Raw genomic sequence first — 72089 nt, forward strand, 5'->3', positions numbered from 1 at the left:
TGACAACTTTCAGCTGCTGAGACTTATTTGTGCACATCTGTTAAAAACAGTATAACATCATCATCCTATAGAGCAATCTTATAAACATTTTTATGAACACCTAAACCTTTAATCTTGACTGATTCTATTATTTTGCAGGCTAAAGGTTCGAGTGCTAAATTAAATAGTAAAGATGAAATAAGACACCCTTGTTTGGTGCCTCTATATAAACAAAAGGTTTGAATACACAGCTGTTAGTCACTATGGATGCCTGTGGACTGCGATATAAGATTCCTACCCATATACAAAACACTTTTAACACATTAAATAAGTACTTCCATTAAACTCTGTCAAAGGCCTTCTCAGCATCCAGTGTGCATATAGCTGATGTTGATTTACTGAGTTTAGCATGATAAATCAAATTAAACATTTTTCTTGTATTATTTAAAGAATATCTATTTTTCATAACTCCTGTTTGATCTGGATGTATGGTTTTTGGTAGCACCGATAAGCAAATACTTTGGCTAGAACCTTATTGTCCAAGTTCATTAAGCTTATTGGGCGGTAGCTACTGCACAATGATGGATCTTTACTCTTTTTATATATAAGGGTTATTAGAGACTCTCTAAATGATAGTGAAGTCATGTCTGTTAACCACATATTATTACATGTTTGCAGTAAGATTGGACTAAGTACGGACTGAAATGTCTGGTAGAACTCAGCTGTATATCCATCGGGTCCAGGTGATTTATTGTGAGAAAAGGAATTGCTATTGCTTCTTTGACTTCTGATAGAGTGAGAGATGACTCAAGTTTCTATCTTCTGTACTAAATTTTGGGAGCTCTGTATCTGCATATCTTCCAGTGTGCTAAAGGCTTCAGATGAATATACATTTTTCAAAGAAACTAACAAAGGTTGAATTTCTTTCTTTCTGATCTTTGGTAATTGTCCCATCCATTTTCTTGATGTTGCTAATAGTATTGCACATACAGCGCTTTTTTAACCAAGCTGCAAGCATTTTCCCTGCTTTTTCCCCTTCTTCACAGAAGCTATGTTGTGCTCTGCTTAATGCTAACTATATAAGTATAAGTGTAAATATAAGTGTTTGCAAACCTTATCAATTCAGCTTCTATCGTTGTAATAAATATTGGGTCATCTAAATTAGGACCATATACATTAACAACAGTCACTAACTTGGAGTTTCATTTACCAGTCAAACAAATAAATCTACCATCATGACACTCTATTTTACTTTTGAGTGAAAAGGGAGCAAGTTTATGAATAAGAATGTCAACAGCACCCTTTTTGGATGAAACTCCAGATCCATAAGCTTGTCCATCACAATTTCTACAGATGTGATGCACATCCTCAGTTTTCAAATGAGTTTCTTGCAGGAATACTACTTGTTGTTACGAACCCTGGCTCCCGGCAACGGAGGAGGCAGAAGTAGGCGTAGCCCCTATCTATCAGTTCACCTATCAGTTTTCCCATTCACCACCACACCCCCGTCTCATCCTACTTAAACACCTGTCCTTCCCTAACTTGTTGCTCAGTGTTGGTTTTCCCTATCGAGCTTCCTGGTTGCGCTTCTTCTACTCTGTGTTTGTCTTGGATTTCGGCTTTCGGTTTTTCCCTTTGGACTTCGGCTTTTCGGATCTCGGCTTGGATTGGTGCTTTCGCTCTGTCTTGGATTTCTGGCTACCTCTGGATTCTCGGATTACTCTACGGACTACGGCTTTGGATTACTCTTCGGCTTCGGTACACGTACCCTTTCGGATATCTGGCTTCCCCTGGACTCTCGGCTCGTTCCTACGATTACTGTTTGCTTTCGGATTACGACTTGGCTTTGTTCGCTCCTGCAAGTGGGTTCACTCACTGGTTCGGTCCCTATTACCGAACTCATAACAGAATACTGAGCCATTTAACATGGACCCAGCGGAGCAACAGGAGATCAGCACGGACAAGCCTTACTCCAGCTCCAGGCTTCCGTCCAACAGATCTCTGCGCACCTGTCTGCAATGCCGCCCATCGGCAATCGAGGAAGCAACGCTGGAGCTGCCGCTTCGGCTCCGCCCCCGCCAGCTGCTACACCTGCCCCTCAACCTCTTCCACTAACTCCACCTGACAGGTTTGACGGCAACCCTACCAAATGTCGGGGCTTTTTAGCACAGTGTGCGCTGGTTCTCAGGCTCCATCCGGAAACCTTTTTTTCTCCTCAGGACAAGATCGCCTTCATAGTTTCACTGCTAACCGGCCGCGCTCTGGAATGGGCTACTGCTCTGCTTGATCGCGGGGCTCCTGAAGTTCAGGATTATGATTTTTTTTTAGAAAAATTTAAGGGGGTTTTTTGTCGCCCCGTAGTTGGCCAAGACTCAGCATTCCGCCTCTCCTCCATCCACCAAGGCCGCCGGTCTGTACATGATTATGCTATTGATTTTCGAGTAGCGGCAGCAGAGACTCACTGGGACGATGAGGTCCTTATTTTTCTTTTCCGTCAAGGACTCAGTGAAGAAATTAAGGACCATCTGGTAAATATGCCACAATTGGGCAATACCTTGGAGGAAGTTATTTCACAGTGTAGCGGCGAGGCTTAATAATAAGACAGAATTAAGTGTTTCTGAGCTTTCCCAAATTAGGCCTCATTTCTCTGTTCATCTCTGTGGTGCAGCCACAGAGAAACCATTCATGCAAGGTGATTTAAGGTCCAAGGACAGCTCCCAAAGGGGGATGCACTTAGCTAAGCCTGGCTATCATGATCAATGGTCACCCATTGGCGCCTATCTGTCTAGGGAGTGCCAGTTGGACATCTGGACTGCATTACTAAGTGTCAGGACTAAGTGACTCATATCTCACCTTGATCAACCAATCAGGGACTGGTAGGGCCGAGTAACCCACGTGGGACTCTGATGCCCATGGAACTTTCAGCCAATCAATGAGCTGAAGTTCCTCCAGGTAAAAACAGGCAACACAGAGAGCCTGGGAGATTCAGATTCAGATTCAGATTCAACAAGATTCAGAAGGAATTCAAAGGAGAATCCCAAGGGCAGGACATTCTCGCAGCGCGCCTCCTGACCATCCTGAGACTCAGCCCGGACAACCACGGAACGGCCAGTGTGTCCGAGTGCCAGAACTTTATTTGTTCTAAGAGTCTAGAGTTGAGGTTGCCAGAGAGTAACCAGCAGCAGGCCTCGTGAACAGGTCGGAACTGTGGACAGCTGAATTACTATTCAGAACTAGCTCTTCATCAGGAACGAACCGGTCCTCTTCCTGACTTGCTGGGACCCACAGTCATCTTTTCTCCTGTGCACAAACTTTGCTAGTTAAAGCCAACAGTGAGCATCAGCAGCGCACCGTCGCAAGCCGCACAGCACAGCCTGGCACGGAGCCAGAGAGCGCTGATTGGACAGCAACAGCCTGCAACTGTTTCTTTGTGCCCGCAGGAGATCTGAATCCCCAAAGATTGGATGAGTATTCAACTTCAATGCATTACAGCTCGAGAATTCAATTGTTATCCAAACCAGTTGATATCAATTTAATTCCTAAGAGTTATGTACTTGTTTGAGTATCTAATGTAGAAGTTGTAACCAAGTTCACTTTACGAAACGGTCTTAATGAATGATATACTGAACGTATGTCCTCTTGATTTGTGTAACACTTTGTAACTGATTGAATATAGCTTTTGTATTCTGATAACCCTCTCGATAAGATCTGTTAGGTTTATATGCATATTCTATGTATTAATAAATGTATCCTCGTGTATTAGTACCTGTGTGTGTGCGTTGTTTGAGTTATATCGCATGGTTGGATTCTAAAGCCACCAAAAGAATCAACTTTGTGATTTACTGCTACAATTAATAATTGTCTCAGTAAATGCCCAAACCCTACAGAACTGGTGCCTTCAGAGAGCCACTATGATTACATATTTGGCGTCCCTGAACCGGCATAATCTACATTATTTGGCGTCCCTGAACCGGTTTTCTCTACATTATTTGGCGTCCCTGGCACGGGCGTGGCAAGACTGAAATGAGTCAACCAAGCGGAATAATTCAATATAAAACGCCGCGGGTTTCATACACGACAATACAGTGTGCTGAAAGCCGAAAGAAAAAGTTCCCCTTGCTCTTTAAGCAGTGCTTGATTGTTTTGTGATCTTTTGCGATCTACCGGGTTGATTGCATACTTGATCTTGTGGTTTTCTGTGGTAAAACTGTGATTTCGTACTTAAAAGTAATACTCTTTAAGTTTAACGATGGTTGCTAAAAGGTCTGAATTCGAGTCGCTATTAAGCACTCTCTCTAGCAGCGACAGGTCTGACCACGATCTCTTCCATATCTCCGTCAGCGGAGAAGCTAGGAGAATAAATCTCCATTCTCTGAGAGAGCTAGCGAAGGACATAGAGAGATTTGACCCCGCAGTGTCAGAGAATAATATCGAGAGTTATATTCAAGACCTCAGGTATTACCTGCAGTACCTGCCAAACGCCACAGAACAGGAGAAAGTGTTTCTGGTCAGGAAAACTACCAGCAGAGCCGTACATGAGTGGATGGCTAGGCAGATGAAAGAAGTCTGTAATGATTTTGAGGAGCTGTGTCAAGCACTTATCGAAGAATACAGTGCGTTTATTGACCCGACTGCCGCGATAGCCGCCGCTCTTAACATTAAGCACGAGAGAGCAGAGTCCCCTCGCGAATATTACGAGAGACTTAGACGAACTTATTTTGCAGGGCGAAATGATGAGGGTTGCGAAGAGAACACACATTTCAAGGGTTTATTCATTGCGAATCTCCACCCGTCAGTCAGAAAGATGATCTTAATGCATACAGATGCACAGACCATGAAAATGACTGATATTAAGAGATTCGTGCAGAAAGCCTGGGAGTATGATGTCCAAAGTCGCTCTGAGCAAAAAGCTGCTAAAGCGACTGTGTTCGCCGTCAGAGCCAGCAGGGTTAATTCCCCCCTGCTCGAAGGAGCACAGGCTCCTGAGCTGGCTAAGCCCCATTCCAAAGCACTCACACAGGACCGCACCCAGCGTCCTAAGTGCCATGAGAACACCGGGGGAGGGAAAGGGCTAGAAAAAGCTGAACAAAAGGATTCAGTAGCCGCCCGCCTGGCCAGGCTTGAACAAGCTTTATTAGGACAGGGACAACCGCTCCCCAAGGCTGCCGGAAGCGTGAATGACCTGATACTCTCCAATGGAGGAGGCGGAGACCCGCCCCCTCTCCCTCCCTCAGTCTATCTGATTGAGCGGAAGAGTTCCTGCCTGGATGAGGTCAGCCACTCCCAAGCGAGTGCTGACTCCACCCCTGAAGTCACAGAGCAGGCAGTAAAACGCAGAGGAAAAGCAAGCTTTTACCTCAAGGCTGCCATGGGAGATGTCTTACCCAGTGAAACACTGATTGACACTGAGGTTGAAAGGTGTTTGATGTCACACGGCAAGCTCAAACGGGTAGAAAAAGGAAAGGGCATGCGACTCAGAGAGGAACCTTTGGTGAATCACCAGAAAGGCAAGGTGTGGAAACAGGTCAAGGCTCCTAAGCCTTCTGTACAGAAGGAAAGGGGGGCCAAGAGGCAGACTGTGCTCACACAGTGCCCACCGAACACAGAAGCCCATGCGGAGATTCCTTCTGTTCCCTCTGGACAAGAAATAAAAATATTTTCTTGTTCCCCGGATATGCAGGGAAGTCGTGTCCCGGCCGAGGTCCCAACAGCCTCCCTGCCACAGGAGCAGTGCTCCGAGCAGCTGCTTGATCCACCAGGTAAAGCACACCCCTTTAACATCCCTGAAGAGGAGCAGATCTTCCCACCTGGCGATGAAAAGGAGCTTTCCCTGTGCACCCTGGCACCCAAGAGGGGTCAGGAACACCACCCTGTAGTGGTGGAAGGGATCCAGATGGCAGGAGAGCAGGTTGGTGATGTAGCCCTCACCCTTAGCCCTGAGAGGTCCTCTATTAGTGAGGATCTGCTTGAGCAGCTGTTGCAGGGCCACCGCCAGGTGCCCCTGGTGCAACATTCACAGATTAGACAGGAGGTCCAGCTGGACGCTGAGACTACTGCGCTGTGGACACACCTGTTCCCAGATGCCGATTCCCTCTGCTTTGACCCAGGGAACCTGCAGTCAGGTAACATTATTTCTCACAACTACCAGGTAGTGAGTGAGACTGACCTGATTGTTCCTGCCTCAACGGCAGGGTTGCCAACACACCCAGTCCCCCAGAAGGGACAGGGAATGAAAGCCGAGCCAGTTTTCTTATAGCCACCAGCTCAGTCTGTCAGTCTGAGTCTGACCAACAGTGGTTCAGCCAAACTGGAGCTGGATGGTCAAGTCACCCGCCTGCCAGTGCAGGACATCGCAAAGAGGGGTGTCAGAATCCCCGCCTGCACTGAGATGGGCCTGGTGAGTGATAGTAAGTTCAAAGACAGCGAACTAGCTATCCCAGTGCTGGGGCAGCTCCCTGAACCCCTAGCGAGGGAAGGGGGGAGCGAGCAGGTGTCCTACACCCACGCCCAGCGAACGATTGTAAACATGCCGATAGAGGGATTCCTCAATCAGGAGGTGTGCAGGGTGGACCTGAACAGTGAGAATGGGATAACAATCCCAGATCACTCAGGTGCTCCAGATGACCACTCAGCCAAGGGTCAGGCATGCTCCACCGCTGCATCACCCCCTGCAGGGTTCCTAGAGCACAGGCATGAACAAATTGAAAAAGCAGATGCCCTGGAAAAGGAGGAGCAGCATCAGCAGCTGCGTCAGATTTCCACAGATCTCCAGGATGTTGGTGCCCAAGATGCCACAGGGCATACTGAGAAAGATACCATGTACGTGCTGCGCCAGCTTAGAAAGGCAACAGTCACTCAGAAGGAGATGACTGGGATCAGCCACCCGAAAATACTTTTGGGTGGACTGATTGCTGCCGCCACTGTTGCACGTTTGCTTTTTCTGGTAGGTTTGTGTGCTACTGGCACTCTCCCCCTGACTGCCCCAAGAAGGCAGGTGTCTGAGATGCCAGAGGGTAGTGACAGACTGTATCAACAGCAGCAAAAGTTGGAAAGCTTAGGGAAAACCCTACAGGCAACTTCCTATGCAACAGGGTTAAACTTTATTCCCCAACCAGTGGACATGATTGTTGGTGTTATACAGTGGGTTTATGCTTGTGTGCAACAGGCCAGAATGTTGACACAAAACCTGTTAAGGGAGCTTAGTGCCACTGTAGCCAGTCTAGCCATGGCACAATTCCCAACCCACTTGATTCCACTCTTCTCAGTAGAGGAGTATGTGACATTAACCCCATCGCTCATAGCTCACCCAGAAGGCATTCCAGGATTGAATTCAGTTCCAAATCTTGAGATGGGTATGGCTACCAAAGCTATCCATTGGCTGTGTCTAAACGATTCACCAATGAAGGGTGTAAAGCTACTAACGAGCAGAGGGAGGTTAATGAACCCCATGAAGAGCAGGTGGGACGTAAATGGCTGGTCAACACACCACATTTAACTGTCACCATGACTTGTGACAGGCATGATACAGCTACCGCAATGCAGCTACCTAATCAAACAGTTTTCCTGCAAGTTCCCGAGGAGGCCATAGTACAGCTTGAACTTAACACTGTACTGTCTAGAACCAGACAACATAAGACCAAACTTGAGGTCATTGATGCCTTCAAGTGCCACACTATTGAATTGGATAGAAATCCAAGAAACAGCAAGCCCTGAAGAAGTACAGGTAGTTAGTTTGCTTTAATGGAACAAACCTCCAAACCACCCTAGCAGATACCCAACACAGGTGTTGTGGTTTATCGGGGGGCTGGGAACAGGAACTGGTGTTATTGTAACACTGCTGCTGGGTAGCTGGATCATGACTGACAGTGTACTCTGAATGCTGTACTCTCACATCAAGATGTACTCCGGGTAGCATGAATGAGTCAAAGGTAGCATGTCAAAAGAAAGGAAGTGACTTCTCCCAAAATATCTACTACAGAGGTATCAGATATTGACAGTGAACTTCCTGATGTGTAATTCCTAGACTTAGATAATGTCTCCTACCGTCTTTATACATACTCCAGATGTTATTCATCCTGTTTGTATCCAATGCTGGTTCCGGTATGAATTCTCGAGGAGTAATGTAGACATTTAAGATTAATGTTCTAATGGCAAGGGACATCACTTAACTCTGTTTTGTTTTGAAGGCAACAATGCCTCGGGACCTCGTGACCTTCAAAAAGGGGGGATATGTAGTGGATTAATAATAAGGCAGAATTAAGTGTTTCTGAGCTTTCCCAAATTAGGCCTCATCTCTCTGTTCATCTCTGTGGTGCAGCCACAGAGAAACTATCCATGCAGGCTGATTTAAGATTTCCTTTGATAAGGTTTCCTAGGACAGCTCCCAAAGGGGGATGCACTTAGCTAAGCCTGGCTATCATGATCAATGGTCATCCATTGGCGCCTATCTGTCTAAGGAGTGCCAGATGGACATCTGGACTGCATTCCTAAGTGTCAGGAGTAAGTGACTCATATCTCACCTTGATCAACCAATCAGGGACTGGTAGGGCCGAGTAACCCACGTGGGACTCTGATGCCCATGGAACTTTCAGCCAATCAACGAGCTGAAGTTCCTCCAGGTAAAAACAGGCAACACAGAGAGCCTGGGAGATTCAGAGGGGGATTCTGTGAGAATTCTGTGGACTTTTCTAAAGGGAATTCAAAGGAGAATTCCAGGGCAGGACGGCCAAGGAGCAGAAGGCTCCCAAGGGTAGGACATTCTCGCAGCACGCCTCCTGACCATCCTGAGACTCAGCCCGGACAACCACGGAACGGCCAGTGTGTCCGAGTGCCAGAACTTTCCTTTGTTCTAAGAGTCTAGAGCGGAGATTGCCAGAGAGTAACCAGAGGATCCACCCGAGGTTTGCATCAGCAGCAGGCCTCGTGAACAGGTCGGAACTGTGGACAGCTGAATCACTATTCAGAACTAGCTCTTCATCAGGAACGAACCGGTCCTCTTCCTGACTTGCTGGGACCCACAGTCATCTTTTCTCCTGTGCACAAACTTTGCTAGTTAAAGCCAACACTAACTAGCTGGTCAGTGAACATCAGCAGCGCACCGTCGCAAGCCGCACAGCACAGCCTGGCACCGAGCCAGAGAGCGCGGATTGGACAGCAACAGCCTGCAACTGTTTCTTTGTGCCCGCAGGAGATCTGAATCCCCAGAGATTGGATGAGTATTCAACTTCAATGCATTACAGCTCGAGAATTCAATTGTTATCCCAACCAGTTGATATCAATTTAATTCCTAAGAGTTATGTACTTGTTTTGAGTATTTAATGTAGAAGTTATAACCAAGTTCATTTACGAAACGGTCTTAATGAATGATATACTGAACGTATGTCCTCTTGATATATGTAACTCTTTGTAATTGACTGAATATATATCTTTTGTATTCTGATAACCCTCGTGATAAGATCTGTTAGGTTTATATGCATATTCTATGTATTAATAAATGTATCCTCGTGCATTAGTACCTGTGTGTGTGCGTTGTTTGAGTTATATCGCATGGTTGGATTCTAAAGCCATCAAAAGAATCAATTTTGTGATTTACTGCTACAATTAATAATTGTCCCAGTAAATGCCCAAACCCTATAGAACTGGTGCCTTCAGAGAGCACACTACATTACATTTTGGCTATGGCAACATTACAACAGCAAAACGACTGACTTTGAAAAGGGAATGAATGTCCGGAAGGAGTAGTGTATCCAGCTTGAAATGCTTCTCCGGACCTCTAACTAAAAGAAACCGGGAACAAGCAGTGGCATCGACTCCTTTCGAACTGGGATCCTATCGCAGCTCGTGGTGTCGTAACTCTTCCGTATCTGATATTGGACCAAGCACATCAGGGGAGAGCGCGAACGCAGTCCCCCACTACCAGAAATGATGCAGTCGAGATTCCCACATTAGGGGAATTCGCAGGGGTCAGCACAGTCGGAGTGCAATAGCCGAGCCTCGATCTGGGTGAACCTCCTTCTTGATCCCCAGCTCCTCGCCCCGCACACCACCGCGTCCTGCTGGGCCCACTCTTTCGTACACTCACACGCCACACTAACACTCAAAAGGGTGGGCAAAACGAGAAAACGAGCGCGCCGTTTCCTACACATCTGCAGTCGCGATTGCGCATTCGCAGCATGTCCCGGGACACAATTCGGCCTCATTTGCATAACACCAGACCGGCAGATCGCTACGCAAGCTCGCGTCGTGCGCCTGCCACACACCGAACAAACACCGGAGCCTTTTCAGCAATTTCCAAAAAACGGGCCTGCTTGCCTGCCCACAAGGCTCCGTCTCTTACCCGCTCTCCAGAGCCTGCTGCCTTTTGTGCCGTTCTCTCGGCACCGCTGCAGCGCACACAACTCCTGCAGCGCGGGGAGAAAGTTTCCACGCTCCGCTGCAGGGAAGGCTCGCTGTGGAGCTTAGTACCGATAACACTGCTGATATTGATGGAGTAGAAACAAGTGATGTATTGGCAGCTTTATCTGGGGCGAGCAGTCCTGGAACAACTACAAAAATGTTAGGATTCAGAGGAAGAAATATTTTTCCACCTCACCCAATCCTGTTGCATTAACGAAGCTGAAGTTGGCTGCTTATTCGCCAGCTTCTTATTCGCATTTTTCGTTCCACCTTATAAGATGCTACTGTGATGTTATGCCGCCTTTCGCCTGTAGATGGCTCTCTATAGTTATTTTTAAAAATACTTATCCGAGTGGATTACTGGACATAGCCTCAGTAAAGAGGAATATGTAAATAATTATTATCCAAATTGCATTTTTGTATGAAACACATTTAAGAAAATCGAAAACCAATTTTCAAAACTCACAATAACACAAACTGGCATGTTAGACGACAAGTAAATAAGACGAAAGCAAACCATTAATTCACTGGCATTTTCTGCATATTTACCACGACCTTGCCTTCTGATTATTAAAAGTCTCAAAATCTTGCATTTTGCAAGAAATGTTAATATGGCGTCTACAATGGGACATTTAGAACATGGCATGTGAGAATATGGTTAACCGAAGATGAGCAAAGGGTGATGGCACTTTCTGCTTATTGCTATGACCCTCCCTCCTGATTATAAAATAGTCTCACAATTCTGCCACTGAGGTAATGTGACAAATTATGAAAATCATTAAGTATAAGAAAATTTACTGTACCATTTTTTAAATATGACCTTCTGAACATGTAAGGATTAACAGTCAACAAAATAGCACCCCTTCTGCTGATTTACTTTTTCCCTCCTTCCTTGTCACCAGAACATCCTAATATTCCGACACTAAGGTAGGAGAGACAAAATCACTTATCATGTACATTTGTAATTACGACACGTCACTGTTGCATTTCTGCGTTGTGACATGTAATACCCACAGTGGAAATTCATAGTTGTGATTATAGGAATGTTATACAGTGCCTTGCGAAAGTATTCGGCCCCCTTGAACTTTTCAACCTTTTGCCACATTTCAGGCTTCAAACATAAAGATATAAATTTTTTATTTTATGTGAAGAATCACCAACAAGTAGGACACAATTGTGAAGTGGAACGAAATCTATTGGATTTTTGAAACTTTTTTAACTAATAAAAAAATGAAAAGTGGGGCGTGCAAAAGTATTCGGCCCCCTTGCGTTAATACTTTGTAGAGCCACCTTTTGCTGCGATTACAGCTGCAAGTCGCTTGGGGTATGTCTCTATCAGTTTTGCACATCGAGAGACTGAAATTCTTGCCCATTCTTCCTTGCAAAACAGCTCGAGCTCAGTGAGGTTGGATGGAGAGCGTTTGTGAACAGCAGTTTTCAGCTCTTTCCACAGATTCTCGATTGGATTCAGGTCTGGACTTTGACTTGGCCATTCAAACACCTGGATACGTTTATTTGTGAACCATTCCTTTGTAGATTTTGCTGTATGTTTGGGATCATTGTCTTGTTGGAAGATAAATCTCCGTCCCAGTTTCAGGTCTTTTGCAGACTCCAACAGGTTTTCATCCAGAATGGTCCTGTATTTGGCTGCATCCATCTTCCCCTCAATTTTAACCATCTTCCCTGTCCCTGCTGAAGAAAAGCAGGCCCAAACCATGATGCTGCCACCACCATGTTTGACAGTGGGGATGGTGTGTTGAGGGTGATGAGCTGTGTTGCTTTTACGCCAAACATATCGTTTTGCATTGTGGCCAAAAAGTTCGATTTTGGTTTCATCTGACCAGAGCACCTTCTTCCACATGTTTGGGGTGTCTCCCAGGTGGCTTGTGGCAAACTTTAGACGAGACGTTTTATGGATATCTTTAAGAAATGGCTTTCTTCTTGCCACTCTTCCATAAAGGCCAGATTTGTGCAGTGTAAGACTGATTGTTGTCCTATGGACAGACTCTCCCACCTCAGCTGTAGTTCTCTGCAGTTCATCCAGAGTGATCATGGGCCTCTTGGCTGCATCTCTGATCAGTCTTCTCCTTGTCTGAGCTGAAAGTTTAGAGGGACGGCCAGGTCTTGGTAGATTTGCAGTGGTCTGATACTCCTTCCATTTCAAGATGATCGCTTGCACAGTGCTCCTTGGGATGTTTGAAGCTTGGGAAATCTTTTTGTATCCAAATCCGGCTTTAAACTTCTCCACAACAGTATTACGGACCTGCCTGGTGTGTTCCTTGGTCTTCATGATGCTCTCTGCGCTTTCAACAGAACCTTGAGACTATCACAGAGCAGGTGCATTTATACAGAGACTTGATTACACACAGTTAAAGTTAAAAATTATTAGTTTAAAATTAAAATTATTAAAAATATTAGTTAAAAAAGTTTCAAAAATCCAATAGATTTCATTCCACTTCACAATTGTGTCCCACTTGTTGGTGATTCTTCACATAAAATAAAAAAATTATATCTTTATGTTTGAAGCCTGAAATGTGGCAAAAGGTTGAAAAGTTCAAGGGGGCCGAATACTTTCGCAAGGCACTGTATATCAGGTGGGTAGCTGCGTCAGCATGCGTAGGCTGCAAAGGAACAAGTAAAGGATTATTCCATGTTGAAAAGAGAAGAAAGGAAACACACCGTTTCGGCTGTGGAGCCTTCTTCAGGTGTGAGAAAGACAGGGCAGTATGCAAAGATTATTATCCTTTTATCTTTGCTGATTGCAGTTTATCTTTGATGACAGCATCAAAGACGTTAAGGAATTTTTACACCTAATAAACAGACACTTTTTTTGAACACCCTTATTTACTGTTAACAAAAGAGCTGACATGTATTATGTGTGAAAGAAAGCTGCTAAACAGCTCGACCTGCTGCCCCCTCTGAAAGACACAGTCACTCATAGAATTATTGAAATGGCGGATGGTTTCAAAAGTACACTGGTAGAGCGCGTTAAGATGAGCAGATGCTTTTCATTGCAATTAGGTGAGTCTGTAATCGATTTGGCCAATTCACTCGTTTATGTTAGATATGAGTTTGAGGGTATACTCACCACTATACTAACAAGGAAGACATCGCTCTCTCTGACCCCAGGCATCGTGTCTTGACCCACCATGCTGGAAGCCGACGTGTACTGTGATTCCTTTACAGAGCAGAAATGACAACCGAGGAGCCGAGAGATCATTTCAGCATTTCGCGTCGGAACGGAAAACACAACCGACCAACTCGGAATGACTTGCTTTTGACACTTTTCAAAGCGTTCTTTGTGCACAACGACTGTGCCGCCTAGCAGATACAAATGGGTTGTACAACTTCGAACTAGCAAATGCAAGAGGGCTAAGCCCCCTCTCTTTTAGCCCAGGTTCGATCTGTCTCCCAGAATCACCAGGGCGCACACACACACACACCCGTGTGCCCTGGTGATTCTGGGAGACAGATCGAATGTTGAAGTGCTCTGCTTCATTTCTAAGGGCAACTCAACATTCACTCCTACCCCGTGAAAAGAAAAGACAGCGTCCACAGCAACAACAGCTCAAGTCTCTGCACAGGAGCTAAGCTGCCCCCATCTCCTCTGCTCTGCTCTGCGGCTCCTGCGGAGTGGAGTCCTGCCTGGAGCCGTGTTTGCAGGCGGCGGCTCCCCGCGCCCTGTCTGTGCGTCGTGTCCAAGAGCTCCTGGGAGGAAGAGAGAGCCCTCCCACTCGGGGGCTTTTCCACGGTCTGTGTGAGGAGGGGCGGGTATGTCCAGTAGCTTATCGAGCATGTTGTGTATCTTAATAAAGAGCCTTTCTTATATGATTTAGACTATTTTATTGACTACACAAATCACGCTCTCACAACATATGTTCCCCGCCTTCTACTCTCTCGTTCTGTTGTCTCGCGATGTCTATTCACTATACTACATCCCTTCCTTTGTTATTTTTAAAGTCTATAACTTTACCATACAATTGTAACAATTTTATATCAACACATAGTAAACGGTTATTAACTATTACAACAAAATGTATATAAACCCTTTCATTTCTATTCAATACATTCATCTTTTTTTACAACAATTTCTATGCGTACCAACCCAAATTTTAGTTCAATTTCTACTTAAGTCACTTCTAAATATCACCTCATTTCTAGCAGTCTAAGCAACATCTACATAGATAACACAAACAAAATAGGGCAATTTAACATTTGGAGAGCTATGCAAGTCCTGTATTTTTAAATGTCTCTGTAATGAGCCGGTTTCCTGATAACCCTGCCACTAATGGTTGTTACGTTACTTCTGGGTAAAGTTACTGGCTCTCCTACGGATGTACTCTCCACTGTCTGAGGACTCGGCACTTCCTGCACGTCAGAAAGTCCTGTATTCTCAGCATTTTCTGTTTCTGCAGATTCAAAATCAAGATCCAATGGAGGAGCGTGTCAAAGTTGTTTTACATTTCTCATTATTTTTGAGCCATCTTCCACATTCACTAACTCAAAAGAGTTACAAGAGGTGTTTCTCAATAACACATAGCGAGTGTCTTTGAACTTGGCATCCAATTTACCGGTGTCTAGGCCAGCCACAAACACTACGTCACTGACCTTGAAGTTATGATCCGTGTCTGGTCTGCATATAATTTCATTTTGTGTGCATACTCCTCATGATGTCTATGGATATCTTTTGTCTTTTGAATGTCCCTTGGCTCTTCTTCTTTCTTTTCCATGTTTGGTAATTTAGTCCGGATATCACGCCCAAAGATAAGATTAGCTGGGGTTTCTCCAGATGCCCTGTGTGGTGTTGATCTATAAGTCAGCAGAATCTTAGGGAGTTCCTCTCTCTCTTTTTTCCTTCTGTCACAGCTGCTCTTAAGGCCTTTTTCACGTATCTGTGAAATCTTTCAATTTTGCCATTACATCTCGGATAGTAAGGTGATGCACGGATGTGTTTAATTCCACAATTAGTCAGAAATGATTCAAACAACTGTCCTATGAATTGCCTGCCATTATCTGTTACTACCTCTAGTGGATAACCAAATCGTGCAAAGATGTTCATCAGCTCTCTAATAACTGTGGCTGAAGATGTGTCTGATACAACAACCGCCTCAGGTTAAGAAGTATAATAGTCTATGACAGTCAATATGTATTCATTCTGAATGGGAATGCCCAATTTTGTCCAAGGCCTTGGTGGTAATTCAAGTGGTTGGAGAGGTTGATCCTCCTGCAATGGCTGATTCAACACACAAGTGGAACAATTCCTGATTAGTCTTTCAACATCACTGTCCATGTTGGGCCAGTAAAATTTGCTTCTCAGGTACTGTTTTGTACGAACCACACCCTGATGTGTCTCATGTGCTATTTTCAATGCTTGTCTGATTTTTGTTTTCGGTAACACAATCCTCTGTCCTCTTAAAAGCAGTCCATCATATGTAGATAACTCCAACCTACACCTGTGGTATGGCTGCAGTTCATCTGGAATTGGATTAAACCATTGTCCTTTTTCCACCATGGACATCAACAATTTCAATGTGTCATCTTCGTTTGTTACTTGTTTAAGTTCCTCAAGTGTCAGTGGATGCCGTTCATAAGTGCTGATTGAAAGCACTCTATCAACATAGGTATCTACGTAACCAGTGTCTTCTGTGTCTGGTAAAGGAAGACGTGACAATGAGTCTGCAACATTGGTTTTCCCTACTATGTGTTCAATTTTGCAATCATACGGCTGTAATCTCAATCCAAGTCTTTGTATCCTGGGTGGTAACAATGTTGCCTTTTTGGGATTGAACATGTAAATGAGGGGTTTATGATCCATTTGAAGTGTGAACTTGCCTCTCCATAAATATGTCCTAAAATGTTCCACTGCCCAAACACAACCCAAGGCTTCACGCTCTATTTGCGAGTAATGCCTTCCATGGCGCAAGCTAAACGAAAAGTCCGAAAATTCAGAAGTTCGTTTCTACCAGCAAGAGAACTAAAATCTGCAGTGTTCTGCTCGCTTTGAATCCGTCAAGCACTCATCTCTCGTCGCCATAAATGTTGTGTATCTTAATAAAGAGACGTTTTTATATTATTTTAACTATTTTATTAACTACACAGATCACACCCTTACACCATATATTCCTGCCTTCTACTCTCTCGTTCTGTTGTCTCGCGATGTCTACTCACTATACTACATTTAGCAGGACTTCTTGTTGCAGTTGAGCTCAAAGCTGGAGATGATCTCCATATTCTACCGCAGTAACTAGTCCGAAACGTAGGACACAGTACACACTTTTTAAGTGAACTCAGGTTGTTAAAAAATTAAACCAGCGATCTGTCACAGAAACGTACCCCGGTCTCCCGCGCAACAAGCGAGGGTACTCAGCACTATACTAAAGAGGAGCGCTTGTCTGCAGCTGAGTGCCAGCTCTGTTTACTGTCAGCAGTCATTTCCTCATTTCCAAAGACTTTTTCACCTGCCCTCAGCTTTTAAAGACGGTCATAAACGCTCAAGAAGTAATTCATGTCAGTTGGAAGTCTGTTTCTGTTGTCTCAGCTCTTGATAAAGAAAAGCCGTGCGTGGGAGACTCTCTCTCAGAAGAAGTTTGACGTCACCCTGCGAGGGAGACGAGCCATCAATCACCGAGGCAACCACTGAGACAGTTAACATTAAACACGTGAAATGCGAGATGTTGTGATTTTTTTCCCGCTTAAGGCTTCTATCGTTTCTACTCTAACGAGAAAGACCTCTTTATTAGAAGTGAGATTTTAACAAACGTCTCCAGGGTTAACTGCGACCTGAACGCAACGCCTAAGACCATAGCAGCGCTCAATAAAAATGATCAGAAACCGAAAGCGCTTCTTATCCGGATCAGTATATTCCGATACCACTGGTTCTACCGAAGAAATAAGAAAAGCCGAACTCAAAGCACTGTGTTGCCATTACGGGTACTCTGTCTGCAGCTGCTTTAAGATCTACTCACACCGTGTTGCCATTAAGGCTACCTAGTTAAAAAAAACTTATCGTCACCTTTTTGAACGTGATTATTAGACACCCGTTAAATCTCCACCGAGGTTTCTTGAGAGATCGTTCAGCGAGCGAGTAATAAAAAACTACGTCGCTTCCAACCTCTGCTGTCACTGTAAACTCGGACGTGATGTTCTGCAGATGTGCAGTGTGCCTTTCCTCTTGTCGTATTCAAGACTACTCACTGTGTGAGCTCCTCACTGCGTGTTCTGTACTCTACTGTGATTTAATTTAGATGATTACGTGGAGTAGAGTGACAAGATCTACTTGAACATTTTCGGTTTGTGAAATGAAACACTAAATACACTACTGTAAATACAAGTAATGGACATTTAAAATAACCACAGTACAGCTAGAAGAGTGAAAGATAAAAGACTATTTAGAATGACATTCACAACATACTTCAGAACAGCACAACCGCCCGAACAGGGACTTGAACCCTGGGCCCTCAGATTAAAAGTCTGATACTCTACCGACTGAGCTATCCGGGCTCTGAAAGAAAGGCTACACTGTCTGGATCCTCGCGAGTCACGTGTCTCTTGTGCCGAAGAGTAGTCATACCTGACCCGTCTGCAATGACCACTGACAGACTTTATGCAGAAGCGACGGCACCACTCCCAGTAGAATGAGTGAGAAATACAGCATGACATGGGTAGTTAAGGGGCTGCCACAATCCATCTTTCCTCACATTACTGATTTTTTTCAATAGCATTTTGACCTTTTTTCACATTCAGATTTTTTTCTCATTTAATAAAATCTTTTAATCAACAACATTAAAAAGAAAACAAATGGAACGTTTTTTGGAACAATAAAAAATATTTCAATGCCTTGGTTGTATACGTGTGCACACCCTTTATAAAGGGAGTTGCAACACTGCTGAAATTTAAAGAGCATATCTGTAGAGAAAACAGCCTTGATGTTAAGCTTAGGGAGCCTGTCTTTTCGAAATTCTATTTCTTAACACCTTGCACAGCCTCCCGACAGACTAATAAATATTTGCTGGAGAAATTGGCTCACACACCGGAAGACACACGTTTATTTACGTTAGAGTATGTGAATAACAGTTTAACCGAAAAAGTTTGTAATTGTGATTTTGTTAAAATTCAATAAATCGTCTATCAACAGTTAGAATTTATTAAGAAATTGTTTTATTTCATAAACTATAAGACAATTCAGAGAGTTTATAGGTCATATCCGTCGCTTATGTTCTTTTAACTCTAGAGTTCAGGATCCAAATCCAGCTGCGGACGATTGTGTTTCTTGAATCTCTTGTAATCATCAAAAGTCGATGTGTAGTCCTTCAGTACTTTCTCGAGTTGTGCCATGGATATTTTATACGTTCAATACTTGTCATGCTCTTTTGCATTTTCCTTAACAAATGGAAAAAGTTCAAAGTGTGTTTATGGCAGTGTTTCACATCTACACGAAAGCACTTTCGTGTCCTGTAACAGTACAGGACACGCAGTGAGGAGTTCGTGAAGCTTTCAGTTTAGTGCGGAGTTCAGAAGGAGGATTCGCTCGCTGAATGATCTCTCAGGAAATCCCGGGCGAGATTCAACAGGTGTTTTCTGCAACAGCCATGACAAGTGTGAAGCAATCTCAGGATTTCCTGAATTTGAACTAAATTATTAGTTCAAATAATTTAGGATTTAACAGAACTAAAAGAGGTACATTTAAAACAGCAGCGCAACTCTGCAGCACGTCGAGTGTGCCTGCATTTAATTGTGTAAACCTGGCTCTCTCTGAACACAAGCAAAGAGTTCTCACTCAACAGAAGATTGCGATGTGAGTACTGTAATATAAAGCACCTGGAGATGCCAGGAATTGAACCCGGGACCTCATACATGCGAAGCATGCACTCTACCACTGAGCTACATCCCCAATGAAAAACGTTATGGAACAGACTTAGAGATGTGCAAATGCTCACTGATCACACCACTCACGAAGAATGCCTGCACTTTCCCACTTTCGCATTTCTTCTACTACAGAGTAAATTCATAGGAATGAAAAAATAAGGAAGGAAAAATAATCGCATCGAAGCTTCAAGAGACTGGGCACAAATTAATCTGTTATTTTTGCATCCAGTTACATGGGCGACGGTGGTTGATTCCCAGATGGGGGAGTGCTTTTTTTCTACCTCCTTACTCGACTGTCTTTCAATTCTATTTTATTTGAAAGCTTTTTGCATCTTTTAAGTGCTCTTGATTAAACTATGCATAGAAAAACAGCAGTGCTGATGATTTCACGTAAAAGGGTGAAACGACGCCCCAACCACAGGAATGGTAACAGGAAGGATCGTGTTCTTATTTAATATGTCCTTTTGAGATGTCTTGTCAATGCACACAGGCGGTAGAGCTGAATAATTTACTTTTAGTGGTGTTTTTAAACAAAGATGGAACACGTTCTTTCTATACCAGGGAGAAAGGAGCAGACTTTACCTTTAAGAGGCAAAAATGACACCTTATCAAAGCTAATATTAATTAAAAGGACATCACAACAAAAGAGTGGAGGCTTGAGTGAATAAAGCCTTGAGTGGAGCCTTGAGCTTTCATTGGACGTCTGTGTCTCCATAACTTTGTAGGTGAGAGAGAGGATTGTGATAATTTGCAGGTGCTTCTCGGAAGTGCGTTGTTGGTACAGGCGCCTTCCAAATAATTGAGTCAGGTTTGAATCCCAACCAGTGCAAACCCAAATCTTTTCAAGATAATCTGTGGTCCGCTAACACATCTTTTGAAACACTACAACAGGTAACACCCCGTGTGAAACATCATGAGCATCTGTTAAACCTCTCTACCTACCCGTTCCTCACAGAGACATGACGAGGGTCTAAAGGGACATTTTGAGCCGTAGAAACATTTTATCATTCTGTACTTTCCTGTGCAGTCAGGCCAGTTCCACTTTAACTGCGCCCGACAACGGAGGTCGTTTTGAAAACAACGAGAGTAAAGGGACACTGCACGTCTGCAGAACATCACGTCCGAGTTTAAGGACAGCAACATCAGAGATTGGAAGCTAGGGAGTTTCAGGTCTGTGTTTTTATTATAGGTTCAAGAAAATCTGAATACCTTTTCAAGAAGTATTTCAGAATCCCAGTCAAATCCAGTACGAATGCCGCATGGATCTGCATTGTACAATTAGTATACTGTTTGTCCGTTGAATCAAACACGCCTTATGAAGCATTTCTAAAACAGGAGAGATCGTTAGGGAATGCGTCTTCCTGTAAAAATAAAATGACTTCAAGGGCACTATAAGCAGAGGTGCTCTACAGAAGAACTATAGCCAGAGATGCCAAAGAGGTAGAGATTTCACCACGTGAGAGAAAGCATCTCAGAAAACGAAGTTGCGGTCGTTTCCACGCCTTATAAAACCACTAGGTCAAACAACAAGAGCTGAAGAGCCGCTGTTGATAGTAACGCGGCCGAGTGCTCTAAGGAGCTGGCTTAAACCTCCAGCCTCTTCAGGAGCATCTGTTGGAGTCGCACTGCTACAGCGTATCTCCTTGTTAAGTATCCCTTTTATTGTTGTTGCTACCTCCAGGCGATGTAAACCAGATTCAGAAAAAAAATAATTTGGACAACATTATTCCCATGTTTCCTTAAAGGTGTAGTGGAATAGTGGTAAGGCGTCAGTCTCGTAAATCAAAGATTGTGGTTTCAAACTCCACCTGTTCCTGTTTCAAAGTCTTCAAACAAACTTGCAATGTAGGAGTCTCAATAGTAAGAGAACATAACTGTTGCCAGTGATTAGTATTCGTGCATATCCTGCCTTGCTTTTTAGTCGACAAAGCTTGTCTCTCTTCACACCCATCTTCCGAATGATCGCCTCAGCTTTGGAAGGAACATGCGCTTGGTACAGCCCCCCACTCCATGGTCTGATCACAAACAGATCTGGTGAGCTGTCAGTCCAGGTTGGAAGAAACATTCGAAAGCACTAAAAATCTGACTTAGGAACGAGAAGACCGTGTTTTTTTAACCGAGTAAACGATAAAATAATATACTGCCTGCAAGTTCAAGTTTAAAGGTCAAGTTCAAGTTTATTGTCATTATACTCATACGCAGGTATATGGTATAACGGAATGCTATTTAGCTAGCTCTCGGACATAAGTAGTACAAAGAAAAAAACACAACAACAATACAATTGTATAATAAAAGAAAGACAGAGACAACAGCCGATGTGCAAAAAACAACAGATAGTGTGCAAAACAACAAAAAGGTAACAGGTTATGTGGAAAAACATGCATAAAAAGAATGAAATAAAGGGATAGAAATGATGGGGAGTGAGCTTTTGACATGTATGGTAGAGGTAGATTTTCAATGTGTGTTTGGGTTTTTGGTAAGAAAGAAGGCACCGTGAGGTTCAGATCATAGGTGAGAGGTGAGGAGAGAGTGAGAGAGGCTGGGAGTTTAATAGTTTGATAGTGCGGGTGTAAAAACTGTCTCTGAGTCTGGTGGTCCGGGCCCGAATGCTCCGGTACCGTTTTCCATGTCATGCTAAACGCCACAAATTGTGTTTGTCCAGATGTATCAATCGTCCTAAAGTTACAGAAAATCGGATGCGACTGGTGCAATCAGCACACATTTTTTCAGGATAGTCGAGCGGTTTAAAACAGCAAATTCACAGCTTCGTGTCTTTTAAGCTTTGTGTTTCACTCTCCAAATAGAGGCACGGGTTCAAATCCCACTCCCGACAGTCAGGCGTTTTACCCTGTCTTTTTTACCTGCCTTTACACTGTTTCAGTCTTGTTGTGCTCGCTGACAATCACAGTACGAGGAAAACGGAGAAACTGCTTAGCAAAAACATAACGGACAGAAAAAAGCTTCATAAACACGTGAATGTGATTAGCACCGGTAAGGTATGCATTCAAATGTTTAAGGCAGATTTATAACAGCAGCAGAAGAAAGGTGCAGCACAATGCAATTTGTGAGAATTCACGGGTTTTTATGCTGCTTGGACTTCTTTCAAGCCTATGAGGTGACCCCCGTTTTATTTTCATTTTCAAACTTCAGAACCGAATAACAAAGAAGTTTCATGTGTGACAGCATTCCGTTGCAAATACCGTTTCCACGATGTATTCAGCGACGGGAATGAAATATTTTAGTGCTGGCTCAAATACGAGGAATTTCAGGAAAACCTGGAAAAGCAACGCTTGCAGTAAATGACATATCTAAAGCGTGCAGTCAGCATGAACAGAACAACGCAATGCTCTGTAAAAATGATCAGAAGCCGCAATTACTCTTTTATCTCGAGCAGTTCATTCCGATACGATGTTTCCGCAGAATAAATGAAATGCCGAACTCCAAACATGTTGTTGCCATTATTGTACTCCTGCTGAAAGAAGAAAGAAAGGTGTCGTAAATGAACTTTGTCGCCCGTAGGAGATGTCAAGTGCATTGGACATGAAAAGTGCCGGATAAAACCCATTTCTATACGTTTCTCTTAGTGTCGGGGCTCCTATTGAATGTAAAGGAGGCAACGTGCTCAGCCAGCCGACTCAGCGCTTACTGAACGCAGGTGTCTCAGAGCGGTGTGTCCAAGTCGCAGTAAAAGAGGTGGATTCTGCCGGCACCGTGGCTTAGTTGGTTAAAGCGCCTGTCTAGTAAACAGGAGATCCTGGGTTCAAATCCTAGCGGTGCCTTTCTTCCTGTCTTCTCGCACCGTTTATTGTTATAGAGAACATGCTTCTGCATTACCTCAGTCAATATCACCGGGAATGTGAATAGAAATGTAAACATCAATATTTCTGCTGTCTCCTGAGAAACACAAGTATAGAGTCAAAACACAATAAATAATGCTAAAAAATTATTCAGTTAACACCCAGATGTGACAAAACACATTTAAGACTTACATCCCCTTTAAATATGTATTTCCTTAATATCAGTTCTCTTCCCTCCCCAGGACACCTGCAAATTCACTAGAGCATATTAAAAGCTGTGTGTAAGTCTTACATGTGTTCTGTCACATCTGGGTGTTAAATTAATAGATGTGTTGTGTCATTTAATATGATTTGACTCCACGCTTGTGTTTCCCGGGAGACAGCAGAAATATTGGGGATTTGCGGCTACAGAAAATAATGTGAACTTTACAGGCAAAAGTAAGGTTAAGTTAAAGAAACAAAAACGTATTGTCACCTTTTTCAACGTGATTTTTTAAGACATTTGTTCGGAATAGTATATCTTCTCGTGTCTGTGGCTGTTATCCTACAATAACGGTGGTGAAATAGCAGGAATGTGCGGAAAGATTCGGAGATTGAACAGAAGACTCATCCAGTCGATAGTAAGGTTGTGTAGGACCGCACACCCTACGATGTCAGTGTTGAGTAGTGAGGTTTAAAAGCTTCTTCACGAACCAGGAAGGAGTACAAACCTAAAGTCTTCTGATCCGTAATCAGACACGTTATCCATTGCGCCATTGGCGTTTGTATTGCATTCAGAGCCGCTACTATTCATGTGTCTTGTATGTGTGTCTAGTTACTACGTCTTTCATTATGTCTGGTTTAAAATAATGTATCTTTAAAACAGACAAAGGGTTTATCAGTCTCCCTGAAATTCACACACGAAGAATAAAAAATATCGCGTTTAAAAAGAATACAGAGATGCCGGCGATAGAAAACGGAGCGTCTTAAGTGCGCGCTATCACTGAACTAAACTCCCGATCGATAAGTTTGTCGGCGGCTTTTTAATTGTGTTAGGAAGAGCAAACAGTCCACAGTGTACATTTTAAAGGTCTAAGCAAAACAATCTGACGTGAGGATTAGGATTAGGATCCAGAACAGGAGCCTTTACTTCTTTATATACTGAGCTTTCGGGTGAACGTCAAAGTGAAAGACAAATTCACAATTTTCACTTTTTGATTAAGGAACAAGAAAACACCATCCTTCGAGCTCGATTCAAACCAGGGACATAAGAAATGCCCCCTGTTTTTGTCTATAGTCTTAAGATCCAGCAATTGAGCTATCGAGAGGTCGGAAAGCAAACGCTTTGTCACACGTGTAGCCCAATGTAGTGGTGTTCCTCTATTTAAATCCCAGTTCGACGTCAAAATACTCACTCCCATAGTCTCGTTCAGAAGAAGAAATGGACCAGGCTTCCACTGTATAAACGTCCAGAGTTCTTATAAAACGTTTGAAGGGACATCAGTGCAGGCTGAAATTGACCCTTTTTCTAGTGGGATCAGGATCATATAAAACCTTTCTTTTGGATTGAGAAGAGGATCATGGAGACACTCAAAATATCCCTGTCTTTGCTTCTTTCAAGGATGAATGGAGTATTGAGCTGCAAGCATCGGTTTAAATCAAAACTCTCTGCTACTGCAGTTGCTTGTTTGAGAGTTTCTTCAAATCTTTCAACTGAACGTTGATATCAAGAGATATTCCCAGTGGGCAAAATACGTATAATATACGTCTATTAAACGTATACCTTAGACGTCTAAATGTGGTCTACAATTCATCTAGAATGAAATTCTAATATACGTCTAAAGTTATACGTCAATTATACGTCTATGTTTAGACGTTCATTATACATAAATGGTTGGAGTTCTATTATACGGATAAATTTAGAGGACTATTATACATATATGGTTGGAGTTCCGGATAACTTTAGAGGACTATTATACGGATAACTTTAGAGGACTATTATACATATATGGTTAGAGGTCTATTATACGGATAACTTTAGAGGTTTATTATACGTATATGGTTAGAGGTCTATTATACGGATAACTTTAGAGGTCTATTATACGTATATGGTTAGAGGTCTATTATACGGATAACTTTAGAGGTTTATTATACGTATATGGTTAGAGGTCTATTATACGGATAACTTTAGAGGTCTATTATACGTATATGGGTAGAGGTCTATTATACGTATATGGGTAGAGGTCTATTATACATCAAAGATAGATTTTATAGGTGTAGAAACAAGTAAACCAAGCCAATGATTAGGTTTAGAAATTTATTCTGAAAATACACATTCACACCTGAAACATATGTATTTCAAATTATACATTGTATACAATCAATCAGCAATCAACATATGGGCAATAATCATAAAAAACACAACTAGTTTTAAACTTCAGCTACAAATTCTGGTAACATGGCAATATACAGTATAGTAATGACAAACACAAAACTAATTACATTAACACACTAACTCAAAACCACATTTTGATTCAAATATACATTTTAAAACGTACAACTTCTATATTTCCAAGAAAAAAAAATATTACAATGGAAGTTAAGACGATTTTTTTGTCCACTATTTGCAAACCCTGTCTAATTGTCCTATCAGTTAGAACCAAAAACCTATTATTTTCAGTGTCCAGATCTCCTGGCCTCCTGCCTTGCATATGCATTCTTCAAGTAACACATTGCGTGCTCCTTTATTTCTTTTTCTGTTGATGTAGGGTGGGACTTCAGCACTGCAGCTATGAGAAAATTATATAATATTACTTCCCAAATAAATGATGATTAATATCTTCTTTAGTATAATCTAAAAAATGAACGGTTTACTAAGCTCAAAGCTCAAATAAATATATAAAATTTGGCTTGCATCATAGCAGTTGAGCAATAAAGTCTGTCCTAATTAAAGAGTACCCAAAGTTTGAAAGGACAACATAGAATAAGAATAAGAGAAACAGCAAAACGATTTTGTGTCATCTTCCCCATTCACACTATTTTATGTGCCATTTTTTGCTTTTTCACGTACTATTTTAATCAAAATAATATTAAGAAAGATCTGTATGTATTCAGATAGTATATTATTGTTCATACTTACTCGTGAAAAGAGGATTGCTGAGATATTTGCGGATATACTTCTACGTTTGAAAAACGTGTCCAAAATGGTGACCAACGAATACTAGCAATGCATTGTGGTATATAACCGGAAAATGTGCTGGGTTCGATATTTTCTCAACGTATGCGTTTATTAATGTTGTCGATATTATGGTTGAAATTTAACATTGATAATACATCGCGGCTATGTGCCCCCTGCTATGAGCTGATGTTCAATTTTAACGCATGCAGTTAGTAAGGATCGGTCACTGTTGTATGGTATTATATATAATGACATTATGGAATAGGATGGGGACAGGCCTGGCATCACGGGGGGAGGGGGGAATGTCGCCCCTTCAGTTTTGGGCAAAAAGATTTACCTAACTTAATTTGCGCCCTAAAAAAATAGTTGTACTTTGTCAATGGTCAGAAAACACTAAATGACACGAACAGTCACTCAGTCTGTTTGATGGGCAGGAGGGCTATCTGTCCAGGAACTGCACATATCAGTGTCGTTATTGAGTGTCAACATTACGATCCTGTTTGCTCAGGTGGACCGATTCCTTGCAGTAGTTTATCATTATACTTAAAATCGTTATATAACTAGGACTAGTTATAGCAGTCTGTGCTTTCTGTTGGTTTTACAACATTTTTTTCTTAACGATTCAGAACATCCATGTAGCTGCAAAAATGAACGCTTATGGTACTTTTCGCTCCAGGCAATACAAACCGTGAGAGTGACGAAAAATGTGAAACTGAACTTCATCGCAAATACCAGATTGCTAGTCGTTATCTTCTATCATGAAGCACTAATCAATGGCATAGCTGCGAGATTTCATTTGGGTAGCTTCACCGTACAGCTCCGTTTCAACCGAAATATCACTCCCCCTCAGAATTTCAGACGCCCCCCTACAGATTTTTCCCCGGGCACCGCGCACTGATGGGGGACGGGGTGTCCAGGAAATGGTATCAACTTTTGTCAAGAAAATAAAAATAGAAACTCTATAGGCACTCAAACATTTTACAGTTTTTTTTCAGGCAGGTGGCAAGACCCCCTCAGCAAAACCCTTGTATGCCAAGCTGTGGGCATTGATTCGTCGAATATACGTATATTTACGGCGAAATTACGTCTATACGTATATATACATCGCCTCGACGTATAATCAACGCCGAATTGCAACCGTAAAATCGACGACATGAATAAACGCATATATAACGTCGAAAACACATCTAACACAGTGCCTGAGGCTTTTTACTGTATGTATCGTGTGTGCCGCAACTAGGAGTATACGGCACTCTGCACAGTGCACGAAGTAAATTATTTTCGCAGTAACTGTCTAGGTTACTTTTAGAAGATAGTGTATCAAAACAGTATGTACTGTCTGGGTCATTAGATTAGCCGAAGGTAACTGATAAGCTTTGCAAAAAATATATTGGTGCTTCTTTTTTTCGTTTTTATGATGTAATCTGTTTTTGTCCTAAGGAAAGGGGAAGTATTAGAAATGTATTAGAAATGTATTAGAAATGACAAAATGCTGAACTTTCCCTTACACTGCAACATCTTAAAAAAATCCCGTAATCCCGTATTGCTTGTAATGAGTTGTCTCTGATGTGCAGAGTGGCAGAGTGGCAACAGGGCTCCCAATATTGCAAAATTGAAATAAAGACCTCTCTCTTGTGGCTTCCTTGATAGTTATATTTCCATGACAATTTGGGGGCTCATCCGGGATCACAAACCTGAGCGCGGACGGCTGCTGAAACTTCATCCGGACCCGGACAATTTTAGTAAATTGGACGAACCTTGGGGGATAAACTTTTTATCCTTCCAGAGACGCGTCTGGAGAATTCACAGCAGTCTGACATCAGTAAGTGATCTTTTTGTTGCAGAGAAATGGGAGGCTGGTGAGGGTGTTCTCCCGCGGGTTTGATGAGTCTGGGACTCATATAAAGAACTTATCTTAACACAGATGTGTGGTTTTTGAACCAAAAATTACCATGAACTGGTAAAAGGTGTAAGGGAACTTGCACATTATTTATATATGATATATATTTATATATGATAATTAGGGGCCCATAACTATGAAGGATCTTTGTATCTTTGTAAGTGGTCAGAATGGACAGGGGAAAGTGGAATTAGGAAAAGAAGTTTCCTGAAGTTTCCTGAAGATGAGATGACAGGGATAAAATAGAAATGTTAAGGGAAAACTTAGACGAGAATGACGAGAAAGGAAAAGAAAGGAAAGAAAGTGAAGTGGAAAACTTATGTAATGGAAAGAGGAATCACAGAAATAATGGGAAGCTTCAAAAAAGACTAGTCTTGAAACTAAAGAACAGCAAGCTGCAGCTAAAGTCATGGCCATGCCTTCTAAAAAGAAAAAGTCTCCACCGAAACTAGAAAGCGGTCCGGAGCCAAAGCCTTTTCACTTGTTCGTGAAATGCCAATGTGCATTTTTACAGGTCCAGAAGGAACTCCAGCATATGTACATTGACCTTGGTCTCCTAGTGAATTATTTGCATTAGTCAAGTGTTTTCCTAAATTGCCTGATGATCGTAAAGAATTTAAAAGAAAGGTAAGCCTTGTTCTTGATTGTTTTAAGCCTAATTACCGTGACATAACCTTGTTGCTAGATCATATTGTTCCTAAAGGCTTACAACGTCCTCTAAAAAGGAGGAGGCAGATTGGCGGATACATGACCCAAATGATGAAGAAGTATCCATCTAAATTAAACCACACGGACATGGAATGGAAAAGTTAGGCGGCCGCATCTAAAAAGAGGTAAGGACTCCTCTTTTCTAAAAAGTCGCTTGTCCTCTCCATGTTGCTGTGGTGGGTTCAGGGTTTTTCTGAAGCTGAAGTAACTAGAACTGTACTCGCAGAAGAGCCGATTCAACTGTGTGTTTAAAGCCAGGATTTGGAACCTGGTCCATGTTCCCGTATTGTGATAGTTCGTCAGTTTGTCTTGACTGGGGGATTCCGTGGGGCGCGTGGGAGACGTGAAAATGGTTTGGTGTGAAGAAAAAAATTAGATTAATGCAAAGAAATATGGACTGTCAGACGGAATTTAGGCTGAACAGGAATGTAGAAAAGTGTATGAACATTGGGATAAAAATAAACAGATAAGGGTTTTATTTTAGAGGAATATTTGAGAATTCAACAGAATATCATAGATGAGACGCAAAAATCCCTGACGGAAAATCTAAAAGCAATGGCTGAATGAAACAAAGTTATATATGTAGAAAAAGAAAAAGCAAAAGAAGAAATAGAACGCCTTAAGAGAGAATCTGGGAGAAGGGTGGGAATTAGTGTGGAGATTTTTGAAAGAGCATTACCCACCGAAAACTGATTGGAAAAAAGTAACAGCATGTTAGCAAAGGAAAGTGAGGATGTTTCAGATTTTACAGAAAGGTTTATAACTTTATGGATAGTATACTTGGGGTTAGCTGATGAAAAGGAAGTGAATGAAGATACTTCCACAGTAATAAAACAAATTTACTTGAGTGGGTTAAAACCTGATGTTGCCAAGAATGTACAACTGTGCTTTCCTGATATTACGGAGAGCGGAGACAGATTTGATTTTATAACTCGCGAAGCATGCATGCAGAAGTGCGAGCGCTGCAAATGGGAGGTAAAAAGACTCCCAAGGAGGAGAGAAAGGAGCTGCCAGTTTGTCACAATTATTGTGCGACTTTAATATTATACCAAGATATAAGACCCCTTCAAAAAAATAATGAGGACTGGGATAAATCTCCTGATTGGGCATATCCAGATCGGGGGTGAGTTAACTAGCCCTGGGGGAAAGGGGGGCAAGACCCCACAGACAAAACTACTAATAAGCTGGTGTGCAGTTACTAAAAAAAAGGGTGTTTTTTGGAGAAATTGTAAGAAAGAGGCTTGATTTCACAATTAAAGAACATGTCAGAAGCTGAAATGAGAGCCGTGTGTGAACTAATAGATTTAATCTAGTAAGCCCCTTTGTAGCCTTCATAAGTTTATCTCAGGATTTAAATAAAAGTGAAATAATCTTACAGTGTGCAGTAACTGGGGGACACAGGAGCACAGCTGTCCTGTTTTTAGACTAAAACAGCATAAAGATGTGATATAAAGTTTTCTAACTGGTAACAGTAGGCTACAGGAGAAGGGGGGCAAGGGTTGTGTTTTTGCGCTTGGAGAGAGTCCCGGTGCTCTGGAAGACATCATGCCTGGTTCCGGTACCAAAGAAAGGGCGCCCCTCTGTCCTCAACGACTATAGACCAGTTGCACTGACTTCTCACATCATGAAGACACTGGAGAGGCTGGTCTTATCCCACCTGAGACCCCTGGTCAGCTCATCACTGGACATCCTACAGTTTGCCTACCAGCCCAGTGTTGGTGTGGAGGATGCGATCATCTACATGCTGCAAAGGGCCTACTCACACCTGGACAGGGCTGGCAACACTGTAAGGATCATGTTTTTCGACTTCTCTGATGTATCAAGGGTGAGCAGGAGGAGGAGTACAGAGGACTGGTCAGCAGCTTTGTGGAGTGGTGTGGGGTGAACCACTTGGAACTGAATGTTACAAAGACAAAGGAACTGGTGGTAGATTTCAGGAGGAAAAAGGTCAAACCTACTCCTGTCTACATCCATGGGAGTGGCGTGGAGATGGTGGACTCGTACAAGTACCTGGGAGTGCACATCGACGATAGACTGGAATGGTCTAAGAACATCGAGGCCATCTATAAGAAGGGACATAGCCGACTTTACTTCTTGAGGAGGCTCAGGTCCTTCAATGTGTGTAGTAAGATGCTACACATGTTTTATCAGTTGGTGGTAGTGAGTGCCATTTTCTACGCAGTGGTGTGCTGGGGCTCTGGGACTAGAGCAGTAGATTCCAAAAGGCTGAACAAGCTCATCAGGAGAGCAAGCTCTGTCATTGGGTCTGACCTGGACCCCTTGGAGGTAGTGGCTGAGAGGAGAATGATGTCCAAACTAGAGGCCATCATGGACAACTTCTCCCATCCTCTCTATGACAGGCTTGCAAGAATGAAGAGCACGTTCAGCAATAGACTGATTCATCCACGATGCGACAGGGAGCGCTATAGGAGGTCATTCTTGCCGTCTGCCATAAGACTGTACAACGCATCCACCTTGCGTCTTGGCAGAAGCAACATCGACAGTGACCTGCTTCTGGACTAAACGCATATACACATCTACTGCTACATCTGTTCTCTTTCTTTTTCTTTTTCCCATTTACAACCACTTTTGTGCAATATATGCCAGGGACCTGTGCAATACATTTATTTTTATATCTATGGTTACATCTATATTTATATTCATATGTGTGATACGATTTTCTGTGTACTGTTCTGTTCTAGTTTGCTCTTGTGTGTCCGGACTGTGAGTAACTCTTGTATTGTATTGTATGTATTGTACTATTGTGTGTTGTGTGTGTTAAGCTGCTGTTGCACTGCAATTTCCCTCACGGGATCAATAAAGTATCTATCTATCTAAAACAAATACAAGCTGTCACAGTATGCTTGGGAAAAGATGTACAGTTTCAACTACTGATGTGGGTGGGGGACACCCCAGACCTATTGAGCTGGGATGCCCTGCAGCATTTACAAGGAATTACTGTATGAAATAGCATTTATGTGAACTATCTCAATAGAGTTATGTGATATTGTGATTGTTTTACCTAATGAGGGAATCCATAAGGCCGGCTACTCCAAGTATTAGATCTTCAGATGGGAAAAAAGGGGTATAAAACCAACTACATGATAAAGCCAGGGTGAATTCGAGGATGGGAATTCCTTCTCAGAACGAGCTCGTCTGGTGACGTATTAGCTTAAGGAGGGTAGTGCAGTCCAAAGACAAAATTGCTTTGACCCCAGCAGCAGAAACCATTTTTAATGTTTTGAAACAAGCTTTTTTGCCGGCACTGGCCCTGGACTGGATTCCCTCAGACGGATCATCTGTATGTAATCTGTATGTAAGTGAAAGAAATGGGTTGTGAGCTGTTGTGCTGGTGCAGGAGCATGGAGATAGGCATCGTCTGGTGGGTTTATTATTATTCAGGACCCCTTGATGCGGTGGCCAAGGGGCCGTGTTTATGTATTGTGCAGGCTACCTGCCTGGCTGTATAAACTGTGAATAATCTGGTGTAGAACTAGCAGACCGAATGAAAAGATTTAATTGAAACTTGTAAATATGCTAAATGGAAAATTGTAGCAATTTATATAGACTGTATATATACATTTGGTGTATACCACAATTTTAGATGGCAGTGAAGGAATAGGGATTTCCCCAACATGGCAGGGACTCCAGTTAAGAATGCTGAGTTTGTCTCTGAACTGTTAGAAGCTTTGCAGCTGCTGACTGAAGTAGCTGTGGTAAAGTGTAAATCACATTATAAAGAAATGTTTCCAGTAACTCGAGGGAACAACTTTGCAGATGTAGCTGTCAGGTGCGCAGTCCTGGTAGAACAGGAGTCTGAGACCCCTGTGAGACCTCTGTTGGTGAAAAGGGGACAGCTACAGGATATTCAGGCTTCTAAAGCAGAGAAAAGGACATGGTTAGAAAAGAGTGTGGTGCTGCCAGCACACTGGACGCTCTGCATGCCCTCACAGCCTAATGCCCTTTGTAGCTCGACTAATGCACTCTGTCGGACACCTGGGTGTGAGTCAAATGGTGTGCCAGTTACCCAAACCTCGGTGGGGACCGTGTTTGAAGCGGTAGCCACTTATGTGGTATCTCAATGTGATGCTTATCAAAGGAACTCAACTACAGTTCAGGTGCAGGTGCTACAGCTCAAAAGGCCTGCTCCTGAGAAACCTTTCATGCAGTAGCAAATGTTTACAATTTACAATTGTAAAGGGAAACCTTGGCTCTTATAATCTGTTTTCCCAGTGGGTTGCTGTCACTGCCTCTGTGTCTACCAAACACTTGATGATGGAGATAAGCCCTCGGTGGGCACTGCCCTACCGCATGTATTATGATCAAGGGACAGGCTGTGGCTGTATTATTCGGGGGGAGATGGACTGAGATCACCCTCAGTCTGCTGGAACAGTGCAATGAAGGAACAAAACTCTAAAAGATCGACTAGACATCAGTCTGAAGGAACGCCATGGGATGCGGGCTGGATCAAACAGAACTGTGTAATAGAGCCTGTTTGATATCATCACAGGCCAATCAACGAAACTTCCTGGAGGGATGAATTTGGCTAATGGATTGTTGAATTTGCTAATTCTCTATTGTAGTATTGTAGGTTGTTAATTGAAGTGGTGCACGGGGCTGGTGAAAAGGTGCTGGACGCTTGGAGACCTCCAGTAGAGGGAAGACACGACCTGATACCTGGCGAGTGGGTGTGGGTGAGGAAGATATACCCTGCCAGATGTTGCAACCCTGCCGGGAAGGACCATATCAAGTGCAACTGACTACCGACTCTGCCATCTGAGTGACAGGATGAAATCGCTGGATCTACGCATTGCGCTGACACCGAACCACTGCACCAGTGGTGACTGAGTGAACATTAATTATTATATTGTCACTGTTTCTGTGTTTGTTGAGCTTCCTGAGGGGGGTTGACAGTGTACCTGTTAAGTGTAAGGAGTTTTACTTTTATAAATGGGGATATGGAATCAATACTTTATAAGTCAGCCACAAATAATAATCAGAGCTCATGTTGGGATTGTATTGCTATAAAAGATGCTCATGGGAGTAATCCCCTTTGATAGAGGTGATTATTTAGGTTTATTGGCATGGGTAAATAGCCCTGCTTTTAGTCTGAGTGTAACTCAGATGTATTAGAATGGAAATAACTGTATGCTCCTTGCTATAATCACAGTTTTAGGCCATTCTCTATCAGGGTGATAGACAGCTGTTTAGGTGAGCAAAGACTAAACAGTACTTGTATTCTAGACAATTATTAGCAAATTAATGACTTAGCAAAGCACATCTATGATGAAGAAAAATATATATCATAATTATAATCCAGATGACTGGGGCATTGGTGCATGGCTACAGTCTGTGCTAGGAACCTGGAGAGGGTCTCTGGTTCAATACATATTTGTGTGTCTGGTATTATTCGTTATAATCATACTGTTAATATCCTGCTTGAAAAACATGTGGACTAAAGCTGCTGCTTCTGTGCTAATTGTACGCCCTGAAGGGATCATGGTCAAAAAATGATTTCATGGGAAAGGTTCTCTTATCTAGTGGCAAAACCTGATGGGTAGAACAATATAGTTTTAAGGGGGGGTTACCCTTGGGAGTGATTCCCCTAGATGCACATTATTATTATGGTTTGATTGTTCATAATAAGATGTTTTGCAGGAACGGACCAATAAGAAATTTTACAACTTCAGCTAGAATTGTTCTGCAAAATGGCACAGCTGAGGCAGTGCAACAATGTGTAGATTTTTCTAAGAGTCATTACTCTTCTGGTGAAAGACTTCAGGAAAAAGAAGTGGTGTTCACTCAGGTGGAGGGGGCCGTAGCAAGGCTGCTGACCACTGCGACTGCTGTGAAAGTCACGGAAAGGGTGCCCTGAATTCATGCTTCCCACTGTAAAAAGGTCACAAACGAACTGAGCAACGCGCAGGAGTGATGTCTCCACAGGGATAGATGGGGATCACATGCTTGGGACTGATGTGCACAGCCTTTTTCCTTTTTATGTGGAAGCCTGTCACCACCCAGAAAGAGGAAGAATCTAAATGCGAAGCCTCTTTGTATACAAACTGGCTGAATGAAACTGATAATGAGGGGGATATGAGTAATTTGTGGTATAAACTTATAAATCATACTGTAAAGTTAAAGAAATTTAATGCATCTTGTTATGTATGTGCTTTAATGCCTCATTCTACAGCCTCACCCATTTCTCTCCTGGTTAGAATCACTGTTTGGGCCAGGGGGAATGTTTTTCTTTAAGTTACTAACACCGATTATAGTAGCTGTGATACTTGTCTTCCTGTTTTTGTGTTGCTGTACGACATATATTATTCCAATGCTTTGAAATATGGTAATGAATATGTTTGCGCATCAGTATGTTCTGATAAGAACGCAAGAATCCGAAGTATGGGAGCCTCCTGGGAGTCCATATTGTAACACCCTCGCCTGGTGGTGAGGAGGAAGCGCCCCCAGTCGCTCGTAGTACCGCTGGGCATGCTGGGAGTGGTAGCCGGGAGAGTCTGAGGGTCAGCACGATGACCAGCGGCTGACCCTACCTGTGTAAATAATGTCCTGTAAAAGTATAGTGTGTTGTTAGGTAATTACCACCCTAACGATGTGTACGTGTTCCGTCAGTCTCCTCATGTGCGTGTAGATCCTGTGTTTGGTTTTGTGTGGTTGTTAACGAATAAAGCTAATTGCTTGTTTGTTAATCGCGTCTCCACTCGTCCTTTGTTCTGAAAAGAACCTGTAAATGCTACAATATTCTTTACTCAGCAGCTTATTAAAAACAGCTCCCGTGATGTTCAAACTGATTTTTTACACAGAACACTGACACAGCTTTGCGTTCTGAATCTCTTTTTCTCGAGCGTTTATTTAATGTTGCACAATGCACTGGGATAGGGGTATTCTGTTCACAAACCAATAGCATTTAAACCACAGCACCCACAATGCTGCAAGTAAGTGTTTTGCACACTAAGCAGAGAGCGATGTCTTCCTCGTTAGTATAGTGGCGAGTATCCCCACCTGTCACGCGGGAGACCGGGGTACATCAGGACGGCCACAACGCAAAGTACTGACCCCTATACGATCACGGCGAGTTACCAATACACACGTGGCAGGGCGGAAAAGGCTGCGCTCTCTTCGTGTGACATAATTCGGAAAAGTCCTGACGTTGCATTTCAACTGAGCCCCAGTATACATCGACCCTTCGACATTCTGAGTGACAACTCTCTTGCATGTTTTCTCATATTTATGTAGTTTGCTTGCATGATGCCCAGAACAGCAGGGTGGCGCCCTCCCATTCGCTCTAGCAGTTAAGATTCCTGGTTTTCACCCAGGCGGCCCGGGTTCGACTCCTGGGATGGGAACGTGTCAGTGTTGCCTCCTGCTTTCCAAAAGATCAGCACCGTGTACAAAGGAGCCGCATTAAAACTACTCGAACGTGCAAAACGTGCGAGAAGAGGGGGCGCTTGTTTCCAACCGAAACTTCTCGCGTGTGAGACGAGCTGATCATCGCTGTGGGAGGGTTACTCTGGTAGACAGGGCTGACCTTCGGCAATAGGATTTATAGTCTCCAAGATGATATTTGCACTTTCTGGAGAGGTGATTTTCTCCACTTCAGTAGCCCGATTTCGTCGATTGCGTAGAGAGGGCTTTAGAATGTGGCGCCGCCTTTCCTGCTCCGTCCATGATAGGCGTGCTGGTCTCTGGAGGGAGAGAGCACGGTCCATCAGCGCACTCCAATAAAGGCACTGGAAGCAGTTGAATCGCATTGGCGAAGCTCAGCACTAGGCCGCTACTGTTTCCGTAGTGTAGTGGTTATCACATTCGCCTCACACACGAAAAGTCCCTGGTTTGAAACCGGGCGGAAACAGGCTTCTTTTGTCGCCACGCACAAAAGGGGATTGGGGATTCGCCTAGCGCTGTGATCGAACAGACCCACTCACCTCTTAGTGTGGGGAGATCTGCACAGTGCATGTCGCAGCGCATCCTGCTTTCACTTCAATGCGCGTCCTGATGTACCCAGTCTCCCGCGTGACAGGTGGGGACAGGTGACAGGTCCTATACTAACGAGGAAGACATCGCTCTCTCCGACCCCCGGCATCGTGTCCCGACACACCGTGCTGGAAGCCGACGCGTGCTGTGATTCCTTTACGGAGCAGAAATGACAACCGAGGAGCCGAGAGATCATTTAAGCATTTCGCGTCTGAACGGAAAACACAAACGACCAACTCGGAATGACTTGCCTTTGACGCTTATCAAAGCGTTCTTTGTGCATCGAACAGACCCACTCACCTCTTAGTGTGGCGGGATCTGCACAGTGCATGTCGCAGCGCTTCCTGCTTTCACTTCAATGTGCTTCCTGATGTCGAGTCGTGTGCCGTGCGGAGGCTCTGAAAGCGAGAGCAATGAAAAGGTGCACGACGCTGTGAAAGAAAACAGAGAAGTGAAAGGCAGTCCTTTCTCTAAGGAGGTAAAAGAAAAGCAACTCCCCGTCAGGGAATCGAACCCCGGTCTCCCGCGTGACAGACGGGGATACTTGCCACTATACTAACGAGGAAGACATCGCTCTCTCCGACCCCCGGCATCGTGTCCCGACCCAGCGTGCTGGAAGCCGACGCGTGCTGTGATCCCTTTACGGAGCAGAAATGACAACCGAGGAGCCGAGAGATCATTTCAGCATTTCGCGTCTGAACGGAAAACACAAACGACCAACTCGGAATGACTTGCCTTTGACGCTTTTCAAAGTGTTCTTTGTGCACGACGACTGCGCCGCCTAGCAGATACAAAGGGGTTGTACAACTTTGAACTAGCAAATGGAAGAGGGCTAAGCCCCCTCTCTTTTAGCCCAGGTTCGATCTGTCTCCCAGAATCACCAGGGCGCACACACACACACACCCGTGCCGTTGAAGTGCTCTGCTTCATTTCTAAGTGCAACTCAACATTCACTCCTACCCCGAGTGCAGAAAAGACAGCATCCACAGCAACAACAGCTCAGGTCTCTGCACAGGAGCTAAGCTGCCCTCATCTCCTCTGCTCTGCAGCTCCTGCGGAGTGGAGTCCTGCCTGGAGCCGTGATTGCAGGCGGCGGCTCCCCGCGCCCTGTCTGGGCGTCGTGTCCAAGAGCTCCTGGGAGGAAGAGCGAGCCCTCCCACTCGGGGGCTTTTCCACGGTCTGTGTGAGGAGGGGCGGGTGTGTCCAGTAGCTTATCGAGCGGAAGCCTGGGGCGGCGGAGAGCTGTGATCGTGCAGACCTTGAGGTGTCACCTCTTTGTCTGCTTTCCCGCCCCCCCTCCGCCCAAGCTCTGCTCCAAAGTAGCCCGGCAACCCCTCACACCTGCACGTGTCACAACCTAAGGTGCGGTCATGAGACACCCATGGGGTGTCGTTCTGTTCTTGCTAATTGTTTCCTGCCCGTCGCAGGCAGGAGTCCATGCGAGGAAGATGCGCTGGACAGAGCTCAGAGGGCGCAGCTGGGTGGCTTTCCTTCTGAGTGACGTTCCTGCAACACTCTCCCGCTACTCTTGGTGCGCTCATGCCACAACACAGGAAGGCTGGAGCAGGTGGCTGTGGGATTTGCGCACTGCCGAAATAGCTCAGTTGGGAGAGCGTTAGACTGAAGATCTAAAGGTCCCTGGTTCGATCCCGGGTTTCGGCATTTTGTTTCATCGCGCCCTTTGTTCCTCTCTCCAGCGCCACCTGCCTAAAGTGACGCGTCCCTTTCTCAGCCCGAAACGCAAGCGAGACACCAGCAGCAGTCCCTACAGGTTTCCGTAGTGTAGCGGCCATCACGTTCGCCTAACACGCGAAAGGTCCCCGGTTCGAGACCGGGCGGAAACAGCCTCGTTTTGCACGCTCCTGTACTTCACAGAGGTCTTGAGCGACCAGTCATTTGTTCCCAATGTATTTCCGGTGCCTTCGTGCACTCTTGTACCAAACGCACGTTCCTTCTGTACGCGGAGCCGATCATTTGCAATTGGGCTGTGCCGACAGACCAGGTCGAGCTCTGTCGGCTCAAAAGCAGCGCAGGACCTGCAAGAACAACAGAAAGATTAGCATCCAGCGGGGGCCTCTTAGTGAGCCCAAGAGCTCATCAAGAATCGGCTCCAGCAACAGGGCTGGGCGCATTGTTCCATTCTCCGCCCACTCTCGGTGTAAACAAGTCCCTCCTGGTCTCTGCTTGAAATGCACTTTCCTGCGTTTGCTTTGGTGTAACTGGCTTCCCCTGCATGGGCGAATGTGAAGAAGATCCTTAGTAAGTCATTGAAGAAAACCGAGAAGAGGTCGGAGTGGCCTCTGTCGTTCATCAACGATCCAGTCAGGCAGTACTCCTCTGTAAAGCGCCGTTCGTTCACGTCGATTGGCTTTTTTTTGCCTTCATTCGTGCGAGTAGTAAAAGCAGACGCCCCTATTCTGCCGTGACCCGGATTCGAACCGGGGTTGTTGCGGCCACAACGCAAAGTACTGACCACTATACGATCACAGCGAGTTACCGAGACACACGCGGCAGGGCGGAAAGGGCTGTGCTCTCTTCGTGTGACATAATTCGGAAAAGTCCTGACGTTGCATTTCAACTGAGCCCCAGTATACATCGACCCTTCGACACTCTGAGTGACAACTCTCTTGCGTGTTTTCTCATATTTATGTAGTTTGCTTGCATGATGCCGGGAACAGCATGGTTGTTCGCTGCCATATAGTCTAGCGGTTAGGGTTCCTGGTTTTCACCCAGGCGGTTCGACTCGGTTTTGCCTCCTGCTTTCCAAAAGATCAGCACCGTGTACGAAAGAGCCGCATTAAAACTACTCGAACGTGCAAAACGTGCGAGAAGAGGGGGCGCTTGTTTCCAACCGAAACTTCTCGCGTGTGAGACGAGCTGATCATCGCTGTGGGAGGGTTACTCTGGTAGACAGGGCTGACCTTCGGCAATAGGATTTATAGTCTCCAAGATGATATTTGCACTTTCTGGAGAGGCGATTTTCTCCACTTCAGTAGCCCGATTTCGTCGATTGCGTGGAGAGGGCTGTAGAATGTGGCGCCGCCTTTCCTGCTCCGTCCATGACAGGCGTGCTGGTCTCTGGAGAGAGAGCACGGTCCATCAGCGCACTCCAATAAAGGCACTGGAAGCAGCTGAATCGCATTGGCGAAGCTCAGGGCTGGGCCGCTGGGCACGTCTTACCACCGTTTCCGTAGTGTAGTGGTTATCACGTTCGCCTCACACGCGAAAGGTCCCCGGTTCGAAACCGGGCGGAAACAGACATCTTTTGTCGCCAGGCACAAAAGGGGATTGGGGATTCGCCTAGCGCTGTGATCGAACAGACCCACTGGACCCACCTCTTAGTGTGGCGGGATCTGCACAGTGCATGTCACAGCGCATCCTGCTTTCACTTCAAGGCGCGTCCTGATGCACCCCAGTCTCCCGCGTGACAGGTGGGGACAGGTGACAGGTCCTATACTAACGAGGAAGACATCGCTCTCTCCGACCCCCGGCATCGTGTCCCGACCCACCGTGCTGGAAGCCGACGCGTGCTGTGATTCCTTTACGGAGCAGAAATGACAACCGAGGAGCCGAGAGATCATTTCAGCATTTCGCGTCTGAACGGAAAACACAAACGACCAACTCGGAATGACTTGCCTTTGACGCTTCTCAAAGCGTTCTTTGTGCATCGAATAGACCCACTCACCTCTTAGTGTGGCGGGATCTGCACAGTGCATGTCGCAGCGCTTCCTGCTTTCACTTCAATGTGCTTCCTGATGTCGAGTCGACTGCCGTGCGGAGGCTCTGAAAGCGAGAGCAATGAAAAGGTGCACGACGCTGTGAAAGAAAACAGAGAAGTGAAAGGCAGTCATTTCTCTAAGGAGGTGAAAGAAAAGCTACTCCCCGTCGGGGAATCGAACCCCGGTCTCCCGCGTGACAGGCGGGGATACTTGCCACTACACTAACGAGGAAGACAACGCTCTCTCCGACCCCCGGCATCGTGTCCCGACCCACCGTGCTGGAAGCCGACGCGTGCTGTGATTCCTTTACGGAGCAGAAATGACAACCGAGGAGCCGAGAGATCATGTCAGCATTTCGCGTCTGAACGGAAAACACAAACGACCAACTCGGAATGACTTGCCTTTGACGCTTTTCAAAGTGTTCTTTGTGCACGACTGCGCCGCCTAGCAGATACAAAGGGGTTGTACAACTTTGAACTAGCAAATGGAAGAGGGCTAAGCCCCCTCTCTTTTAGCCCAGGTTCGATCTGTCTCCCAGAATCACCAGGGCGCACACACACACACACCCGTGCCGTTGAAGTGCTCTGCTTCATTTCTAAGGGCAGCTCAACATTCACTCCTACCCCGAGTGCAGAAAAGACAGCATCCACAGCAACAACAGCTCAGGTCTCTGCACAGGAGCTAAGCTGCCCTCATCTCCTCTGCTCTGCGGCTCCTGCGGAGTGGAGTCCTGCCTGGAGCCGTGTTTGCAGGCGGCGGCTCCCCGCGCCCTGTCTGGGCGTCGTGTCCAAGAGCTCCTGGGAGGAAGAGCGAGCCCTCCCACTCGGGGGCTTTTCCACGGTCTGTGTGAGGAGGGGCGGGTGTGTCCAGTAGCTTATCGAGCGGAAGCCTGGGGCGGCGGAGAGCTGTGATCGTGCAGACCTTGAGGTGTCACCTCTTTGTCTGCTTTCCCGCCCCCCCTCCGCCCAAGCTCTGCTCCAAAGTAGCCCGGCAACCCCTCACACCTGCACGTGTCACAACCTAAGGTGCGGTCATGAGACACCCATGGGGTGTCGTTCTGTTCTTGCTAATTGTTTCCTGCCCGTCGCAGGCAGGAGTCCATGCGAGGAAGATGCGCTGGACAGAGCTCAGAGGGCGCAGCTGGGTGGCTTTCCTTCTGAGTGACGTTCCTGCAACACTCTCCCACTACTCTTGGTGCGCTCATGCCACAACACAGGAAGGCTGGAGCAGGTGGCTGTGGGGTTTGTGCACTGCCGAAATAGCTCAGTTCGGAGAGCATTAGATTGAAGGTCTAAAGGTCCCTGGTTCGATCCCGGGTTTCGGCATTTTGTTTCATCGCGCCCTTTGTTCCTCTCTCCAGCGCCACCTGCCTAAAGTGACGCGTCCCTTTCTCAGCCCGAAACGCAAGCGAGACACCAGCAGCTATCCCTGCAGGTTTCCGTAGTGAAGCGGCTATCACGTTCGCCTAACACGCGAAAGGTCCCCGGTTCGAGACGGGGCGGAAACAGCCTCGTTTTGCACGCTCCTGTACTTCACAGAGGTCTTGAGCGACCGGTCATTTGTTCCCAATGTATTTCCGGTGCCTTCGTGCACTCTTGTACCAAACGCACGTTCCTTCTGTACGCGGAGCCGATCATTTGCAATTGGGCTGTGCCGACAGACCAGGACGAGCTCTGTCGGCTCAAAAGCAGCGCAGGACCTGCAAGAACAACAGAAAGATTAGCATCCAGCGGGGGCCTCTTAGTGAGCCCAAGAGCTCATCAAGAATCGGCTCCAGCAACAGGGCTGGGCGCATTGTTCCATTCTCCGCCCACTCTCGGTGTAAACAAGTCCCTCCTGGTCTCTGCTTGAAATGCACTTTCCTGCGTTTGCTTTGGTGTAACTGGCTTCCCCTGCATGGGCGAATGTGAAGAAGATCCTTAGTAAGTCATTGAAGAAAACCGAGAAGAGGTCGGAGTGGCCTCTGTCGTTCATCAACGATCCAGTCAGGCAGTACTCCTCTGTAAAGCGCCGTTCGTTCACATCGATTGGCTTTTTTTTGCCTTCATTCGTGCGAGTAGTAAAAGCAGACGCCCCTATTCTGCCGTGACCCGGATTCGAACCGGGGTTGTTGCGGCCACAACGCAAAGTACTGACCACTATACGATCACAGCGAGTTACCGAGACACACGCGGCAGGGCGGAAAGGGCTGTGCTCTCTTCGTGTGACATAATTCGGAAAAGTCCTGACGTTGCATTTCAACTGAGCCCCAGTATACATCGACCCTTCGACACTCTGAGTGACAACTCTCTTGCGTGTTAGTAGTATAAAGCGACACCTTTCGTCAAACTTTTGACAGGTACCACGCCCCCTTTTCCATCCAATGGTCGTCCGCGGTGTTTGGTTGTCCCGCCCCCCAGCCATCCAATGGCGTGTTGTTATTTGTGCATGTCCCGCCCCCTCAGGAGCCAATGGTGTGGTTCGGAACCCCCACCGGCCGGTCGCCCCGGCGCCTCGGGGTCCCAAAGCCCCCAGCCGGCGCATCCCTGGGTGTGTGCGAGTGTGTATTGGTTCGGAATGGGGAGCATGTCTGCCGCGGGGTTGAGTGCGCTCTATTATAACCCTAGGAAATCGGGCAGTTACGGCGGCGCAGGGGGTCTGTTGCGGGCCGCGAGATCCCGGGGTGTGCGCGGCGCCAGCCGTGGCCGGGTGGTCGAGTGGCTGTCCGGCCAGGCTGCTTATACGCTGCACAAGCCGGCGCGCGTACGTTTTAAGAGAAACAGGACGCTGGTGTCCGAAATGGACTGGCAGTGGCAGGCCGACTTGGTTGACATGAGAGAACACCACGCGTTCAACGACGGTTTCTGTTACATCTTAATGTGTATAGACATGCTGTCTAAATACGCTTGGGCCGTGCCGCTGAAAACCAAGACTGGTGGGGCCGTGACAGGCGCTTTCCGAAATATACTGCAAGAGGGGCGTGCTCCTAAAAAGCTACAAACGGACGAGGGTAAAGAATTTCTTAACAGGACCTTCCAAAATTTTCTCAAACGTGAGAATATTGAACATTTCAATACGGCCAGCGATGTGAAGGCTAGTGTGGTCGAGAGGTTTAACAGAACTATTAAAACAAAAATGTGGAGGTACCCGACACACAAAAACACCTTTCGTTATATCGACGTCCTTTCAGATCTTATTTACGCTTATAACCATAGTTACCACACGACTATTAAACGAACCCCGGCTTCTGTTACGCCCGACAACTCCCTTGAGGTGTGGAGAACGGTCTATGACGCGCACTTTAAGAGAAAACCGTCAAAGTTTTCATTTAATGTGGGTGATCGCGTGCGGGTGTCCAAAATAAAGGGAGTGTTTGAGAAGGGATATGAACAGACCTTCACAGATGAAATTTTCATTGTCAAAGAGCGGTCCGCGGCTCTGAGACCCTATTACAAACTGCAGGACTACGCAGGCGACGATATTAAGGGTTCCTTCTATGCCGAAGAGCTACAGAAGATAAACCCGGATGTTGAGAACGTCTACCGCATCCAAACGATTTTAGCAACCAGGGGTCGTGGCAAAAACAAACAGCTTTTGGTAAAGTGGCGTGGCTGGAGCGATAAATTCAATAGTTGGGTGAAGGCTTCTGAGGTCCGAGACATATAGAGGTGGTGAAAAATGAACCCCAATGGTTTCTATGTGACGCTGGCCAGTAATTCATCCTCAAAGATGTTTCCAAAGAACACTAACGCCTGCTTCACAGAGCATCTGGCAAAGGCGATTGACCTGGACGGGCCTGGGAAGTGGGCCTGGTCGAACTACACTATCCGAATACACTAAACACTTTTGATGAAGACAAAGTTTTTCTGTTCATCAGCGAGGAGCTCAAGACTATCTGGACCTGTACGTTACCGAGAGGGTACTACGGCAACATCGAGCAGCTCTTGCATGAAATGAAACGGGCTGCTGAAAAATCCAAGTTATCGGCTGTAAGTCTTAAATACAACCCCATTAGCCGGTCGGTAAGGATTGTTAGTGATAAACGGTTTGTTATGCAGCTGCGTAATCGCCTAGCGCGGATGTTGGGTTTCAATTCGGGTGTAGCGGGTGTAAAATCACCGCACCCCGTCGATATGACTGGCGGATTTAACACCATGTATATATACACCGATATCATAGAACACCAGTTAGTAGGCGACGTCTACGCACCGCTTTTGCGTTGTGTGCCCTTCAGAGGCGTGGATGGTGAATTCGTCACAGTATTGTACGACAAACCCCATTACGTGCCGGTGAGCATCGACCATTTTAACAACATCACTATTGAAATAAAGACGGATCAAAACGAACACGTGTCATTTGCATTTGGAAAGGTCATCGTCAAGCTGCATTTCAGACCTGTGAAAGCGTCAAACATCTAAAAGGATGACGGTCATCAAGAGCTAGGGGATCCTTCTCTGTATACGCACTACTACAAACAACAGGCTGGTTATGGATTACCAGGATTTTCAGGGCTACCGGTTCAGTACGGCGCTGGTATCGGGGGTATTTTCAGAGCGCTATTTAGAAAAGCCGTGCCTTTTCTGAAACGCGGGTTTGAAATAGCTAAGCCGCACATGGCATCGGCAGCTAAAAACATCGCCAAAGACGTGGTCGGCAACGTTACAAGCGCGGTCATGTCTAAGGTGGCTGCACATCAGCAGGAAGGTTCGGGTCTAGCATACATCCGCAGGGGTGTCAGTAGAAAAAGACAGACGTCATCATCCCACCGTCGGGGGCCGCCGAAACCTGATAAAAGAACGGCTAAGCGCAGACAGGCAACTCATAGAAGCTTCAGGTCGACCAAGAAGAGCGTGACACACCGCAATCAACGCGACACGAAACAAGACTTATTTTAAACATGGCTTTTGTTCACGGCGGGTCTGCAGAATGCGCCAAGTCAGAGCTGGACATATTTCAATTAGCACCTACCCAAACAAGCGTCGAGAAAAGCTTTTACATAGAAGTTCCACCCCTCACGGCCCTTACGGAAAACGCACCTCTGGAGTTCTACGTCGCAGGCAACGGTGAAGATTATTTAGATTTAAACAACACGCTGCTCTATTTGACCTGTAAAATAACGGAAGCAGACGGTCGGGACATTGATGCGGCAGCCCGTGTGAGCCTGGTGAACTACCCCATCGCTGCCATCTTCAGCCAGGTTGACATCACCGTAGGAGACCGATTGATCAGCCAGAGCAACAACTGCTATCCTTACAGAGCCTTTATAGAGTCGGTCCTGAACTACAGTGAAGAGACGCTGAAGACGCAGTATTCAACAGGTCTCTTTTACAAAGACACAGCCGGGGAACACGAGTCCACAATTTTGGATGGTCCCAATCAGGGGTTCCGAAAAAGAGCATCATACACGGCGCAAAGCCGAAAACTGGAGCTCCTGGGTCACATTCACGCTGACCTGTTTTTTCAGGACAAACTACTTCTGAATGGAGTAGACCTGAAAATAAAACTCACGCGAAACAGAGATGCTTTCTGCTTAATGAACAACGCCGGAGAACACAAACTGAGCGTACTCTCTGCATCTTTGTTTGTGAAAAGAGTCAGAGTGTCACCCGGGGTCAGACTGGGACACGCCGAAGCACTCCTGACGGCCAACGCTAAATACCCCATAGACCGCGTACAGATGAAAGTCTTCAGCCTGCCAGCAGGGAGCCGTGTGTGTAACCAAGAAAACCTCTTTCTCGGGCAGTTACCCAAAGTGGTCATTTTGGGGTTTGTGGACAACGCGGCATTCAGCGGCAGTTTTACCCAAAACCCCTTCAATTTTAAACACTACAACGTTAACTTTCTGGCTCTCTACGCGGACGGGGAACAAATCCCCACTAAACCGCTTCAACCAGACTTCCAGAATGGACATTGCGTCCGTGAATATTTTAATCTGGTGGAAACAGCCGGGAAGCGTCTGAAAGACAAACCAGTTCTGGTGGACCACGAGGAGTACGCGCGCGGTTACACATTGTTCGCTTTCAACCTCAGCCCCGACGACGAGTGCACAGGACATTATTCACTTATCAAAACGGGTAATCTGAGAGCTGAAATACGCTTCGCGCTCCCGCTACCCACTACAGTTAACATGGTTGTGTACGCGCTGTTCGACAACGTGATAGAGCTGGATATGAGACGTCAAGTCATTTACGACTTCAGCTAAAAAGCACTTGGAGACCACACAACCTGCACATAAAGATGAACACCAAACAGCTGGAAGACATTCTAACCCGAGACCGCTATACCCGAGACAGTTTTCTAGGCGTGTTCCCCAGTGATGCCCTACCGAGCGAGAGACTGGCGCGGCGCCCTCTGAGTTTAATAGTTAATACTCACCCACACGACCGCCCCGGTGAACACTGGCTGGCTATTTACTTACCCGACGACGAGGGCGCAGAATTTTTCGACTCCTACGGATTTTCACCCCAAGCCTTTTCTTTCCCAAGAACATTAATGATTTCTTAAACAGAAATGCTAACTCCATATTTTACAATAACAGATAATTGCAAGATTCTTTTGCAGTGACCTGCGGTCTACACTGCGTCTTTTTTCTATACCATAGATGTAAAGGTTTATCTTTTAGAAACATTTTAGAACTTTATTCTACGGATGCAATCCAGAATGACCGCATGGTGGAAATGTTTCTGAAAAACCGACGTCGTGTCGTGAGACGGAGACCCCTGTACCCTTTCAAGCCCTTTGAAAATACGAATGTTCAATTATGCGGGTGTTTACGACAATTTAAAACATGTCATAAATGTTAATCGGTCATCTAAAATAAAAATGAAATCGAACCATTTCGACGTCTGTGTGGTTATTATTTAAAAAGAACACAAAACATGGATGAAAATCAACACAATATTTTTATTATACATTCGCTGTTACAGCGCTCAAGCTTTTTTTAATACATGTTACAGACAAACCATTTTTAAACATATTGCGCACGCTTTTTAATATACATTTCAAGTCATTTAACACAAACACACAGACCCAGAGAAAAAAATGTTACAAAGACAGCCATGTGGGTCTAGGTATTAATGATCGTCTCCTTTCAGCGGTTATCTTAGAGACCGGGTCGACCGTCGACAACTCTACCGGTTGTTTTAAAGTTTTGGCCGACGCGGCACACCCCGGCGGGGCAGCCTTGAATTTTTCAAGTAGCTCTCGGTTACCAGCGTTGGCTAGCAAGGTGCCCGGCACGTTGATTTCAGCCATAGCCTCCATGAACACATCCCAACCTTTTGGCTTCTTACCGCCAGCAACTGCTTGCTGCTGCGTGAGAGCCCTGACAAGATCAATCATGTGAGAGCCCTCAACGGGTGCCCCCTTGTACACAAATTCCCCCTTTTCATTCCAGGCTATTAGTGGTTCATTGCGGGCCATGGTCTTTAACAATATCTCGGCATTTCTCCGGAACCTCTGAGACACGCTGTCCAAAATATACTCAAAGTCAGCCTCGCTCGATGACGGCGGTTGCGCGAACGTACGTGATAGTTCGGTGGGTGCATTTTCCGGTAGTACAACGGTTAATGTCCCCTTTTCGGAAGTCTCCTGGCGTACTAATGTCAAATACCGTTGCAACACCTGGATGTACAATTTCACTTTTTCATATTCGGCCAGATGCGAGTTCTGCAGAATGTCACGCATTTCATCATCCAGGCGACGGGCGGTTATTTTTCTTACATCGCTTTCGAACCCAGACCGCTCTCGGAGTCGATCGAGCTGTTTCTGAGGTACCAGGTACATTTTTTCAGCGTTCTCCATTATCGAAGTTGTAGAAGCCCCGTAATCAGTGGTACTGCAATACTCAACAGGGCCCCGATAAAACCACCGGACTGGTTCACCAAGAGTCTCTTTCTTTTAAGAGAAAGACCCTTTCGACTCAAAGTCTTTATAAGCTTACGCTTTCTCTTCAGGGTCCCAAACTGCTTAGCAGATAACGGTATGTTCCCTTTCAAGGTATTCAAGGCGATTTCAGCTATGGCCTGTACAAGATCATTTGTAGCCCCGCAGAGAATAGCTTTCCGCTGTTTGGGGGTGGCTTTTACCAGAAAATTTAAGAGAGTCAGGTTTCTCCGAACGCGTGAAGACATGACGACGCCCCGAACGTGTTTTTTCGACTGAGTCGGTGGTTGTGAGATCACCGACTTTTAGATTTTTTAAACACATAAGCCGTGGCTACATCTGGGGGGAAAAGACCTGTTCGCAAGCGATAGTCATCTGGGGTGTCGGCATTTAAATCCACCAACAAGTAACCGAAAGGTTTTTTAGTAACGTCATCGAACGCTTCCAAAAAAAAATTTGGCTTTACCGGGGTACATCTGCCGGGACAGGGTTGTAATCTGTATTTTATCTCTAGGGTTTTTAAACAGCACCATGTACTTTGTATTTAACGCGATGGTTCTACTTTTCCGGCCTTGACAAAACACATTTTGGACGATATACATGATGCTGAGGTTTCGGTGGTGTACGTATTTGGTAAAAGCTTTTTCTATCTCATTATTTTCACACGCAGACTCCATCAAATCATCCACTATAATCAAATTTACTCTACCCGGCGGCAGTAGCTGGTCGTCGGAAAACGACGTCGGTAGTCCTTCTATAAACTGAATGTATGGAAATTTCACAAGCAACTCGTCGTATAGAGGTTGCCAGCAGCTGTAACACCAGACTATGTTTTCGGGTTTACGAGTCATAACGGTATCACCGCTCTCCAAGAGCTGTTTTATAAAATAACTTTTACCTCAATTCGAGGGTCCGGACAAAATGCATGAAAAAGGGTGTTTTAACCTGACATCCATTGTGTTAATATCCGTAGGGCAACGATGTCAAATTTTCTTGCAGCACCCGCTTGTCGTACACCACCTTCTGGGTTTTCTTTAAGGTCCGGGTCTCAATGCGCCAATCCTTTTTAACACGCACGATCATCGGCTGTTGAATAGAAATGTGTTTAAATTCCCGGCACTCTGCATAAGGGTTAACGCCATAGTCAAAAACCAAGTCCCGCAGACTCTCAAAGTTAACTTTTTCACAATTGTTCACATTGAGCGTAATGCCTTTCACCTTTAAACAGGCTTTCCCTCCAGACAGTTTGTACCCGTACGACTTGGGTCCTGTTGACACAAACTCGGTGATGTGTTGACCAGCATCGATTTCGCTGGTCAACACACCCAAGTAGTCGCCCAGTTCCGGATTCCACTCACCCTCCCGGCTCACAAAGATAACGGAATCTGTGTCATGGTAGAGACAACGGCCTTGCAAAGCATTTAGCAGATTGTATAACTCCAAGCGGGCATAGGCGGTTGTAAAGCTAGCGATGAAAATGTTAGTGTTTGAATGGCCCGTATAGTGGTGTTTAGTGTGTTTCCACGTAACACAGGCTGTGTTTTCATCGATAAACTCGCAGGCTGACACCTCATGATATGGCGTAAATAAGTACCTGAACAATTCATCGGGGTTTCTCACAATGGTGGTCTGTGGTAAATTGTCTCTTTGTCCATACTTGCCCCACAAACTGTTCAAGGCAATTTTTGAAAGCTGTCTTTTGGCCGGATTCTTTTTAATGTTGCCAGGGTCCAGCCGGACACCCTCTTTTTCATAATATTCGCGGATATATCTCTGTTGTTTCTCGACATCTGTACACCACTCTGGAAACCCCGAAGCTTCCTGTTTCCCTTTCAGATGCAGTTTGATGTAGTCGGTAAAAAGATCGTGTGAGGACTTTTCGAAATGCCAAATTTTGTAATTTTTACCCACTCTATACCCCAGATCTAAGGCCATATGTAATTCCGGGGTGCACCAGACACCAGTCAAGGCACGATCTTCATCACTGTGCTCGCAGGGAGTGGTCTGTTTTGTTTCAGCACATGTACGACACAGTGTGAGAAACAGTTTTTTGTCAATTTTGGTTGGAAGAACTGGAAAGTACAAACGTCTGGGTGGGTAAACTTTCACCTTCGCTAAACCGAAATACCGTTTTAAATCTCCAAAGTTGTTATAAATTATTCAGGGGTGCCCCATTGGGTTTTTGTTAGTTTTGTTCACAAATGGGTACAGACTGGTGAAATCAGAGTAATGAATTTTTTCACCGGGTTGTGCGATGTAATGCAAACAAATAGCATTTGTTCTCCCCCCAAAAAGCGAATCGCTCGGTTGCAGAGGCTCTGGTAAGTCTCCATTTTCAACAAGCATGTCTCTGAACTCGTGTTCCCACAAAACACGCATGTTAAAACCTCTCATTTTGAGAAAATTAATTTTCACCACCATCTTTCTGTACAACCAACTAAAAGTAGTGTTTGTCAGTGGATTAAAACCATTTTCACAATAACAAACGCTACAACCGTGAAAAAGCAACCGTTGAACTCAAAGGCTATCTGCACTCCGTCAATTACAGCATAACCATCCAGAAAATATGGGCCAACCTTGAACTCACCAGCCGTGGTTAAGGCGTGTTGGATTTTAACGGGCTCTGTGTGTTCGATATACATAAGCCACTGAATGCTGGGTGTAGAAATTGTTTTTGCTGGTGGTGGTAATTGTCATGGGGTAGCAACGCTATCGTCTCTTCCTGTAAAAACATAAGTCTGAACATGGCCATGCAGACACTAGCGATGGTCACAAACTGAAAGGGGTCGATGCACACAATGCAGGCTGCCCCTGAATCAGTCACGCGTGTCTGTCTGGTCATAGTCATGACCTTGCCTGGAACCTGACACAGCCTTCTCTTAGAACTGCCACATCGATCTGGCAGTAGCGTTTCAGCTCTCTCTGTAAGATAAACACACTTCCCTTGCATTCTTCATACCAAACCAAAAATTCGGCTTTCTCGCTCGGCAGCATGTAGTTAATGCCGTAAAGTTCTGGCGGCGGCATCAGGCCGACATAATTTTGGTTCATCAAGTATGGAAAATGACCCTTACACCCGGGGAACCCCATGGCGGCCGGCAGTTTGCTTAATTTCATAGGCAAAAAGTTTAAAGAATCGATAAATCTGATGTTCAGAGCTTTTACGGTCATACACATTATCTTTCCACCCTGATTAATTAGTTCAACGTCCATCTTTTCAGCTAACAACTGTCTGATCACTAGGTAATTGTCATATCCCTTGCCATTGTGCGATATTAACGTATGGTTTTTGAAACGTCTATCGATGAATTTACACAAAAAATCCTTTAGACAAGTTTCACTATAAAATTCCCAGCTTTGTTTATTGTTAATATGAAGGGCGTGGACGTAATTTGGTATGTGTGTCCCTGTTTCTTGCATGCATTCAAAGTCGAAAAAAATGTACTTGTTTGAAATTTTGGGGTTGTCCAAAGGCAGTATGTAGCACAAATGTGTGTCAGGGGTGTCGATCACGTTGTTACAACGCGAGCACAGTTTCTCTTTACATTTGTGACTTGCGAGGTTACTCACACTGTTCTTGGTGAAAATGTGCTGCGGTGTCTGTGTTTGATTCAGACCGCTAAGAATATTATCAAGCAAAATGTTTTTTATTAACGCTATAAGAAAATGTATCTGTTCTTTATAGCGACGTGTTCACAAACCAAGCTTAACCTTTTGAGGTTTTATTTTTTCGCGATGCGATGTTAAGAACATTTTTCCGTGAAATACATGTGGTGCTTGTAAATTAGAAAAACATGAATATAAAATGTAAACTTTCCCTGGGGTCAATTTTAGCCCCCCTCCCCCACTCTGCATTCCAAAGCCTTTAACTAAACGCCACACCGCTCGTCTCCAAAACAACTCAAATTATCTCTAATGCGTGATTTTAAAACTTTAAGACCAATCCGTTTAAGTATAAAGAACAACACCCCATCATTTGTTGCCTGTTAATACCTTAAAGATTTTTATGCTTGCGATGTGTGGAAATTTATCTCAAACTTTCGAAAAAGCTGTTGCGAATGTTTTATTAAAAATCTTATTACATTATTTTAAAAACTTTAAGACCAACCCCGCGTGTTTAAAATTTCTTTTCTGGGCAAACACATCATTTGTTTGCGTTGTGTGTTAATACTTTTAAAGTTTAAAACTTATAAACTGATATGTGAATACTTTTCACTCTCGATAAAACAATGGGGGGGGGGGGGTCTTTTTAAAGCATCACAACCAATTGAAAAATGTCTTGTGTTATGTAGGCTTGGTAACACCATTAGCGCATATTCTCAAACGCGCCGGCCTGACAGGGTCGCAGCGCGTCCCTGGAGCTGTCAGACACCACCCCTTGTTGGGAACTGCGAAGATGGCTTCTTTGTGTGGAGAAACATCGGGGTCCGCTACTCTACAAAGTGAAGAGGTAGGTGGCTAAAATATTTTTTCTGATCGTGGAATTGTTGTATCGGTGCTTAGCGTATGTCATTTTAATACTTGGTCTTCTTTTTAGCAAAACCAGACCCCACCCTCTGCACCCTGTGACAACGGCGGGGATGTGAGTTCAGCTGGGGTACCAGAAGAAGTGCTGGGTGCTAGCGATGATACCACGCTACAAATGGTAAATATTAATGAAAAACCTTAGCTCAAAAGTGCGTTAAATGCTCGATATTTTAGGTACAAAGCATGTCTATTTTGTTAAGCCTTCCTTTTCTTTTTCCTTTAATAGAATAAAGAGGATGTGGACGGGTCAATCTTCAGCCTACTGGCACAACTGAATGTTTCGTGTCTATGTGTTTGGCCAAATGTTAATAAAGCTGATGCCCATGTCCCTAATGAGCCCGATGTTATGCCCCAGATTGTGAAAGCAGTAGTTTATTGCATCTTCAAACACTGTTTAAAGGGGGTCCTGGTTGATGACTGCTCGGCCTGTTTGATTGACCATCCCGGGCAGCAAGGTCACACATGCCTGTCTGTCGGCTACACAGATGGGTTTGAAGATGTGACGTTTGCTGCTTTAGAAATTTATAAGTCTCTCAGTTTAGCCTGAAATTTATCGGCTGTTCTGTACACTGCCAGGTGTCTGGGTTCGTACACCATTACAAATGACACTGAGCGGGGCATAAAACAGTTGCTGAAAAATATAATTGAGGACCGCTCCCCATTCGAGCATGTACACACCATACTTAAACAGCTGGATGAAAAATTAGTAGACGTGACTTTTGATGCGTTGCAAAAGAAACACTATTCTTATTTTTACAGACGCAAAAAAAAAGATCTATGTAAAATGTGAATACAGATTTCACTCTGTTTTACAGACCCGGGTGTGCCATCGTCCGAAGAATGAAGTATTTCTAATGTATACGTCTGAATTCTTACTAAGAGTGCTTTACACACTTCTCTCTACAAAGCTTGATATGCAAAACAAAGAGTCGAATGCTAATGTCCTTAAATTTGTTGAAGAGATAGATGTGTATGTCAAGAACTTGAGTGAAATTATTGCAGATCTGATGTTTTCAGATCAGAAATGGAAGCCTGGGGTGTTCTACAGTGTGTATTCCAAAATACAGCGTGTTTTGCACAGAACCTGTGGTAACACCATCCCGCTGTCTACGCAGGCAAACTTTTTTGCTCTGCTAGATTGGATCGCCCAGTGTGGTTAGCATGGCTTTAGACATGGGGAGCGGAAGGGGGTTATGAATGCTTTTTCAGATGCCTCAAAGTTTCTCAGCAATGTTGGGGTGGTGGTTACGTGTACCGAACTAATTTTCCGCACCAACACTTAATTGTTGAATGCAAACAGGGGCCGGTAACGCGTGTGTGCTACGTTGTTTCAGTGTTTGAAGCACGCACTGTTGAAATAAAGCGGTTCACATTTCACATACTTGCAAACTGGAGTCTGTAACTTGTGTGAAAAGTGCTGCTGCGCTGTTTCTGTGTTTGAAAACCCCCCGTTGAAATAAAGCAGTTCACATTTCACATGGTGTTTGTCCTGTGCGTTCTTTACGTGAGACTTTACGCAGTGTGTGTGTGTGTGTGTGTGTGTGTGTGTGTGTGTGTGTGTGTGTGTGTGTGTGTTTGTGTGTGTGTTTACACCCCTGATGCTTTTGAGACACAGCTTATGCAGCGTATAAGCAGCCTGGCCAGACAACCACTCGGCCACCCGGCCGCGGCTGGCGCTGCTCACACCCGGGGATCTCGCGGCCCTCACCAGACTCCCAGACACGAAAACTACCCGATTTCCTAGGGTTATAATAGAGCGCACTCAACCCCGCGGCAGACATGGTCCCCTTCCAAACCAATACACACTTTCACACACAAGCGAGGGATGCGCCGCCTTGGGGCTTTGGGACCCTAAGGCTCCGGACCGACCGGCCAGGGGGAGGCGGGAGTTCCGACCCTTAACGACACACCATTGGCTCCTGAGGGGGCGGGACATGCACAAATAACAACACGCCATTGGCTGGCAAGGGGGCGGGACAGCCAAACACCGCTGACGCCCATTGGCTGGAAAAGGGGGGCGTGGTACCTGTCAAAAGTTTGACGAAAGGTGTCGCTTTATACTACTCGTAACAATGCTTGTCAAATTCTCAAACAAATCTGCGTTGTATTTCGAATCTCTTTTAGCAGAGGACGCAATAGGAGTATAAATGATATCTCCCGCCAGCCATTCAAAGATACTTTTCCATGGGTAAATATGGATTTCTGGGGAGTTGCGGTGTTGATCACTATTGGACTTCCCCGGTCTCAAGTGTTGTTGTTGGACACGGGCAAAAGACTCGCATTTTCTGCAAATATAAAGAGGGTTAAGGTTTCAGCTTTAGCGGAGACAGTGTTTACATTGACAATAATAAGAAGATTGTCCCTGGGTGGGTTTGAACCACCAACCTTTCAGTTAACAACCAAACGTGCTCACCGATTGCGCCACAGAGACTGATGAGAGAGGCTTTCCTCCATTCGCACCTTTCTGGTCAAAAATTAAACATTGCTCTGATAGGCAAAAATTAAATTTCATTTTTCACAAGCTGTATGAATTTCTTGAAAAACAAGTTGTTGCAGAAAGGAAATGCATTCATGCATTAAACTAAATCAAGCCCTATGCGGTTGTCCAAGATGGTTGTTTCTGCACAGAAAGACAGGAAGAAAGGCACAGCTGGGATGTGGAGCCAGGATCCCCAGTTAACGAGACAGATACTTAAACCGATTCAGCTACAGTGCCGGCAGAATTCTCCTCTTTTACAGCCGCTTGGACACACCGCTCTGAGCCATTTGCATTCACTAAGCCCTGAGTCTGACGGCTGAGCAAGCTGTCTCCTTTACACGGAACAGGAGCCCTGACCGTAAAAGAAACGAAGAGAAATGGCTTTTATTGGGCACTTTTCATGTCCAATGCGCTTGACATCTCCCAAGGGCAACAGAGTTCATTTACGACACTTTTCCTTTCTTTCTTCTTTCTGTACTCTTTGATGAAACAAAATTCTTATAGGCTTCAGTTTGGAAAAGTACGCTCTTTAGAAGTTACCGAAACCGCTAATGGTTCCATAACACTTAATGAAAAAGCAACGTTCGGGTTTGAAAAAGAATATTACTTGCTATGAATACAAACACTGTTACAGGAGGCGTGTTAGGGATATTTTAGCTTAGATCATCAATTCATCTTACATTTCTTCTCCATCTATATCAACAGCGTAATCGCTACTGAGCGCTAAAGGCAGGTCCTGGCAATACAATCTTCTTTAGAAAACATTTTTAAAACTATTTCCACTACCATCCGTAAAGTAAAAGATTCCGATTGCACGCAACTAATAAATTATCTTTTCCAGGGACGTTGTAGCTAGATGCAAATTACAATTGAAAATATATCAGCTTTAACATTTTCTTTCAAATCCACAGGACGATCAGCATGAGCCATCAAAGAGCCTGTAACAGCAAAAAGGTTAAAAGTGCACAAGTGATCTGTCTTTGGTCAAAGGAATTGCTGGAGCAGTAGGACGCAGAGCAATATCTAGCAGCTGTAGATGATGTTCGGGGAAGAGATAATTCTGTTTTCAGCACAGGGAGTGAGAATGAGCTCAGTCCGGCTCCCAGCAGAATCCATTCTGGTTTGGTTACTGTCAGACTGTGTGTCTGAGGCTCTTTGGATCGCAACGTGAAAAAAAAAGAACAAAAAACATTTGCTCACATCTTGTGATTTCCACGAGAGGAAGAGAAGATATCACTTTAAAAAAAATCAGAACTGAAGATTTGGATCCGGGACCTCATACTTGTCAAATGATTAAAATAATAATTATGAAAATATCAGGTTGTGTTTCTGCAACATATCCTGCACAGTATGCCATTTTTTTCTAAAAATACAGTAGATTGTACTTAATAAAAATGTACAATTCACCACTGGTATAAACAGATGTGTGCTGTGTTTGCCTTTGTAAGCATTTGTTAAAAAAATAAGTTCACAATATGATAAAAAACACAAAAAGCACAAACGTAATAATATAATGATACAAAATCAATACTAAATCATAAAGCCAATTAAGTACCTATCCTTTGAAAACAGTGACATTTGTATCTACTTTTGAATTACAAATCAGACAGCGTAGTCCCTTAATTCAAAGATAAGATATTTGCCAAAACAAGACAACCAGATGTTAGCTGAATTCGGAACAAGAGCCTCTGCTTCATTGTTTATTGAGCTTTTGATCAACGTCTGAGTGAAAAAGATTTGCTATTTTAACTATTTGATTAAAGTTCACAAAAGCACCTTTCTTCAAGCTGGAGTCGAAACAGCGACTTAAGGATTCCAAACTGTTTCTAATACAATCAGCCACGCTACCAACTGAGCTATCGAAGGGATTTAAAGTGCTCTTCTCTGGCACATATTGCCCAATGTAGTGAAATATTCCGGGTACTTAAATTCCAGTTCGACATCAAGTTTCCAACTCGTTTCCTTAGTCTTGTTTACCTTGAATTTAAGCCACAAACCAGGATTCTACTGTATAATCTTCCGGGGATGTTACAAAATGTTTGATGGGGCATCCATCATTATAGGTGGAAATCCACTCCTTTTTTTTTCTCGAGGCATCATATTAAACATTTCATTTGGATCGAGAAGAGGATCACCATGAGAGACAGAACAAACTGTTTGATTCCGTCTTTATTGGGAACTGAATCACAGCTAATGCATGTAAAGCCTTCAGTATGCGATAGTGAGAGCTCAGTTATGCCAGGGAGTGGGAGTGAAGAGAACTGAACTGAAATTTATTAAATTCATATTTAAATAGAGTGTAAATCATCAAAGTGTTCTGTCACTTAAAACTTATTACAACACTACCAGGAGTGGGGATTGAACCCACGTGGACATTTGTCCATTGGATCTTAAGTCCAACGCCTTAACCACTCGGCCATCCTGGTCTACAGCAATATGCTCTTCAGTTGTTTAACATTTAAATATGATTCAACAATTAAAAAAAATTAAACCACGAAACCTCTTAGAGTTGCGAGAATACTTCCTTTGTGTATAAAATACATTGTGAATGCTTTCTCAGCCTTTACTTTTTCGTTTTTATGACATTTTTTTGACCGAGCACGAATATTCTTTTGTCCATATCTTCCCAAAGGAAGCACAGAATGCCGTCAAACCAAATGCATTTTAAAGACCAAGACTTGTGGATATTTCCACAGCATCTACATCAAACTATCAGTGGGCTAATTATCTTTTTTTAAACCTCCGGTTTTTCATCGATGCATAATTACGCACTTACTGGAACCTGGAGGACCGCTGTGTACAGACGTTCACAACGCAAGAAATACTGTTCAATACGGCTTCGTGCGAATAAGCCGTATATGACCATAGGAAGCAGAACAGTGCAGTCTCCAATTACCCAGACTGTAAGCACAGGAATAAAGCTTTGTTTGATTTCTGAAACCCTTCCTTTACGCCCTGTTTTCATTCAGGTAAGGGTCAACTATATTGACAATACTACTGACAGCAGGAAGATTAAAATATTCTTTACTCAGCAGCTCATTAAAAACAGCTCCCATGATGTTCAAACCGATATTTTACACAGAACACTGACACAGCTTTGCGTTCTGAATCTCTTTTTCTCGTGCTTTTATTTAATATGGCACAATGCACTGGGATAGGGATATTCTGTTCACAAACCAATAGCATTTAAATCACAGCACCCACAATGCTGCAAGTAAGTGTTTTGCACACTAAGCAGGTCTTCTGACTTTTTCCAGCTTTGTTTTGGGTTGTGGAACCTTTATTTTTTATGATTTTCTGAAGATAACACTACAGGTATACACTGGAGTTAGGTGGGTCTTTTTCATGGCTCAATAGTAATTCAAATACAACAGCCACACTGCTGAAACCATATGTTTTACACACCAGACAGGGCCCCTAACCTCATACAACCTTGCTGTGGCTGTGGCCTCTTTCTTTATTTTTTTATGATTTTCTGAAAGTAACACTACAGGTAATACACTGGGACAGGTGGGTCTTCTTCATGGCTCAATAGTGTAGTGGTTTGATGGGTTTACTGAGACAATTATTATTTGTAACAGTAATCACGAGGTTGTTCGTTGTAGCTTTTAGAAAATAAATCGTCAGAACAACTAACAACGCACACACACGGGTTCAATACACGAGATACATTTATTAATATAAATTGTGCACCAAAGATATACTAGTCTGCCTGGATACGAGTGGCAGACCTTGCTGTGAGGGTTATCAATATACAAGGTATATAATCTCGAAGAGATGCAAACACAAAGAGATACACAACAGAGAATATATGTCAATATATATCGTTCGGTTACCAAATCGCTAACCAGTGTTATTACCCACTGTTACTCTAAACTCGGAAGTAAATACATTACTCATGAATTAAATTGATAACAACTTGTGTTGAGGTACAATTGAATTCTCGAGACGCAACGTAGAGTATGGGGTTTACTTATCCACTGTGTATGGATTTGGAATCTCCTGGCACGAACACCAAACCAGCTGACAGGCTCTGTTGCAGCCTCTGTTGCAGCGGTTGGCCAATGGGCATTGTGTCGGCGTCCTCTAGCTACCGGCCAACCAGTCAAGGTGCAGCTCAGAGTAGGACGGGCGGAGAAATCTGACTGCGGCGCACAGGGCAGTCGTTGCTCCGAGGGGATCTACCAGGAGTCCGGCTGGCTAGTAGAAAGTCTCTATGCAAAGAGTGTGACCGTGAGTCCTCACAAGTCACTCTTTTGCCTGGGAAGAAGCTGGTTCGTTCCCGGTCCAGCGCTGCTTCTGAATAAGCTATTCAGGTTGTCGACGAGGGGTCCAACTGTAGGCTGCCGTTGATCAAGTGGAGCATTCACGTTGGTAGAATTCTGAGTACGTACGGGATCCTCGGCCTCGCGCTTAGAACAAAGTCCAAGTCCTTTTGCAGACAACAGCAGTTGTCACGTGATTGTCTCTGAGGATGCGCGAAAATGGCCAAGGAGAGCCCCGATCTGAGCTTGCGCTCCCTTTTTGACCAAGACCCAGATGTGTGCTGATTGGTTGAGAGTTTGGCGGGCATTGGAGACCCACGTGGTATTACCACGCCCTGCCAGTCCCTGATTGGTTGGTCAAGATGAGATATAAGTCACTTACTCTTGACACTTAGGAATGCAGTCCAGATGTCCATTCGGCACTCTCTAGACTGATAGGCACCAATGGATGACCATTGATCATGATAGCCAGGCTTAGCTAAGTGCATCCCCGTCTGGGAGCTTGTTCCTTATCAAAAGAAAACATCTTAAATCAGCCTGCATGAATACTTTCTCTGTGGCTGCACCACAGAGATGGAGGGTGAGATGGGGCCTCCTTTAGGACAGCATACCAACGCCTAATTCTGTCTTATTAACAAGCATTGCCACTACATATCCCCCCTTTTTGAAGGTCACGAGGTCCTGAGGCGTTGTTGCCTTCAAAACAAAAACAGAGTTAAGTGATGTCTGTTGTACCACGGTGGATTCTACCACCCAATATTCACATTACCTCTCGAGAATTTGTACAGGAAATAGTGTTGGAAAGAACATTGCGTATACCTGCTCTCAGTTATAAGGTACATAGAAATGAGGCATCGGGCATCATCAATAGCCCTAGACCTTAAACTTCCGGCAGTTCACTATCAGTATCGGATAGCTCTGCAGCAGGCAGACGTTTGGGAGTGGTTACCTGATTTCGGTGATACACCATTGCTCCCTTTGTCTCATTCAAACTACCCCGCAAGGCTTTGATACAAGAGAACAGCATCCAACACATTACCCCAGCCATGATCCAGCTACCCAGCAGCAGTGTCAAGATGACCACGTTTACTGTTCCCAGCGCCCCAGAGGATCCACAACGACCGTGCTTGGGACCTACCAGCGTAGTTTTTAAGTTTGTGTCGTTGAGAACAAATTCAAGTAACTGTACACCCTCAAGGCTTACTGTCTCTTGGATTCTCTCATCCAAGTCAACGCTGTGTCCTCTGAAAGCGTCCTCAATCTCGAGTTCCATTTCATACAGTTCTGACTCCAGGTGATATAGTGCTAAATCGTTGAGATGCACTATAGCTCCTTCAGAAACTTGTAGAAAAACTGTTTGGTTGGGTAGCTGCACTTCGGTAGCTATGTCATGTCTGTCATAGGTTCTTGTAACAGTTAACTGTGGTGTGCTGACCAGCCATATCTTTCCCACCTGCTCAACCTGGGGTTCATTAACCTCACTTTTGCTCGTCACTGTGGCTTTACACTTTTCAGTGGCAGCCCCCTTTCTGATACCACACAACCTCTGAGTTGTGTCCCTAAGGAATGGCTTACTTGGGCATACCCAGTGGATATCCTTGGTTGACATACACAGTTCCAGGTTTGGAACAAGGTACAAATTTGGATCATCCTCCTGGTAAGCTACGAGCGATGGGGTGGTCAACTTCACATGCATGTCCCCCCTCCAGAAGCCAACGTTCGATATAGACTTGAGTCTATAGATATCCTTGCTACTCACGATGGGAAGGTTCAACAGGAAACCTATTTCCTTGGCTTCGGGGTTGACATGTATGGGAATGGCACTGCCTAGACTGTATGCAAGATGTACTTGCACTGGCTGCACCATCTCAGAAGTGGTGATCCTCAGTACTTCTTCTACCAAGGACAGTGGAACCAAGTAGGTTGGAATCTGTCCCATGGCTAGGCTAGTTACCATGGCACTAAGCTCCCTAAGCAAATCCTGCATCAGCATTCTGACCTGTTGCACGTAAGCATAATCCCACTGTAACACGTCGACAATCCTGCCCACGGTGTGGAGGGTGTTATTTAACACTGCTGCATGAAGGTTTACTGCTAATATTGTGCCCTGTAAGGTTTTCCCTAGGCTTTCCAGCCGCTGCTTCTGTTGATACAGTCTTTCACTACCCTCTGGCATTTCTGACACCTGCCTTCTTGGGGCAGTCAGGGTGAGAGTGCCGGTAACAAACAAACCTATCAAAAAGAGCAAATGCACAACAGTGGCGGCAGCAATCAGTCCTCCCAAAAGTTTTTAAGGGTGGCTGATCCCAGTCATCTCCTTCTGAGTGACTGTCGCCTTTCTAAGCTGGCGCAGCGTGTACATGGTGTCTTTCTCAGTATGCCATGTGGCATCCTGGGCACCAACATCCTGGAAATCTGGGGAGATCTGACGCAGCTGCTGATGCTGCTCCTCCATTTCCAGGGCATCTGCTTTTTTGATTTGTTCATGCCTGTGCTCTAGGAACGTTGCAGGGGGCGGTGCAGCGGTGGAGCATGCCTGACCCTCGGCTGAGTGGTCATCTGGAGCACCTGAGTGATCTGGGATTGTTACCCCATTCTCACTGTTCAGGTCCACCCTGCACCCCTCCTGATTGAGGAATCCCTCTATCGGCATGTTTACAATCGTTCGCTGGGCGTGGGTGTAGGACACCTGCTCACTCCCCCCTTCCCTCGCTAGGGGTTCAGGGAGCTGCCCCAGCACTGGGATAGCTAGTTCACTGTCTTTGAACTCGCTATCACCCACCAGGCCCATGTCAGTGCAGGCGGGGATTCTGACACCCCTCTTTGCGATGTCCTGCGCTGGCAGGCGGGTGGCTTGAGCATCCAGCTCCAGTATGGCTGAACCACTGTTGGTGAGACTCAGACTGACAGACTGAGCTGGTGGCTGTAAGAAAACCGGCTCGGCTTTCATTCCCTGTCCCTTCTTGGGGACTGGATGTGTTGGAAACCCTGCCGTTGAGGCAGGAACAATCAGGTCGGTCTCTCTCACTACCTGGTAGTTGTGAGAAATAATGTTACCTGACTGCAGGTTCCCTGGATCACAGCAGAGGGAATCGGCATCCACAGCGGTAAGCTACAGCGCAGTAGTCCCAGTGTCCAGCTGGACCTCCTGTCTAACCTGTGAATGTTGCACCAGGGGCACCTGGCGGTGGCCCTGTGACAGCTGCTCAAGCAGATCCTCACTAATAGAGGACCTCTCAGGGCTAAGGGTGAGGGCTACATCACCAACCTGCTCTCTTGCCATCTGGATCCCTTCCACCCCTGCGGGGTGGTGGTCCTGACCCCTCTTGGGTGCCAGGGTGCACAGGGAAAGCTCCTTTTCATCACCAAGTGGGGAGATCCGCTCCTCTTTAGGGATGTGAATGGGGTTTGCTTTACCTGGTGGATCAGGCGGCTGCTCGGAGCACCGCTCCTGTGGCATGGAGGCTGTTGGGACCTTGGCCAGGGCACGACTTCCCTGTAGTTTTGGAAAGCAAGAAGAGACATTTATTTCTCGTCCAGAGGAACCAGGAGGAACCTCCAACTCAGCTATAGTGTTCAGTGGGCACTGTGTGATCACAGCATAACCACTGAACCCCCCTTTTTGCTGTGCGACAGGCTTAGGGTTTTTGACCTGAGCCCACAATTTTCCACGCTGGCAGTCCACCAGAGGCTCCAGCCTGTCAAGCAGGTCTTGGCCAATGAGTAGTGGCTCTGTTTTAAACCTAGAGTTATAAACAGGATGCACCATGTTCATTGGCCCGAACCTAAGTGCCACCCACACTCGGTGTGTGATCCTGGCATGATCCTGGGTATAGCTGGAAATATCTGTCTTACATGGTTCTACCTTAAGTCTGATGCCTTTTCCTTTTGCTACTCGTTTGAGCTCGCTGAGTAGATCGGCTGACATCAAACTAATTTCAGCCCCAGTGTCAATCAGTGCTTCTCTATCTAAGACGTTTTCAAGAGAAACCTTGATATAAATACGCCTTGCTTTGCCTTTCTGGCTGAGATTCCCTAAGAATTGTTGGAAGCCTGTCTTTTCTTTGACTTCAGGGGCGGGGTCAGCGCCCAACTCAGAGTCACAGCCTTCTTCCAGGCAGGAACCCTCCCACCCAATCAGATAGACTGAGGGAGGGGTTTGGGACGGATCCCCGCCTCCTCCAGTGAGAAGGGGCGTGGTCCCCCTCAGCTTATTCACGCTTCCAGCATTCGGTGCGGAAGGTTTACCCTGTCCTGATCTCTCAAGCAGGGTGTAACGAACAGTTCTTTCCGGACCCTATGCGGACGACACAGTCCGACGGAGTGGGGAAACACTAGGGAAACGTCATGCAGGAATACGGGGCTGAAGACAGGGGGGCGTGTCCAAGGTGCGCTGGTGCACGGGGAAGGTGTGGCCGAGGCGAACAATCCGAGAGAGTAGTCCTTTGGGAATATCCAAAACACAAGGGTAAGTCCAAAACCAGAAGATCCATCAGAAGAAGGAATTAAAAGCCACGAAGGCCGGGTCGGAACCGGCGGACGGGGAACAGGAACAGGAACGGGAACGGGAACGGAGGTTAAAACCTTAACGGGACCAGGCGCTTCCAGGTCCCGGACTCGCACGATATGGAAATCAGATGCAGAGACCGGATGAGCGTCAGCGCCTGGCTTTTAAGGTGGGCTGGGAATGGGAAACAGGTGCAGAGAATAAAGTCTTAAGTGAAAGGGCTGGAGCACCCTTAAGGAGGGGGGACTAATATCATGACACAGGGCTTGTTCAAGCCGGGCCAGGCGGGCTGCAGTCGACTCCCTTCGTCCAGCCTTATGATAGGCTCTGCCTGAGCCCTTGCCTTCCCCGTAGCGCTCACAGCGGCTCTGACGCTTAGTGCAGTCCTGCCTGCCTATTTTGCGCCGGGGCTTAGCGGGCTCAGGAACCTCAGCTCCCTCAAGCTGAGGCGAGTCGTCAACCCTGCTGGCTTTAGTGGTGAACACGGCCGTTTTAGCAGGTTTTCGCTCTGAGGAAGCAGAGACTTCAGCTCCCCAGGCTTTTTGAGTGTGTGCATCACAATCATTTTCCTGACTGAGGGATGCAGATTAGCAATGAATAAACCTTTGAAATTCACGTTCTCTTCGCAACCCTCTTCATTCCGCCCTGCAAAATAAGTGCGCCTAAGCCTCTCATAGTAGTCGCGAGGGGCTTCAGCTTTTTCGTGCTTAATATGGTGCGCAGCGGCCACGGCAGATATGGGATCGATAAAAGCCGAAAATTCTCCGATCATTGCCTGACACAGCTCCTCAAAGCTATTACAGACCTCCGGTCCTTGTCTAGACATCCACTCGTGGACCGCTCGGCTGGTAGTTTTCCTTACTAACATAGCCTTTTCCTGTTCGGACGCTTCGGGCATAAACTGCAAAGTATATCTCAGCTCATCGATGTAGGTTTCCACATTATTCCCTGACACTGACAGGTCGAACCTTTCTACATCTTTGGCTAACTGCCTCAGGGAGTGGAGGTTAATTTTTACGGTTTCTCCGCGGGCAGGAGGATGGCCGTGATCAGGAGCAGGGGGTCTATGCCTGAATTGAATCGCCCTTGCGTCACGCGCAGGACTTGGCGATCTCCCCCATGCTGATCCGACCACAGACCCTGGCCGGGAGAAACCTCCTCCCGGCGCGCTGGGTGAGCGCTCCGGGCTGCTAGGTGGGCTGGCATGCAAGTGGGATCTAGCCTGTTTTGCTTCCAGTACGGCAGCATCTAACTCCTTTTGCCTTTCCTGGCTGAGCTCATTTAAACTCTCAATTTCTTTTTCTTTCAAGGTCGCTTCCAGGTCTCTCCTAGCTACCTCAGCCGCAGTTTCTCTTGCAGACAGGTCATCTAATTTACCTAAAACTTCTGTCTTCACTGTCTGTCTTCACTTTCCTCATTTTTCACTCTCTTTTCTCTGATTATATCCAACAACTCAACTCGCTCCGCCTTATATCTTTCTAGCTTTCCCTGAAGCTTTTGAAACTTTGTCAGCTCGGACAAAGACAGTTCCAGCTGTTTAGCTAGATTTAAGGCGAAACTCGATAGGACCTGAACTGCATTCACAGACCCTCCTGTGTTAAGCTGGTTCGCTACCTTAGTTACTAGATTTACTTGCAGCTTCTCAATATCATCAAAGTTCAAATTTTCGATACCGCTCCAGCAAATAGGATTGTCGTCGCTAGAAATAGTATTTATAAGCGACTCCACTTCAGACATTTTAGCAGCCATTGTCATTACGTCAGAAAAACTTTAAGAGTATTACTTTTTTTCCTTTTTACCAAAATACAGTACGGAATCTAAACACCCGAGCAGATGGATTTCCAATCAGCACACGTTACACTAAATGCTAGAAAACAGGGGGATTTCTTTAGGCAGTTATCAGCACACCCGGTATTCACGTATAGAAGCCGTGGTGCTGTGCTGAACTTGAACTCACAGCAACATCAGTTATTCTGTGCGATTGATTCTCATTTCATTCTAAACTCGCCCGCACAGGGACGCCATTAAATGTAGTGGTTTGATGGGTTTACTGAGACAATTATTAATTGTAACAGTAATCACGAGGTTGTTCGTTGTAGCTTTTAGAAAATCAATTGTCAGAACAACTAACAACGCACACACACGGGTTCAATACACGAGATACATTTATTAATATAAATTGTGCACCAAAGATATACTAGTCTGCCTGGATACGAGCGGCAGACCTTACTGTGAGGGTTATCAATATACAAGGTATATAATCTCGAAGAGATGCAAACACAAAGAGATACACAACAGAGAATATATGTCAATATATATCGTTCGGTTATCAAATTGTTAATCAGTGTTATTACCCACTGTTACTCTAAACTCGGAAGTAAATACATTACTCATGAATTAAATTGATAACAACTTGTGTTGAGGTACAATTGAATTCTCGGGACTCTCCCGGCACGAACACCAAACCAGCTGACAGGCTCTGTTGCAGCCTCTGTTGCAGCGGTTGTCCAATGGGCGTTGTGTCGGCGTTCTCTGGCTACCGGCCAACCAGTCAAGGTGCAGCTCGGAGTAGGACGGGCGGAGAAATCTGACTGCGGCGCACAGGGCAGTCGTTGCTCCGAGGGGATCTACCAGGAGTCCGGCTGGCTAGTAGAAAGTCTCTATGCACAGAGTGTGACCGCGAGTCCTCACAAGTCACTCTTTTGCCTGGGAAGAAGCTGGTTCGTTCCCGGTCCGGCGCTGCTTCTGAATAAGCTATTCAGGTTGTCGACGAGGGTCCAACTGTAGGCTGCCGTTGATCAAGTGGAGCATTCACGTTGGTAGAATTCTGAGTACGTACGGGATCTTCGGCCTCGCGCTTAGAACAAAGTCCAAGTCCTTTTGCAGACAACAGCAGTTGTCACGTGATTGTCTCTGAGGATGCGCGAAAATGGCCAAGGAGAGCCCCGATCTGAGCTTGCGCTCCCTTTTTGACCAAGACCCAGATGTGTGCTGACTGGTTGAGAGTTTGGCGGACATTGGAGACCCAAATGGTATTACCACGCCCTGCCAGTCCCTGATTGGTTGGTCAAGATGAGATATAAGTCACTTACTCTTGACACTTAGGAATGCAGTCCAGATGTCCATTCGGCACTCTCTAGACTGATAGGCACCAATGGATGACCATTGATCATGATAGCCAGGCTTAGCTAAGTGCATCCCCGTCTGGGAGCTTGTTCCTTATCAAAAGAAAACATCTTAAATCAGCCTGCATGAATACTTTCTCTGTGGCTGCACCACAGAGATGGAGGGTGAGATGGGGCCTCCTTTAGGACAGCATACCAACGTTTAATTCTGTCTTATTAACAAGCATTGCCGCTACAATAGCAATTCAAATACAACAGCCACACTGCTGAAACCATATGTTTTACACACCAGACAGGCCCCCTAACCTCATACAACCTTGCTGTGGCTGTGACCCCTTTCTTTATTTTTTTATGATTTTCTGAAGGTAACACTACAGGTAATACATTGGGATAGGTGGGTCTTCTTCATGGCTCAATAGCAATTCAAATACAACAGCCACACTGCTAAAGCCATATGTTTTACACACCAGACAGGCCTCCTAACCTTATACAACCTTGCTGTGGATGCGGCCCCTTTATTTATTTTGTAATGATTTTTTCAATATGGCACCATTAGACAGCCGGTACATGGGGATAGGGGGGTGGTATTCACGAGTCAATAGCTCTTCAAGCACAACAGCCACAGTGCTGCAACCAGGTGTTTTACACATCAGACAGCTCCCCTAACCTTATACAACCTCGCTTTGAGTTGTGGAACATTTCTTTATTTTTAATGATTTTTTTACTGTAATCAAGTGTTGTGCTCATTAATAATAATAATAATTGCTTACACTTATATAGCGCTTTTCTGGACACTCCACTCAAAGCGCTTTACAGGTAATGGGGACTCCCCTCCACCACCACCAATGTGCAGCATCCACCTGGATGATGCGACGGCAGCCATAGTGCGCCAGAACACTCACCACTATCAGTGAGGAGTAGAGAAGAGAAATGTAGCCAATTCAAAGAGGGGGATTATTAGGAGGCCATGATTGATAAGGGCCAATGGGGAAATTTGGCCAGGACGCTGGGGTTACACATCTCCTCTTTTCAAGAAACGCCACGGGATTTGTAATGACCACAGAGAGTCAGGACCTCAGTTTTACATCTCATTCGAAGGAAGGCGCCTGTTTACAGTATAGTGTCCCCGTCACTATACTGGGGCATTAGGACCCACATGGACCGCAGGGTGAGCGCCCCCTGCTGGCCCCACTAGCACCTCTTCCCCCAGGAACCTTAGTTTTTCCCAGGAGGTCTACTATCCAGGTACTGACCAGGCTCACACCTGCTTAGCTTCAGTGGGTTGCCAGTTGTGAGTTGCAGGGTGATATGGCTGCTGGCCATAATCAGCAGCCTTCAGTACTGAAGCAGGTGTGAGCCTGGTCAGTACCTGGATGGGAGACCTCCTGGGAAAAACTAAGGTTGCTGCTGGAAGAGGTGCTAGTGGGGCCAGCACCACCATTAGGCAGGCCTCCTGACCTTTCAAAGTCATGCTTTGTTGTGTGAAACTTTAATTATCTTTTTAGGATTTTTTGAACATGGCAACTTCCACCGAGATGGGTGGAGGGTGTTGGGGTGCTCTTCAATAGCTTTTTCATCTATACACACAAACGGATGTAAACAAGACACACAGAACCTGTCACGCATTGGCTGACTGCTGAGGATAGGGATCCAATGCGGTGCCCTTGGTAGGGTTGGCGCGAGACGCAGACGTAGTCGGAGTAAACAGGCAGGGGTCCGAGTCCGGGAAGGAGTATGTCGAAGAAAACTCTTCACTCAGGCTGGGAGATTGTCAACAGAGATCTTTAATACAATCAGCTGAAGGGGAGCATATCACAGAGAAAGGGTTTCCCCTAGCACTCAAGACATGTTCATTGGACTGAAGTTATACTTTCCTTTTTTATACAGTAAAAGTAGGCAATACTTTAACATGTAATAGGTTTATTCCATGCTGAAAAAAAGAAGAAAGAGAACACAACGTTTCGGCCGTGGAGCCTTCTTCAGGTGTGAGAGAGACAGGGCAGTAGGCAAAGGTAAAGTAGCGGGAGAACAAAGGTTGGGAGGGAGGAGGAGTGAGAGGCGGGAGCAGGGGACAGAAAGAGAGGCCAATCAAGAGGTGTGAAGTCAGAATGGGTGCAGAGAGGTGTGAAATGAAACTTCCAATGAATGGAGAAAATTTAAAAGAACAGTAATCTGTCGTTAAGGGAAGGGAGAATGTGTGATCCTAACTGCAGAATAATTTTAGTTTCGGTGGTCTTTCTGATGTATGAGTTCGGAAAACCGTCTTTGAGAACACAGACGGAGAGATTAGTGTGGTCGTGGCCGTCAGAGGTGAAATGAGAAACAATGGGCTTGGAGAGATCTTTAATCTTCACAGCCCTGACGTGTTCTCTGAAGCGGTCTCCGAGTCTCCTTCCTGTTTCTCCAATGTAGATGGCTGGGCATTTACTGCAAGAGATACAGTTAATAAGGTTGCTGGAGGTACAAGATGCTGTCTGGGTGATCCGGAATTGTCCTGAGGGGCCTTGAATGAGTGTGGTGGTGGCTGTGTACTTGCAGGTGATACAGCGAGCTCTGTTGCAAGGGAAAGTGCCTGGTGTGGATGGTTGTTGAGGGCGGCACCGACGCAATCATCAATATATCGTTTGTAGAGACGATATATTGAACGATATATTGATGATTGCGTCGGTGCCGCCACATGCTCCAACGATCAGCTCGAGTTCTTCCTGCACCATTTCACCAACTTCCACCCGTCCCTCAAATATACAGTTCACATATCTTCCACCACTCTTCCGTTTCTAGACATCCACTTGTCTATCAACTACCCCCGACTTTCCACTTCAGTTTATTACAAACCCACGGATTCACACAGCTACCTCCTGTACAGCTCATTTCACCCCAACCACACTAAAAACTCTCTTCCTTTTTCACAGTTCCTTAGGTTACGAAGACTATGCAGCGACGACATCGACTTCGAGAACCAAGCCCTCGAAATGTACTCATTTTTTATCAACAGAGGATATCCCAGCAGTGTGATTGACAGGGCCCTTGCCCGAGCCAAAAACACCCCCCGGACCATCAACCCGATCAGGAACTCCCGCCGTAACAACCGCATTCCCTTGGTGCTTCCTTACCACCCTAACACACTTCCTATCCCCAGGACCATTAACCAGAATTTTTCCATCCTACAGGATGATCCCTCCATTGGGGCCCTCTTTTCTGATCGCCCTATCATCTCATATCGCCGACCACCTAATCTGCGTAACCTCCTTGTTCACAGCTCCCTTGACCGCCCTCAACAACCATCCACACCAGGCACTTTCCCTTGCAACAGAGCTCGCTGTATCACCTGCAAGTACACAGCCACCACCACACTCATTCAAGGCCCCTCAGGACAATTCCGGATCACCCAGACAGCATCTTGTACCTCCAGCAACCTTATTTACTGTATCTCTTGCAGTAAATGCCCAGCCATCTACATTGGAGAAACAGGAAGGAGACTCGGAGACCGCTTCAGAGAACACGTCAGGGCTGTGAAGATTAAAGATCTCTCCAAGCCCATTGTTTCTCATTTCACCTCTGACGGCCACGACCACACTAATCTCTCCGTCTGTGTTCTCAAAGACGGTTTTCCGAACTCATACATCAGAAAGACCACCGAAACTAAAATTATTCTGCAGTTAGGATCACACATTCTCCCTTCCCTTAACGACAGAATACTGTTCTTTTAAATTTTCTCCATTCATTGGAAGTTTCATTTCACACCTCTCTGCACCCATTCTGACTTCACACCTCTTGATTGGCCTCTCTTTCTGTCCCCTGCTCCCGCCTCTCACTCCTCCTCCCTCCCAACCTTTGTTCTCCCGCTACTTTACCTTTGCCTACTGCCCTGTCTCTCTCACACCTGAAGAAGGCTCCACGGCCGAAACGTTGTGTTCTCTTTCTTCTTTTTTTCAGCATGGAATAAACCTATTACTTGTTCCTTTGCAGCCTACGCATGCTGACTCAGCTACCCACCTGAAATACTTTAACATATCAAAGGAACATACAGGGAAAGGGGCAGTGTCAGAAGTCAAACAAACAGGACAGGGGGGTGCCATTTGGCATCCTACAATCTGTTTCAATTTTGTCTGATTGAATGGGTGTGAGGAATCACAGGCTTTAGTTTGCACCTAAGACAGTGGTCTTAGGTGCGAACAGATAACCTTTCCCACACATAGTCACTGTCCTGACCTTTTGACTCGGTCTTCCACACGTAGCACAGGCGTAGGCACAGAATCAACAGGCGAAAGTGTAGTCGAGGGACTGGCAGGGGTCGGAGTCCGGGAAGGCGTAGAAGTTGCGTCGGTGTGGATTCAGAAGGCAGAGGCGTAAACGAAGAGACAGGCTGGGGTCAGGATCCGAGAAAGCGTAAAACAGGCGAAGGTACAAAATCGAGTGGCTAAAGCGGTAGTCGGAAAAGCGGGGTCGAGGTCCAGGGGAGAAGTCATAGTAAGGCAAAGGTGTAGTTAGTACGTAAGCTCCTGGAGAGAATCTCAATCGTGAGCAATGACCGGGGGGCAGATGAGGGTTTAAGCAGAGGACTGATTGACACGTGCACGTTTGGTACGGGGAGAGCTCGTAGGAATGCGGGAGCGCTTGCCTGCGTGAGGGAGATTCGTGGCAAAACCAACCTGAACTCACAGAAAAACAAGAATGCCCCCGAGACACCTGCACCCCCCCCGGACCACTCTGGTATCAACACCCCCAAACCCATCCATACCAGCTAACAAGACTCAGAATCGGTGCAACCCTCCAACCTGGACCAAGAGCAGGATGGGACAAGAACCTGCACC

The 72089-nt window shown here is 45.4% G+C and overlaps 10 non-coding genes and 1 pseudogene across 10 annotated transcripts; 4 read left to right on the plus strand and 7 right to left on the minus strand.

Moving 5' to 3' along the window:
- Positions 1-9864: 9864 nt before the first annotated feature.
- On the minus strand, positions 9865-10018 carry LOC148664926 (U1 spliceosomal RNA; annotated as a pseudogene).
- A 7783-nt stretch (positions 10019-17801) lies between these two features.
- trnak-uuu (transfer RNA lysine (anticodon UUU)) lies at positions 17802-17874 on the minus strand. The gene has a single exon. It is a non-coding gene; the product is annotated as a tRNA-Lys (tRNA).
- Positions 17875-19192: 1318 nt separating this feature from the next.
- On the minus strand, positions 19193-19264 carry trnaa-cgc (transfer RNA alanine (anticodon CGC)). The gene has a single exon. It is a non-coding gene; the product is annotated as a tRNA-Ala (tRNA).
- A 3680-nt stretch (positions 19265-22944) lies between these two features.
- On the plus strand, positions 22945-23018 carry trnat-agu (transfer RNA threonine (anticodon AGU)). Its single transcript has one exon. It is a non-coding gene; the product is annotated as a tRNA-Thr (tRNA).
- Positions 23019-38379: 15361 nt separating this feature from the next.
- On the plus strand, positions 38380-38452 carry trnaf-gaa (transfer RNA phenylalanine (anticodon GAA)). The gene has a single exon. It is a non-coding gene; the product is annotated as a tRNA-Phe (tRNA).
- Positions 38453-38561: 109 nt separating this feature from the next.
- Positions 38562-38634, plus strand: trnav-aac (transfer RNA valine (anticodon AAC)). Its single transcript has one exon. It is a non-coding gene; the product is annotated as a tRNA-Val (tRNA).
- A 574-nt stretch (positions 38635-39208) lies between these two features.
- trnah-gug (transfer RNA histidin (anticodon GUG)) lies at positions 39209-39280 on the minus strand. The gene has a single exon. It is a non-coding gene; the product is annotated as a tRNA-His (tRNA).
- A 694-nt stretch (positions 39281-39974) lies between these two features.
- trnav-cac (transfer RNA valine (anticodon CAC)) lies at positions 39975-40047 on the plus strand. The gene has a single exon. It is a non-coding gene; the product is annotated as a tRNA-Val (tRNA).
- Positions 40048-40668: 621 nt separating this feature from the next.
- Positions 40669-40740, minus strand: trnad-guc (transfer RNA aspartic acid (anticodon GUC)). Its single transcript has one exon. It is a non-coding gene; the product is annotated as a tRNA-Asp (tRNA).
- Positions 40741-42590: 1850 nt separating this feature from the next.
- trnah-gug (transfer RNA histidin (anticodon GUG)) lies at positions 42591-42662 on the minus strand. The gene has a single exon. It is a non-coding gene; the product is annotated as a tRNA-His (tRNA).
- A 15059-nt stretch (positions 42663-57721) lies between these two features.
- On the minus strand, positions 57722-57804 carry trnal-uaa (transfer RNA leucine (anticodon UAA)). Its single transcript has one exon. It is a non-coding gene; the product is annotated as a tRNA-Leu (tRNA).
- Positions 57805-72089: the final 14285 nt, after the last annotated feature.

The sequence above is a fragment of the Lepisosteus platostomus genome, chromosome 5, assembly GCF_059453375.1.
Source record: "Lepisosteus platostomus isolate fLepPlt1 chromosome 5, fLepPlt1.hap1, whole genome shotgun sequence".
NCBI classification, from domain to species: Eukaryota; Metazoa; Chordata; class Actinopteri; order Semionotiformes; family Lepisosteidae; genus Lepisosteus; species Lepisosteus platostomus.